The 72089-nt window shown below is 47.8% G+C and overlaps 3 pseudogenes; all 3 read left to right on the forward strand.

The window, feature by feature from the left end:
* Nucleotides 1–17223: 17223 nt before the first annotated feature.
* LOC147748398 (18S ribosomal RNA) lies at nt 17224–19027 on the forward strand (annotated as a pseudogene).
* Nucleotides 19028–20005: 978 nt separating this feature from the next.
* On the forward strand, nt 20006–20158 carry LOC147748399 (5.8S ribosomal RNA; annotated as a pseudogene).
* A 14110-nt stretch (nt 20159–34268) lies between these two features.
* Nucleotides 34269–35093, forward strand: LOC147748400 (28S ribosomal RNA; annotated as a pseudogene; the record flags this gene model as incomplete).
* Nucleotides 35094–72089: the final 36996 nt, after the last annotated feature.

Below are 72089 nucleotides of genomic sequence, written 5' to 3' on the forward strand. Positions count from 1 at the left end.
ACATTTACAATAAAAAGGAACATATATGCAATATGTTATTTGGTGTGAAAACACCTACAGGCAACATTATATTATGTGAATTGTTATAGAGATTGAAACCTGTTATCTTATATACAACAAAATACATTCAAACAAACAAGATCACAAAATAATTGATAAAAATACATATATGTTTCCAAAAGGTGAAAAACACATTAGCAACGGCTAAATGAAAATCAAATATGACATTTGGGTTTATGACACATTCAGAAGTGTAACTTACCAGCCTCTACTCCACCAGGGATTCCTGTCAAGCCTTTAGGTTGTAGGATCTGCAAGGCCTTCTCCTCCCAGGGAAAAAGTTGTAAGGGGAGCTGGGAGAACCATGTGATGCTTGGAGGCCAGGGAACACACTCTACCCCACAAGTCGTTTCATCTCTTCCTAATATCCTCTTGTATGCGCAGGATATATGCTTCAGCATTCACTCTGTCAACTATTCTGGCCCACATTTACCTTTTCTGAGATATGGTTGTATTTTGTACTTGGGCTCCAAACAATTGAGGCTATACGCTAATGATTTCATCCACCATGACTGACAATTCTACCTCTGTAAAGCGGGGATTTCTCCTCCCTGCCATCATCAATAAAACAAAAATGTAAATCATTTTATGACCCACAAGAATATGAATAAAGAATAAATAAGGGACAAGAAACAGAGAAAGCTAGTAAAACCTGACTTAACTGGCAAACGTTCAGATTGAAAATGTGGTGCAGTGGAGTGGTAAAGGATCACGGCCTGAAATGGAGTGTGTCTTATAGTGTGGTATGCAGGTGAAGACCATTAGCCAAAGCACATCAAGTGTGTGATGCTAGCATCATCTAAAAGCCACATAAATAATCCAATTTGAACGTGTGCATGAATGTATCAGTCTGTCGGCAATCTGCCGGTATAACACCGCCAGCGCAACTGTAAAATCTAAATTGGCTTGGCGCAATCCCATCGCCCTGACGGCGACTGAATAATATTATCCAACAGAGAAGTCCACCACGTAGACAGCTGAGAACTGCTGATACGATGAAAAACACTCTGTTGAACATGGATGGCAGTTAAGCTAGCACACATCTAAATACGGCAGGCGCAATTCCGCCAGCTTGGCGGATTACTTGTAAACTCTACCACAAAGGGACAACGGGAGTCCTGCCTAAATCTAAATTAGGCCCATTGTCTTATTTAACAATTTAACCAACTCTTGCCTTAATTTTTGTCTATTAAGCTACATTTGGCCATCATTATTGCATTTCATAAGTCTGTCCTAAGCAACTGTTTCACCATTGTAATACAATATTTTGGATGGCATTAATAGTTTTTTGCCTCCATTCTGGAACCGTACTTGTCCTTTGGAATACAATTTTCACTATTACCCAAGTTAATGGGACCACCATTAGAAAATTGTCTTTGAAGGATCCTTTTCATTGGCCAATACTTAAGCCAGGAGAGGGAATGAGTTACAGGCTCAGTGTTTTCAGGAACCTTCCAAGTTTTTCTATTGAATATTGAGTACTGGAGTACCTAGGGACTACCCCCCTTCGCACACTTTTTATACAATAGGCATTTCGAGTGTCGCATTAACCAAACTATTTCTCTAACAACTTGCTTCCAGACTGTTCATTCCACGGCACAACACTATTTGCATAAATTAGATATTAAGAAAGCCTGCTGATTCTAACTAGACAACAATAAACGTGAAGATAGGTCGAAGCTGCTTTTTGTCAGTACATTTTCAGCCTATTCACCTAGACTTTGCAATTGCTAAAATGGACGGAGTCATGTGTAATTGCTTAATCCAAGAGATTTCTCCCAGTTAGGCTTGCATCCCTTCCACTGAAGGTAAAGCAGCTACTTTCCTTTCCTATGATACCCCTGTATTTGTGATTTGCAAGGCAGGGGTCTGGACACCAACTCATACTTTTGCCACACAATATTATGTAGACTGACCCCTAGAATATCCCTCCCCTGCAATTCCATTGTGTTCGATCTTTTGTGCATATAAATCAAGATGTGCATTATTAATAGTGTGCAGATCTACACTTCAATTTACTTGTGTATGGTGACATGAAGCTAATAAATTGAAACAAATTTGCTATGACATTTAAATTGTGTTTTTCCGGCTTAGACTAACTAGGCCTCAGTTAAGCGTTGATGCCATCTTGTCCAAAATGGATGCTGTATCATTATGTCCATTCTGTGTTTATATTTCTAGCTCACATAATGTACAACAAGATATTAATCTATTTATTTTGAATGGCATGCTAGAGTATGCTTTTGTAACAGTTTCCAAGGTACCTACACTTGCAGGCGGAATTACATTCATTCACATTGGTTTACTGTTGTTTATGTGCCTAGTTCGTTCTAACACCTTTGGATGAAATTAGGTCTGAAGGGCCAAATCACTATTTATGTAGTGGGTTAGTCTTAAGTTGTTAGGGTTATATGATGATTCATAATACTGTAATATGATTGATTTAAAATGTAATTATTTGCTCACACCATGCTGAATTTGCAGCCTCAATGCTTTTTATGGAGAAAATGGATATAAAAGCCCTTGAGTTTGGGGGTGAGCCAGATGTTTTTGGTTGTATCCATTAGGGATGTTGCCCAGTTTCTTACAGATTAGCTGCACATTTGAAACTTTACCTATTTCTGAATTTGTCTATTATCCTATTTGTTCCTATTTCTGAGATCCTTCATGGCAATGGTTTTATGCATTTAAATATTCTATTGCTGAATTCTCATTTTTACTATTTCTATTGTTGTAAATTTGAATTTTGTAATAAACCTTCAGACTTTTTCTCAATTCCGCTCCAGCACTCAATTTTTTTAATGGATGTTTAGAACGTTGTCTCTGGGACACATTGCCTCTCATGATTTGAGGTTAACACTGTCCCAGATACACCCAACATAGGGGCACTCTATTGAGAGGCAGATTTTCTAGGGGTAGCAGAAGGTAGTTTCAGAGGTCAATGGATGTTTCAGAGAACATTGGACTTTTGTCTGCATTTCCAAGAGTCCACATTTGGATCAAATGCTGAGTCCCTGTGTTCCAATGCTGTTCCTGTGCAATAATACTGTGAATATTAGTAAAGTGAAATGATTCTTGAGACTGAGACTGTTTAGTGTACCAGACTAGTATGAGAGTTGGACCTAGTCCTCTCAGCTAGGCCACCTCCGACCATTTTACCTTCACCCCTCCTGTTTCCTGAATCCATTTTTGTTGGCTTTTAGGACTTTGTGCATTTTACCACTGCTAACCAGTGCTACAGTGCATGTGCTCTTCCCTAAAACATGATACAACTGGCTTACCTCTGATTGGTACATTTAATTTACTTCTAATTCCCTTTGTATATGGTACCATGGGTAACCAAGAGCTATAACTTAAATGCTACTAGTAGGCAGCAGCACTCGTTGTGCCATCCACTAAATACATCCTTTTAACACATGTCTAGCCTGCCATTTCAGCCTGTAGTGCAGTTTTAAACTGCCAATTCGACCTGAAAAAATAAATATTTTGCCAGGCCTAAACCTTCCTGTTTTGTTTTTTATAAACTCTTTTTATTGCACGTTATAGGCACAGCATAATACAGTACAAACATGTATTTAATCATTGGATCTTAACAGAAAATAATCTTTAGCCACTAGACATCTGACGTATCACTCCCCCCACCCCACCCACTACAGGAGTTGTGTCATGGGTTAACTCTTTTGTCTCTTTTCCTTGAGCTGAAGGGGAAGTGCAGATTTTGCATCTATATGTGTTCCATTTCCCCCAAACCTTGTCCCATTTTTTGGGGCATCCTCTATTTGTGTAAAACGCCCGCTCACCTAACATGCACCAATCAACATCTCGCTCCCAGTTCATTATTGTTGGTGACTCACAAATACCCCATCTATGGGTGATGTTACGCTTTGCAAGTATATAGCATGTGGCCACCCACAGTTGGTCCATGCGACTCAAGTCTGTGAAATCCCAAATATTAAGCAAGCATGTCTTGGGGGACAAAGTCTGGGCCATCCCACACACTTCACCAACCACCTTGTTAACAGCTTCCCAATATATCTGGATGATTGGGCATTCCCAGATTGTATGGTAAAATATGCCCTTCTACCCGCACCTCCATCCACATTCCGCATTTCTACTTTGATCCATCTTGAACAGTGCTTTGATGTATGTACGGTGCAAATCTTTTAGCTGGATCAGCCGCAGTCTTGATGGTTTGGCCACCTCACGTGGGAGGATAGCACATCACGCCAATCCTCTTCCTCTAATTCCCCATGGTTGATCTGCCAGCGTGTATGTAGACTTTTCAGCGGGTCCGGTGAATTATTATTTATTTTTCTATACATGAGAAAGATTACTTTACTCTCCATGGCGTAAGCGAGTAGTCTATCTTCAAGTGGTGAGGACTCGGGGATCTCGTCCATTTCTTTGGTTGCCTCCTGCAAGGCATGTCGTATTTGCAGGTATCTGAAGGTTTCGCTCGTGGACAATTTATATTCCTTTAGCAGTTCCACAAACGTCAGTATTTTTCCCTTCTTTACCAAGTCGCCAACTTGCGATGTGCCTAAGGTGTCCCATTTGTCAAATCCTCTACTTTGATTAATTTGCCCAGTATGTCTGCATGCCATAGAGGTGTCATTTGTGTCAATCTATTGCACCAGCCTAGTTTATTAGTGGTAGAGTGCCATATTACAATCATTTCAAGTATTCGAGGACAATTGTACCTCCAAGAGCATGCCTTTGAATTGTGGGGTGCCACAGGGCACATCCCTGAGCCCCACCCTTTTTAACATTTATATGCACCCTCTGGCCAAAATAGTTGAATCATTTAGAATCCAAATTGTTACCTACGCGGACGACACCCAATTGATAGTATCCCTCAACCAACAAGGACACAACTCTGACAATCTAGCCAACTGTCTGAAAACAATCTTAGCCTGGATGGAGGGGTCCTTCCTCCAACTTAATGGAGCAAAAACAGAACTAATGTTTCTGGGTAAACCATTTCCAGAGGGATCCACTCCCTTGTGGCCCAACTGTCTAGGAAATGCTCTTGCCCCCAAAGAGCAAATAAAAAGTTTGGGAGTCTAGCTGGACAACAAACTAAATATGAAAGTCCAAGCTCAGAAAGTGGCAGGTTGCTGCTTTGGACTGATAAAGATGATGAGGAGAGTCTTTCCAATCCTACCTAGGGAGACAAAAAAACTGGTGGTCCAAGCGTTGATTCTCTCTCGATTGGACTATGCTAATGCTCTCTATATTGGATCACCAAAATCCACAATATTGAAACTTCAGGCAGTGCAGAACTGTGCAGCCAGACTGTTCCTGGGTATCCCCCGCAGAGAATCACTGATTGCCTGTAGCAGAGAGGATACAATTCAAGGCCCTCTGTGTCACCCACAAGATCATGACCTCTAAATGTCCGGAAATAGTTCAGTCGATCATGGTCCTCTATCATCCTAATCACTACAATCTGGAAACAAACGCCTGGCGACCAAGCCGAAAATCCGCAAGTCGAGAAGTGGAGGACAGAGATTTTCATATGTCGCTTCCAGAAGGTGGAACACTCTTCCGGATCAGATTCGTCTGGAAGAAAACCACCTGGTCTTTCGTAAGCGGCTAAAAACGCTGCTATTCCCATCCAGCTAAAGTATTTATCTACAGTCCGGTTCCTCAGCGCTGGGAGGCCTTATGGTAGCCATGCGCTTTACAAATACCTTTCCATTCCATTCCATTCCATATTGCGATTGTAAGGGCAGAAGAGCCAGTGAGCTGCTGCCTACGCAGTTTTGTGTATAATGCCTCTCTTCACCCCCCCCACCCATCAGCCACTTGTCCATCGACATACTGGGTCCTGCTGCGCTCCATGTACCCATTTATTTATGATTGAGAGATGTGCCGCCAGGTAATAGTTGCTGACATCCAGCAGAGTAATTCCCCCATCATACTACACCCGGACCAGTTTGGGCCCTGTGATGGGTGGTGGTTTTCCATCCCAGAGTAGGCTTCTGAGTTCCCCATCAATTGTCTTAAAATGTGTTTTGCGCACGCTGTGTGGGGTATTCTGTAGCGTGTACAAGAGCCGAGGCAGAGCCATAATTTTATATAGAGCTGCACGTCCTAGCATTGATAGGGGCAGCGCCTAGCAATGCAGTCGAGTCAAAAGACCCAGAAGGTTTTGGTAATAGAGGAGCGATGGGTCAGCAGTTGCATACATGCCTAAATAGCGAAACCCTTCCGTAACGACAATGGCTTCACATTCAGCCTGTAGGGCCGTCGTTGGCCCGTGGAGTAAGTACATCACCAACTTGTCCAGTTTATAGTGTACCCAGAATATCTGCTATGATTAGAGCAGATCTGGAGTATTCTGCTAATTGAGGCACAAGGGGAGGCAACGTATAATAGGATGTCGTCTGCATAAAGCGAAATTCTGTCCTCCCACTAGTTTGCCCACTTCAGTCCCCGTCTCAATCAGTCTCCACATATCCAGCACACGAGAGGCTCAAGGACCAGAGCGAATATGAGGGGGATAGCAGGCAGCCCTGTCTCTTGTCACGGGTCAGGGTAAATGTATTGGATAAATATCCATTCACCACCACTTGTGCAAGTGGCTCAGTATATAGGAGTTTGACCCACTAGAGATATGTCTTCCCCAGGCCCATACGCTTGAGGACCGCAAACATATACGGCCATTTGACGGTGTCGAAAGCCATACGGGCATCTAAAGATAGTATGGCTGTGTTTTCACTAATGGTGTAGTATGGCTGTGTTTTCACTAATGGTGTTTTTCCTAGCAAATACTCTGTTTAGCTGCCGTAGGTTTAGTGCGGTGTTGCGGCCAGGCATGAACCCAGATTGATCCGGGTGGACAAGCTATGTGATCATGGGGAGCAGTCTAGTGGCTAATACTTTATCCAGAATTTTGGCTTCAACATTTAGTAGGGATATTGGCCGGTATGAGGTAAATTCCACCTCTTGTTTCCCGACCTTATGGATTACGACTATAGAAGCCATCCTTTGGTCTCTGGGCAATGTTTTACCCACAAGGTACATGTCTAGGTTATGGGGTGCCACTTTGGATGCCGTTATTTTGGGGAGCTCGATTGGGAGGCCGTTTGACCTTCCAGCTTTCCCTGACTGTATGTTTAGTATGGCTACTGTGATTTCCTCAGCGGTAATGTCCGCATCTAGCAACTGCTCATCCTCCGGGGTCAATGTCAACATTTGTATGTCAGCAATTATCTCCCGTGCCTCATCCATGGTGGCCGTTGTGCCGGGGGAATAGAGTTGCGCATAATAACATGCAATCCTGTGTGCTATTTGTTTGGGGTTCCGCAGGCACTTCCCATTCTGCCCATGTATTACTCTAATCCAACGCTCTGCTTTTACCCTTCTGTCCAGCAATGGTAATAGCTTACTAGCTCTGTTGCCCTGTTCGTATGTTCTATATGTCTTGGCACAGTGTTTTCCTCTGGCTGTTTCAGTTGCTAGGTCCCTGTACTCTTTCCTTTGGACTTCTAAAATGTGGTTTTCGGTCTCATCCTGAGTGCCCTCTAAGGCCTGTTCCCTTGTCAGAATGTCTTGTTCTAATTCCACTAGTTGTCTATCTTTCTTTTTCCTATGGCCTACGGGGAGAGAGAAGGCCCGGCCCTTAATCACAGCTTTATAGGCCTCCCACAGCACCTGCGATGACTGGACAGACCCCACATTTTCCGTAAAGTGGTGGTTGTGTCTTTGATCGGAGCGTCTTTATATGCGGGATTTTAGGGCTCCATGGGCTGATCGTGATTGTTCTGCGGGTGGGAGCCGTACTCACTGCGTATCATGTTGTAATGGGGCCATGATCTAAAATGCCTCTTGCTAAGCGTTTGACATCGGTAAAATAATGTGCAGTATCAACCAGTGTGAGTAAGTAGTCAATTCGGGAGTTGCTTTTATGGGCAGCTGAATAATAAGTGTACTGTCATGCATGTGGGTGAGTCGTCCGCCATACATCCATCAAGCCCATAGCTGCTACAAATTCAGCCATCATGTTTTTTGATTGTCGGGTATCTCTGGGAGGGCATCTGTCAATCTGGTCGCACAGCCTAAACCTTCCTTTTTAATACATATAAGCCAACCCTAAAATAGGCTCAAAACAGCCTATAGGATAGAGTGCATTGTATTTAAAATATAAGACATGTGGTTTTAGGTTTTATGTTTTCTGGTAGTTAAAAACGTATAAATGTGTTTTCCACAACTGAAAGTGCCCATCTCTCCTATAGGATAACACTGGGTTACCTTTTTATATTTATTATTGCTACTGTACATTCTACTGTAAAGTGACCTTGTAGCAAATTTTACGTCAAACCACATTTCAGCTGGTTTGCAGGTCACCTACGCTACTCACTGAGAGCCACTATTACATCAAAAATAATTGGATGACAAGGCTTTAGCCAAAATGTCTAAGCTCCACAAACATCACAGATTCCTGTGCATTTCACTTTAGAAAATGACATATTTGATTGCCCCAACACAGCCTATTTGGGCAAGCACACTGTTGGCAGCAAGATAGTCGCTGGGCCACGCTGTTATTGTTGTGGTTGTCACCCTACAGCTGTAGATGGTAATGTAAGGCCGGAGGACACGCTGGGTTGTCGCTCCCAAGGCATTCGAGCTGCCCCCGCTTTATACCACTGGGAAGCGATACAGCGCACTAAGACACTCAAGTCGTTAAAGGGCTGTGGGGGGGCGACTAGCACAAGCACTCACATCTCATTGCCTGTTCAGTACTCAAATGTCTCCATTTCTTGGTGGACATTACTGTGAGTGAGGTGTGGTGGGAGGTGGCAGCAGGGACACTTTCACTCTGGGCTGGTAATTTTAGGACACAGGGAGCAGGGGGTGCAGGGAAACAGCTGACAGTAACATTGCAGGAGAAGCTGGCTCTCCAGTAACTGTTCCTAAAGGCAAGGTAAAGGGGAGCAGAGGAGGACTGCTTCAATAATGGACCCCCCTTGAAGGTTTGTTGGCCCTCTGGAGGGTTGGCAGCTCTCCTGCTCCGCAGGGGTCTAAGTTACCCCTTGCAGGGGCAAGACCAAACGTCTGGTGCTGTGCAGTCTGTTTAGAAATCCTGCCGTGCCTGCATCGACACAGCAGCACATCAAAAGGAGTTTCTTATACTGCAGGGCTTGCTCAGTATGACGTGGCAATGGGATTGTATTGTTTACAGAGCAGAGGGACTGTGGAGAGGGAAATGACTCATCCTTCACTGGAATGAAAATAATGTGATAAAATGTCACCTCCGTTAGCGGCTGATTTTAAAAGGGGCAGAAGCAAACGTCTGGTGCTTTGCAGTCTGTTTAGAAACCCTGTTATGCCTGCATTGCCTGCATCAACGTAGCAGGCCATCAAAAGAAGTTTCTGATAAAGCAGGTCTTGCTCAGTATGACATGGCAACGGGATTGTATTGTTTACAGAGAAGAGGGACTTTGGAGAGGGAAATGACTCATCCTTCACTGGAAGGAAAATAATGTGATGAAATGTCACCTCGATTAGCGGCTGATTTTAAAACCTGATCAACAAGGAAGAAGATTGGAGAGGGGGGAGGGGGGGTTTTGCTGAAACATTTCCACCGGCCTGCGCGTTGAAAAATAGATTCCAGGACACAGGATACGGTTTCAGATATGCAGGAAACGTAAATTTTTAGAATGCTTGGGAAGAGCGGACTTGATGTAAACTTGGAGAGACCGAGAGGCTTTGAGTGTTAATTTCGTGCACCAAGTAAAACAAGATTCGTGGCCGAGAGACGCGCTCTGTGGTGGGGGAGAGGCAGAGCAAGGCGCTTGGGAGAGCAAGCGAGAGGAAAGCCAGATGGTGCCTGATCACGCGCTATAAGGGTGCCGCGTGGAAATCCAGATGGCGCGCGCGTAACTGCACGCCCTAGGCCACACAAAAAGCTGTGGTCGGCCTTTTGAAGCCCACTAACTAAAAGTCTCGCCAGTGCAGCGCATGTGCTGGCTCAGGTGAGACCTAAAAATAGGATCAGGTCGTCGCTGGGAGAGGGCTATTTTTCCAGGATGGAACGGGGCGGAGCTGTTCCCTGCTCATCTTACATTCCAAAGGACTGTCTCCAGCTCACTCACAAAGAAACTTGACACCCTCCTATTACGAATGAATGAATCATTTATTTTTCAGTTAATTAAAACCTTGACAAAAACACAGCCAAACTGTGCCTTAATAGATAAAATAGCTAAAATATAATGTTTGCAAAAACGTGGCCAACAATTTACAAACATAATGAAAAAAGGTAAAAACATCAAGCTACTCTGAATAAAGAGGTTGATTAAAATACTAGAGAGAAAGTGCAAAGTGCTGTGGAACATGTTGCCTTAATTTGGCAGGAACAAATGTATTTAACTCGGACCAGGTTAGATGTTGCGATTGTCATCATAATGTCTACCTGCACTTGAAGATCATCCATCCCTGAGCACAGGAGAATAACAGAAAGACAAAATGCCTTAGTTTGGCAAAACAAAGTGAGATTACCTCAAACCAGATTGAGTAGCGCATGTACCATTATAATACGTTAATTCACGTTGAGATTATTCACCCCTGAGCAGTAAATACGGTGATTAATAAAAGGTGCACAGTGCAGGGTAGCAGCAAAATTGCAGCAGAATAACAGCAGGCCGGGATGTTAAAATGCGGTGGCGAAAGTGCAAAATAGTAAACATGTCAAAAAGAGCAATGCCACAAAATTGGATAGATTTGTTGGAAAAATGCCTAGTGCCAAAGTGACTATTGAGGTGCGACCAGAGGAGGCAGGGTAATATGGGAGCAACCTCGCAGGGCCACAGGATTGGGTGGTAAATCAATTTTTAAATACAGCTTCCAAATCAGCGATATTATCGGGTGTGCCTAGTTTCGCAGCAATAGCTTGAAAAAACTTGACGATTTTAACAGTTACCATGGTCTCTGAGTTCAGATCTGCAATGAAAGCCTGGCTGCAGGTTCGGACCCCCAGACAGCTAAAGTCTCTTCGAAGTAGTTCTTTCCTTAACTGTAACAAGGAAGGGCAGATACACAAAATGTAGATGATAGTTCCCTAACTCTGATTGCAGAGTGGCACATTTCTTCTTTTTAGTGGGATTTCGCCATACCGGGGTGTCACTCCGCAAATTCCACTCCCCAGTCTGAGCACTACAAACCAAGTCTTTAGCCATCTCGGGAAAGCACAGGTGATATATGTCTGCTGTTTTCATGGTCCGTGGAATTTGATTACTATCCAGACATGGGATCGCCTGCTCAGAACAGCCATATCATCTTGCCTTGACAGTTTTTTTGCAGTATTTAGTGACCATTTTTTAATGCTGACTGCAGAAGATTTTTTCCCCCATTCTTCTTGTGAAAGCTGTCTTAGCTTATCTTGAAGGTGCTGAATATAGGTGGAAGCGGGTCCCGAGCCGTTTAGGTCTCACTAGACTAGGCCATTCAGGCTATCTTGAGGGACAAGTCTGAGTCTGTGTCAGAAATTTAGATAGGAACTGCTCCTGGTCGAGGTCTGCTTGCTGAAATTGAATTCAAGCCTTATTTGAGCAGACGACGATGTCTTTGGCAGGTGGAATACTGCTTTAAAGATTCTAGTAATGATCTTGTCCAGCGGGGTAGCCTCTTTGCCGAGGGTGATTTGGCTCCTGTAAGTTAGCAATGGTATTGTCTTTGCCTTTATCACGTAAAGTAAAGGCTCTAGGTTTGGACCCCACAGTTTCTGAGACAGAGTAATGAAGCCAAACAAAAGGCTGTTTCATTTGGTTTTCAGGATGTTCTTATGGGTATTGAAAGTGCCTTTCTTTGCTATTGACATGGATACCCAAGTATGTGCACTCTGTGCTTTGCGAAAGCCACTCCCCTTAAAGTGCCATTTCCCCCATTCTGTGATCTTCTTCCAAAGATGACAATCTTGGATTGGGTGTTATTTATTCCAAGATGGATCTTGCTGATGTAGAAGTGCAGAGTTGATAGTTGTCACTGTAGGCCGATTTTGGTGTGGCTTAACAGAAGAAGGTCATCCACATAGAGCAAATGTGTTATGCGTTGGCCTCCTAATTTTGGGTAATGGCAGCTGACGTTGTCTAGGGCCTCTGATAGGTCAGCGATGTACAGATTGAATAGTAGAGGCACTACCACCGATCCCTGCTTCAACCTGATGTTTGTGGGGATCTTTCGTGAGATGCGTGCGCCATTCCCCAGTTTCACTCGCACCCATGTATTTGAGTACAGTTGCTCAATAGCTCTCAATAGGTTTGATGGGCGGCCCCATCCCCTCAACTTGCACCACAAGGAATCTCTAGGAATGTGATCAAAGGTGGCTTTGAAATCAATAAAACATGAATCAAGCACAGAGCCACTCCTGATTACTTTGGCGCGCATCAGGGAAAGCGCCATTAAATTTGTAGAGGTGCCGCAGTTGTCTTTAAAGCCACACTGGTTCCTGGGTATGATTTGTCCTTCATTTACTCAGCTTTAAATCGTCCAGCAGAAGACTTCCACACAATTTTGCGTCATTGGGTATGAGCGCTATCTGGTGTTAATTAGGGCTGGGCGTAGTTTGCGTAGCGCCACTACGCACACTATGCAGAATTTTGGGAAAAATGTGTGGATAACAAGGGCAAGTCCTGAGGGTCTGTGTGCCCGCGACAGGGGTCCCTCGTGCCTAGGCAGGCTCCCCAATCTCCCCAGCCTGGCTGGATTGGAAAGCAGGGACTGGCCCCGGGGCCTGGGTATGAGAGCCCCCGTCCTGCGACCTGCCAAGAGTACATCTGCCTGGGAAAAGGGTCCCTGGTGCAGAGTCCTGTAGTCCTGCAAGGCTCCATGGGTCCCGGGCAGTCCTCCCCCTGGTGTCTGGGCCCCAGGAGCGCTTGCAAGCCTCCCCATGCCTGAGGCGCAGCGTGGGGTTTTGAAGCCCCCTGAGCCCTGCAGCCCTGGAGCCCTGCAGCCCCGGAGCCCTGCAGCCCCCGAACCCTGCAAGGGCAGGCGGGAGCCCTCCCGTGAAGGCTCAGGCAGGCAGATTGGTGTTATTTTGGTCCCGGCCATCTGGTTGCACCTTTTCCATTGGCCATCTGGTTGCACGCAATGCTTTCCAATGGGGCGACCAGATGACCGGGCTTCCCTGGAAGTCCCGATGAGGGGCCATTCGCCTTACCGATCCCAGCGAGGGCTCCAGGAGGTCAGGCGCCTCTGCGCCCTGGGTCCCCTCCGTCACTCGGTATGCACAGGTTCCCAGAAAGAGGGGTAGCCTTTCTCTGGATTACTAGGGGCAGGGTATGCCGGGACACCCCTCCCGGGCTGGCAAGTCTCTGCCGGGGACCAGATTGGCTATGCCCGGACAACACTCCCGGGGCTCCCTCCTCCAGGCCAACGGCATGGCAAAGTGCCCGGGATGGGCTCCATGGTTCCCCAGGCAGTCATCCCTCGCGTGTCCAGGCCCAAGAGCTCTGGTGGTCCTCCCCGTGCCTGAGGCCCAGCCGGGGTTCCCCTAGCCCCCGGGAAGCAGAACCCCGAGCCCTGCGTTGGCAGGTGGGAAGGCTCAGGGCTGGCAGATGGGAGTCCTTTCCGTCCCGGCCATTTGGTCGCACCTGCCCCCCTCGGCCATCTGGTCGCACCCAATGCTTTCCAATGGCCGGGCTTCCCTAGAAGTCCCGATGAGGGGCCATTTGCCTCCCCGATCCCAGCAAGGGCTCCAGGAGGTCGGGCACGTTCACGCCTATGGTCCTCTGAGCCTTGTGGTTTGCACAGGTTCCCAGAAAGAGGGATAGCCTTCCTCTGGATTACTAGGGAAAAGGTACTCTGGGACCCCTCTCGGCCTATCGGTCCTCAGCCGGCAGCTGGACGGACCAGGATGCTGCCCCAGCTCAGGGTCTGTCCCTTGGCCTGCCACGTGGCAGGCTGCCCTGGATGGGGTCCGGCGGGCATGGGGAGACTCCCCCTGATGGGCTGGGTCCAGGGGCCCCGGGGAGGGCAGCCTCCCCACCCCGGGCTCCTTCCTGGGTCCTGCCGCGTGGCAGGGTGCCCGGGATGGGGTCCGGAGGGCCCAGGGTGGCTTCCCCTGCACCTCTGGGCCTGGGAGCCCTGGCTGGGTCCACCTAACCCACTGGGCCCTGGGTTAGGTGCTTCGGCCCTGGGCCCAGTCCCCCGGCCTGCCGCACTACCAAAGGCCTGGTACGGGGTTTTGGTGTGCCCGGGGAGCCTGCCCTTGCCTGGCTGGGTTTAGGAGCTCTGGCCGGGGCCCCTGAGGGCCCTGGGGATGGCGGCCTCCACACCCCAGGCTATGTCCTCTGTCCTGCTGCGTGGCAGGGTGCCCAGGATGGTGTCCGGTTGGCCTGGGGAGGCTTCCCCCGCACCTCTGAGCCTGTGAGCCCTGGCTAGGTCCAGGGGCCTGCCAGGCCCTGGGTCGGATGCTCCGGCCCTGGGCCCATCCCCCAGCCTGCCGCACTGCTAAAGGCCCGGGACAGGGTTCTGTTTCCATCCGGGGCCCCTGAGGGCCTTGGGGAGGGCGGCCTCCCCATCCCGGGCTCTGTCCTTGGTCCTGCTGCGTGGCAGGGTGCCCGGGACGGGGTCCGGTGGGCCTGGGGAGGCTTCCCCTGTGCCTCTGGACCTGGGAGTCCTGTCTGGGTCCAGGGGCCCCGCCAGGCCTGGGTCGGGTGCTCCAGCCCTGGGTCCTGTTCCCCAGCCTGCTGCACTGCCAAAGGCCAAGAACGGGGTTCCCTTGTGCCCGGGGAGCCTCCCCTTGCTTGGCTGGGTTCAGGAGCTCCGGTAGGGGCCCCTGAGGGCCCCGGGGAGGGCGGCCTCCCCTCCCCGGGCTCCGTCCTCGTTCCTGCTGCATGGCAAGGTGCCCAAGATGGGGTCCGGAGGGCCCAGGGAGGCGTCCCCTGCGCCTCTAGGTTTGGGAGCCCCGGCTGGGTCCAAGGTCCTCGCCGGGCCCTGGGTCGGATGCTCTGGCCCTGGGCCCCATCCTCCGGCCTGCTGCTCCACCAAGGACCCAGGACAGGGGTCCGTCGGTCCTGTGCAGGCCTCCCCTGCTTGTCAAGGTGTCCGCGGGCCCCAGGTCGGAGGGCCCGTCGGGTCCCCCTCACAGCCTCCATGGCTGGGGCCCAGCTAGGGTCCTGGGCCTCCGGTCCCCCATTCCCCGGCACCCGCTCACTCTTTCGTTGGGGCACAGAGTGACCAGATGGCTTCCCTTTCGTGCCCGGCCATCTGGTCGCTCAGATCCCTTCGGCCATCTGGTCACTCAGATCCCCTCCGCCATTTGGTCGCTCAGATTCCCTCAGCCATCTGGTCACTCAGATTCCCTCGGCCATCTGGTCGCTCAGATCCCCTCGGCCACCTGGTCGCTCAGATCCCCTCGGCCATCTGGTCACCCGCAATGCTTTCCTATGGGGTGACAGATGCCTGGACTTCCCTGGAAGTCCTGATGAGGTGCTGTTTGCCTCCCAGATCCCAGAGAGGGCTCCAGGAGGTTGGGTACAAGAAAAGGGGATAATTTTCCTCTGTATTACTAGGGAGAGGGTCAGTCAGACCTCCGTGAGGTCAGGCGATTCTGAATTAGGAGAAGGCAGAACCCGGGCCCGCCCGCAGGGGCCCCCAGGAGCCCGGGTACACACCTACCTCTCAGCCCCTTGCCGATGGACCTTTTTCCCAGAGTTTGCTCAGGCAGACCTCCATGAGGTCCGGTGATGCTGAGACGGGGGAAGGCGGCACCCGGGCCCGCCCGCCGGGGCCCCCAGGGGACTGGGTACGCACCTGCCTCTCAGCCTTTCTCGATGGTCCTTTTTCTCCGAGTTTGCTCAGGCAGACCTCCGTGAGGTCCGAGGAAGCTGAGACGGGGGAAGGCGGCACCTGGGCCTGCCCGCCGGGGCCCCCAGGGGCCCGGGTATGCACCTGCCTCTCCGCCCCTTCCCGATAGTCCTTTTTCTCTGAGTTTGCTCAGGCAGACCTCCGTGATGTTTGGCGAAGCTGAGACGGGGAAGGTGGCACCCGGCCCGCTTGCCAGGGCCACCAGGTCCCAGGTATGCACCTGCCTCTCAGCCCCTTCCCGATGGTCCTTTTTCTCCGAGTTTACTCAGGCAGACCTCCGTGAGGTTCGGCAAAGCTGAGACGGGGGAAGGCGGCACCCGGGCCCGCCCGCCGTGGCCCCCAGGGGCCAGGATACGCACCTGCCTCTCAGCCCCTTACTGATGGTCCTTTTTCTCCAAGTTTGCTCAGGCAGACCTCTGTGAGGTCTGGTGATGCCAAGGTGGAGGAAGGCAGCACCCAGGGCTCGCCTGCCAGGGATGTCAGGGGCCCGGGTACGCACCTGCCTCTCAGCCCCTTCCCATTGGTCCTTTTTTCTTTGAGTTTGCTCAGGCAGACCTCCGTGAGGTCCGGCAATGCTGAGACAGGGGAAGGCAGCACCCGGGCCCGCCCGCCAGGGCCACCAGGGGCCCAGGTATGCACCTGCCTCTCGGGCCCCTTCCAGATGGTCCTTTTTCTCTGAGTCTGCTTGCCCCGGCAGCAGGCAGGCAGGGGATGCTAAGCCAGCATACCCCCTGCGCAGGGTGGCCTGCCAGGGGATGCCCCAGCTGTACTCTGATCGCTTGGGCACTCTCGGTTCGTTTAGGGATGGACTGCTTGGCCAGCCTCTGTTGTTGTTTCAAGCAAAGAGCTTCCACCCCGCATGGACCGTCCGACTAGAGGGCCTGCCGCCTGGCGGGAGGCCCTTTACCCAGCAGAGCGAAGGCAGAGTGGCCCGGCAGCTCAAGCTCCCCAGTGGTCTGACCAGAGCAGGAGGGGTCAGGTGGCACCAGGCCCTCGGATGCTGGTGCCCAGCAAGTCTGTAGGCTTCGCGTGTCACACCGTCACCCCTCTCTGCCCAGCACATTTCCACAGCAGCTCAGAACAACTGTTCTGAGGGGTGCTGCCGCCACCAGGCTCAGGCACTCACCCCTGCCTCTCACTTAGGCTGCGCCTCGGCTCGCCTCTCCCTTCCGGGGGAGATGGCTTGGCCTTTCGGTGCCCATGCGACTGCACCGCTTCACACCCCTCCAGCAAGCCCTCCTGCCCAGGCGGGTGGGCTCCTTCCACTGGCAGGCTCTGAGAGATGGAGGGGTGCGCGAAGGTTGCCAGTCGGGGAAATGGGCACCCGGCGCCCACCCCGTCATCAGGTGCGGCTACCTGGTTGATCCTGCCAGTAGCATATGCTTGTCTCAAAGATTAAGCCATGCACGTGTAAGTACACACGGCCGGTACAGTGAAATTGCGAATGGCTCATTAAATTAGTTATGGTTCCTTTGATTGCTCCATCTGTTACTTGAATAACTGTGCTAATTCTAGAGCTAATACATGCTGACGAGCGCTGGCCTCCCGGGATGCGTGCATTTATCAGACCAAGACCAATCCGGGCTCGCCCGGCCGCTTTGGTGACTCTAGATAACCTTGAGCCGATCGCACATCCCATGCGGCGACAATACATTCCGATGTCTGCCCTATCAACTTTTGATTGTACTTTCTGTGCCTACCATGGTGACCACGGGTAATAGGGAATCAGGGTTTGATTCCGGAGAGGAAGCCTGAGAAACGGCTACCACATCCAAGGAAGGCAGCAGGCGTGCAATTTACCCACTCCCGACTCGGGGAGGTAGTGACGAAAAATAACAATACAGGACTCTTTCAAGGCCCTATGATTGGAATGAGTACACTGTAAATCCTTTAACGAGGATCCATGGGAGGGCAAGTCTGGTGCCAGCAGCAGTGGTAATTCCAGCTCCAATAGCATATATTAAAGTTGCTGCAGTTAAAAAGCATGTAGTTGGATCTTTGGATTGAGCTAGCAGTCCGCAGCGAGGTGAGCTACTGCCTGTCCCAGCCCCTGCCTCTCGGCGCCCCCTTGATGCTCTTGACTGAGTGTCCTGGGGGTCCGAAGCGTTTAAATTAGAGTGTTCAAAGGATGCCGGTCGCCTGAATACTTCAGCTAGAATTAATGGAATAGGACTCCTGTTCTATTTTGTTGGTTTTCGGAACTGGGGCCATGATTAGGCGGGATGGCTGGGAGCATTCGTATTGTGCCGCTAGAGGTGAAATTCTTGGATCGGCGCAAGACGAACCAAAGTGAAAGCATTTGCCAAGAATGTTTTCATTAATCAAGAACAAAAGACGGAGGTTCGAAGACGATCACATACTGTCGTAGTTCCGACCATAAACGATGCCGACTAGCGATCCGGCCGCGTTATTCCCATGACCCACCGAGCAGCTTCCGGGAAACCAAAGTCTTTGGGTTTTGGGGGAGTATGGTTGCAAAGCTGAAACTTAAAGGAATTGACGGAAGGGCACCACCAGGAGTGAAGCCTGCGGCTTAATTTGCCAAACACAGGAAACCTCACCCGGCCCGGACACAGAAAGGATTGACAGATTGATAGCTCTTTCTCGATTCTGTGGGTGGTGGTGCATGGCCGTTCTTAGTTGGTGGAGCGATTTGTCTGGTTAATTCCGATAACGAACGAGACTCCTCCATGCTAACTAGTTACGCGACCCCCAGCGGTCGGCGTCCAACTTCTTAGAGGGACAAGTGGCGTTCAGCCACACGAGATCGAGCAATAACAGGTCTGTGATGCCCTTAGATGTCCGGGGCTGCACACGCGCTACACTGAACGGATCAGCGTGTGTCTACCCTTCGTCAACAGGTGCGGGTAACCCGCTGAACCCCGTTTGTGATACGGATTGGGCATTGTAATTATTTCTCATGAACAAGGAATTCCCAGTAAGTGTGGGTTATAAGCTCATGTTGATTAAGTCCCTGCCCTTTGTACACACCGCCCGTCGCTTCTACCGATTGGATGGTTTAGTGAGGTCCTCGATCGGCCCGCCGGGGTTGGCAACGGCCCTGGCGGAGTGCCGAGAAGACGATCAAACTCGACTATCTAGAGGAAGTAAAAGTCGTAACCAGGTTTCCGTAAGTGAACCTGTGGAAGGATCATTAACGGCGGAGCGGCCTAGCGACCAACAGCGCCAGCCTGAAGCACTTGCCCGCCTCCTGAAAGCACACACTGTCTGCACAGGCCCCGGCCTGGCCCGGCGCTGCCCTGGTGCGTCCCGGTGGAGGAGCGGTCCGTGGTCGCATGGGGCGCTCAAGTGAGGACCGGGACTTCAGAGGGTCTCTTATCCCTGGGGAGGGCCCGACCGAAGTGTGAGGGACCGGGGATGGGGGACTGCCTCGTCCCTTGTCCCTCTCCGAGATGGAACCCAAGTTCACCCGGCATGACATCCCCTTTCGTGGGGGGAAACCAAATGGCAGTGCTTCCCCGGGCTGGTACCACCCCTTCCTCGAAAGGCCCTAGTGCCGGTTGGGCCCTCCCGCGCACAAGTCTGGGTTCCAGGTGACCGAGGAGTGGCCCTTCTCGCGTGGCAGGGTGGCCTGGAAGAGAAGGGTCCAAGGGCCTGTGAGGGGACCTCGGCTCCTCTCGGTGGGAGGCATGTGGGATTGGGAGCCGCCTGACTCTTCCCTTCCAGCGCCTTCGACCCGGGCGAGGGTGGTGGTGGGCTGATTGCCAGCCCACTGGCATGGCTCGGGCCACCCAGTGACGGATGGCTGTGGTGCAGGTGGGGCGACCCTCCCTCGATGCCAGGTACCCGGTTTGACCTGTCCCGTGTGGCTGGGCCAAGGGGTTTGAAGACTCGTTCGGTCCCTCCCGGTTACCCTGGGAGAGACTGGTGGCTGTGGGGCTGCCTGCTCCCATCACACCGGGAGCCCCCTTCCTTGCCCGTGGGTGGAGGGGACTCCTGGGCCGAGCGCCTGGTAATATTTTTTCTCCCAACGGTGCAGTCTGACTCCCAGAGGGGAAGCCTTGAATGGGGCGCCCAGGCCGTCTCGCTGCGCCGGTGATGGACAGACGGCGTCGCCTTCCTCCCGCCTCTCCACCACCCGCAGGTGGGCGAACATTTTTGAAAAGTTGCCTGTGACTCTTGGTGGTGGATCACTCGGCTCGCGCATCGATGAAGAACGCAGCTAGCTGTGAGAATGATTATGAATTGCAGGACACATTGATCATCGACACTTCGAACACACCTTGCGGCCCCGGGTTCCTCCACGGGATGCGGCGGGGGACCGTCGCAAGGTTAGATCCGCTACCCCTTCATCCTCCCACAAGGTCAGACCCCTCCGATCGCCTGTGGCAGGGTCCCTCGCCAGGCCCTGTCACAGAGGTATGCCGCGGGCGTGCCTGGCCCCCGAGAAAGGGGCCTGGCGACCGTTCCGCCCCAGGCCCATTCCGGGGGCTCCTGGCTGCGTGCCGCGCTTGGCTGTCTGTGGTGTCCCACCGGCTGCCCGCGCGCACGTTCCTCGGGCACCCACTTCTGGGGCCGGCTTCCTGGGGAGGGCGAAACACCTCAAGATCCGATCCCAGGAACGAAGGCGCGCGCTGCTGGGACGCCAGGCCCCTGCTCCTGCAGGGACATGGCTTTCCCCGGCAACCTCCTTTGATGCTCCAGCGTCATTCTTCCAACTACGACCTCAGATCAGACATGGTGACCCGCTCAATTTAAGCATATTACTAAGCAGAAGAAAACAAACTAATTAGGCCTCCCCCAGTAATGGCGAGCAAAGATGGAAGAGCCCAGCGCCGAATCCCTGCCTGGCGGCGGGCGCGGGAAATGTGGCGTACAGAAGACCGACTCACTGGCGTCGCTCAGGGGGCCCAAGTCCTTCTGATTGAGGCTCGACCCGTGGACGGTGTTAGGCCGGTAGCGGCCCGCGGTGCGCCTGGATCGGGTCTTCTTGGAGTCGGGTTGCTTGGGAATGCAGTCCAAAGCGGGTGGTAAACTCCATCTAAGGCTAAATACGGGCCCGAGACCAATAGCCAACAAGTACCGTAAGGGAAAGTTGAAAGGAACTTTTAAGAGAGAGTTCAAGAGGGCGTGAAACCGTCGAGAGGTAAAAGGGTCGGGTCTGTGCATTCCCCCCGGAGGATTCAACACTGTGGGAATGTCGGTGGCCTGCGAGTTCCGGATCCCCTCCGCGGGACCGGCGCTCAGGCCCTACCCAGCCCTTGCAGGGCGCATTTCCTCAGCGGTGATGTGCCGCAACCGGCTCTGGGTCTTCTGGGAAGGCTTTGGGGAGGCAGGTGGCCCTCCGCTCTGGTGGAGGGTTTTACAGCCCCCTTGACAGCAGCTTCCCCGTGTCCACGGGCCGAGGGAGATTCGACAACCTCCGCGCCCTCCTCCGGGCACCCGTCCCCGGCCACCCCATGGGGTGCACCGGTGCGGTAGCAGGGGGGACAGTAGTGCAGTTCCTATTTTCCCTACAGGCCCTGCGCATTGGAATAACATAAACAGCAGTGTAGACGTAGGACTGCGGTCTTCTAGGTCTCTACTGACTATGTTAGACTTAATTTAGGTTTGCGCCAGCTAGCTCAGAGGTCACTGGAAACTTTCTTGACTGAATAGGAAGTGATCAGCTTCCCTGGCTCAGACAAAAAGGGATTCAGCTTCCGACAACCGCATAAACATGACAACTTTGCTCCTCAGAATAAGAGTCAATCTTTAGAGTCGTGTGAAACAATAGACAGCTATTTCACTAAGTCAGCTGTGCAGATTTACTGTGCTGAGAATAGAGAGACGGGCGTTTTCAATAAAAGATATTATTTATTGAGCAGTCTTCCTTCTCATGCAAGAGAAATGAATTGCCACAATTGCAAGACTTGTTATTATGAAAAGTGCGTACAGTAAAAGGAGTATTACGAACTAATACTGTAAAAGCATTGATATGGTTTCTTAGCCATAAGATAGTTAAAATGAATAAAATATATACATTCATATATATACATTAGATAACGACCTCAACTGGTGCTTCTAACTACGCCTACCCCAGTGTACCTGACCTAAGCCTAATACAAGGGAGGGAGTAAGTAAGTAGCAGTTTAAGTTAAGTTGGTTTTGCCAAGAGTTTGTTTCAAGAATTCTCTCTAAGGGTTTAGTCAGCACCGTACCTCTGGAATAGAATGCAGGAGGTCTGGTACCTCCCCTCAGGACCTGATATCCCAGTCACCCGCAAGGGTAGGCTGGAAACGCCGGAGCTGGATTTTCTCGGCAGGAGAAAAAGACAGCGTCTTTCTCAGCGCGTCAAGGAGGAGGGGCAGTGTCCATGGGCTTCTCGCATCAGCTGGGCTCTCTGCAAGGGGACAGCTGTTCTGCTCCAGTATTCACCACCACCGTGTGCTTGCTTAAGGCAACGTTGGTATATTTATACCTGAAAGGTGCCGAGTTTGACGTAAGTTTTTGGACATAAGACGTCAATAAAGATGTCACTAAGAACTGGTCGTTCTTACAGTGCTCGCAGGAGTTCTATTACTAATCAAAACAAAGCAAGCAGGGCTTTCCCAGGTTGCTGGGGGTTTGAAATGTCGAATGAACTCGGTGTGCTATCTAGGAATCTAAGGAAGTGGCTTCTGCTGTGTCATGGACTATCATGAACTGCAGAGACGAGTTACTGAAATATGGCTCTGATTGTTATGCCATTATAGGGATATGTATTGATTATAGCCGTATAGGGGCATGAGGTCACAATATTGATTGGGGTCCTAGATAAAACACATCACCCACTCCACGAATTTATGTCCATCAAATTACTAAAAACTAAAGCAATAAGAAGCACGTGTATTCCTACCCACCCCAAAATACATTTTGCATTTGAAATGGTGTATATGAAATACATGTAAATGAATAGGTACTGTACGTTATCAAGCATAGTAATCATTCTAAAAATATTGCATATGTATTCAGTTGAACGATTTTGCGAAGAATTACACATGAAATGTCTCTAAATACAGAAAGAAGGGCGAGACCATTCAATCACATATAAATACAATTGCTGTAAAATGTGCTAGAGGCTGAGGTAATATGTTGTCTCTAGTTCTACTAAAAATAGAAGCTCTGTTCTTTATGAATAGTTCTACTTTAAGCAAAGTACGTGTGCCAGTAAAAGGTAAATATTTTGGGAATTTTTGGAAAAAAATAATTTCATGGTGAGCGAGGAAAAAATAGTTCAAAACGCTTTTCAGTAGCTTTTGTTTATCAAAGCTGAAGGCCGAATTCAGAGTTCATGGGAACGCTGTGTGCCGGATTGTTTTCCAAAAAGTTATTGTTTCTGTTCAGGGGAGAACATCATTTCAGACAGGCTCGCAAAGAATTGGTCTATATATTCAGGTGACAGTTCGACCAAGTTCGATAATGCTGTAACTTGGCAGTTGTGAGAATGATTGCTATCATCGATTTCAGGATCAGCAATGCTCACAGAAGGTCGTACCTGGGTGATGCTGCTTCCATTTCTTGCCTCACTGCCACCACCTAGTCGTAGCGCAGGAGTCTCAACGAATGCCGTCATCAGGATTGGTAACCGCTGGTGACAACACGATGCCTGAGCCGTTACTGGACTTAGCAAAGTAACGACATTCATTGGTATTGCTGATGGTAGTGCAAGACAGGTGTCTAACACGCATTCCTCTCCGCATAGCATACATCGAAGCACAAGTAAGATGCGGGTCTGCCATATAGGTCTGAATGAAAGAAACCAGGTCATATTCAGATCTCTAAGCCGGGCTAATCCAAGGACTTTAGTTATGCGGTCCTGGTAGCGTATTGCTAGGATCGTTTCTTCCATTGTTGCCGGAGTCATGTCTGCGTTTTGGTTTGCCATATCGGAGCAGGAGGGTCAAAAATGAAATACCTGCTACGAGTCCCAAAAGTAGTGGTAGGCCGCCAAAGATCGAATGGACGAAATTTGGAAAGATACCCAGGACTGCTTCAAATGGTGTTAACAGTCCCTGAAAAATTGTCTTAAATACATTTGAGATACCACTGGCATTCGACATATTTAGGATTTGGCTGAGCATTTCTGTGAAATGCACCGGGCAATTTGTTGATAAAAGTGTATGTATCTCTGCAGTTGTCCTTGCAACTTGGAGATCATACGTCTCTTTTGATGACGAGATGGGCACTGTTGTCTGCAAAAGCACATACTTCATTCTGCTTAAAGTATCAATTCGTATAGAAGAGATATTCAAAGGAGGCCAAATCGGTGCCACTGAATCTCCAGGGCCGTTCGGATACAATGCTTGCATACAGCAAGTGACCATGGAACTCACGCTTAAGAGATATGCTTTCCCTGGCACCAAGCCACAACAGCTGTGATCAGTTATTAGAACGTAACTCCCGTTAGAAAGTTGCCTAAAGAATGCCTCTATTTGTGCTGCAGGTGTGCCATGCTGGTGGCATGAAAGGTTGTTTGAAGTACCCTCACAGGCCCCATGTAAGTTAATACCTTGGCACAAAAGTATACCGCTTAGTGAATGTTTACACTCATTACCACTAAGAAATACATTTTTGTTGTTGTCACTATAACATGTGTGTATAAGGTAATTTCCATGTTGACTTAATGTATCCTTTACCCAACTTTTCATACTGGCCTGCCGGTATATACTCAAGGCAATTTTTAAATTGGAAAGTTGTTATCGGAATTGTGATAATCCCGTGTAATATCCATTCAATGACAGGTCTTTCTGACATTGTCAATGGTAATCTCTCAAGTTTTTCGAGGCTCAGGATTGTATAGTCTGCTCCTTTCTGTGCCAAACTGATTTGTTTATCAGTAAGGTTAAAGATAGAAAATAATGACGTTGTGTCGATTAAACGCCATGGCACATAGCCCGAACTAATATTTTGCAACGTCCAGCCTAGCTGTACAATAGAACGCAATTGGGACTGGCCATGTTGTAACATTAGCAGGTCCTGGTCTATTATATCAATAGCAGATGATACAATACTGTCCAGTGAATATATTCTGGAAGACAGAGTCATTAACCCATTGTCTACAACAGAAATTGATTTTTCCAAATTAATACGATCAATTTATCGTATTTTCTCTGCCGTTTCAATTTGAGTTTCTTTCCATGCCTCGTTGTATGCAGCATATATGCTGGCTGCTTTGAAACGTTTTTGACGCTGTTTGCGTGGTCCCATAATGAAATCGCGCAAGTCAGCACCATCTTTAAGTAAAGACAAGTGTTGCTTAATTTGTCCCAGTGTGGATGTTTGTAGCCATTCAAGACATAGTTTCCCTACACTGTACGTTGTTACTATCCCTGGATGCTGTCTCTGGGAGTATCTAGGGTCTGGTCTGGACATTTTTTACCCCTGTATTTTGTTCAGGAATCTATCTTGACAGTTATTCGTGTCTGTAGGCCAGATTAACCACTTCTTCCAATCAGGATGTGTTCTGTTTTCATTTAAAATGTGGGATACGTCTACTTCAATATCTGTGGTTGCATTATCAGGTATTGGCTTTGGAATAGACGGTTTGTTAAGGTATTTAATCTTAGCTAGGCCAAGACAGGTTGTTTGTTGAATTGCGTCATTCAAGAACATTATTTGTTCTGGGATCATGCAGGCTCGAAATAATGGTTCTAGGCCTTGAACCTGCCAATCTTTTGTACCCCAGATGGTTTTTGTTTCAATGTTATTTTTCCAGAAATCAAAACCAAATGTAATCATTTTTTCATAAAATGCTTCTGAATATATCAGTTTAGTATTTGTCAGCATGGTTTTTGTTCCTGTTTTATCCAACAGTTTATAATAAAATGTTTCTGCATTACTTGTGTTAAACCCTGAGAAGTATTGGAATTTCTCATAGAATGTTTTTGAACTGCTTATAGGTGGAGTAGCACAATGTTCCCATTGGTTATATTTAAAAACATTTCTAGGTTGAGCAGATTTATGTAAATAGTGGTCTGCGTAATGTGAAAAACAGTACATCTGTTCATAATTAGATGAACGTTGTAAATAATTATCAGCCTGATTCATCATACTCCCGTTTTGCGAGGCCCTAATAGCGATTCATAGCGAATCGCTATTAAGGACTCGCAAAACGGGATTCATGTAGAAATTGCATGAAGAAATGCGATTCCTACATATTCCTTATTTGCGATTAGCAAATAGCTAATCGCAAATAAGGAATAACTCGCCATTCATACCTATGGGCCAAAAGGCCCATAGGAATGAATGGAGAGTATTCCTTATTTGCGATTAGCAATTTGCTAATCGCAAATAAGATAGCGATTTGAAGGGTGCCAGGGGTGTCCAAAGGACACCCTGTAGCACCCCTCAAATGAAATTTTACATAGGTGTTGCACACACACATGTCCAAAGGACATGTGTGTGTGTAACATGCAACTCAGAAAAATGCATTTAAAAGCATTTTTCTGAGTTTTCGCAATTTACCACGAGGTCTCACCTCGCGGTAAATTGCGGCAAGAAATTGCGAATTCGCAAAATTAAATTGGATGTTAAATTGCATTTAAGGAATCTCAAATAGAGATTCCTTAAATGTCATTCCTCGCAAAATTGCGAGATCGCAATTAGCGATTTTTACATTTGGGATGCTGAATCCCAAATGCAAAAATCGCTCTCGCAAAGGACCAGATTCTCAGAATCTGGCCCTTTGCGAGCGCTATTTTCTTTGATGAATCGGGCGGTATGTTCTGTAAATTTTGCTGACAACACTAAATCCAACATCATATTATTTATACTTTCAAAATCCCAGTCATCAGAGAATGTACTTGGTTTTACAAAGTCACTTAATGAAACCTTAAACTGGTGAGGATATTTCAAGATCTCGACCAGTCCATATATTTCATAGTCTGTTTTGTCCCAAACTACCCGCCGGGTTTTGGAATGGCTGTGACATTCACTGATGATAGTCCTCTTTTCTTGATGTGAGATGATTTGTGAGGCTTCAGAACTAAGTTGATGTTCTGACTTGCTGTGTCCATTGAACTGTAATACATTTTACTAAAATTAAAATTAAAATTAGGCATGGTAGGAGTATAAGTACCCCAGATACAATCCAATGCTAAATCAATGGTGCATTTAAATATGCTTCTTTGACTTGTTGAAAGAGTTCTGTTGCTTTTTCTTTAAAAGTCTTTGTTTCTGGCATTACTTCAGAGTCGTTTTGATCTTCAGAAAAGTTGTCGAAATTGATGAAGTAGCCAGATGCAGTTCTGTTGATTGTTGGAATTGTTTTCTCAATTTGCCTTTCATTAGCATATTCTGATGCTACATCATTGTAGACTGGTGTTTCATGACGAACTGTTTCAATTTGTGTTTCAAGAGGCACAAGTTCCATGGCATTTCTGCATAGTCCTTTTTTATTCACTGCAGGTTTATCAAATGTGATTAGTCTTTCAGTTTGAACCTCTTGGATACTTTTACCAGGTCGATTGACACAACTCTTTTCTCCTTTTTACCAGCAAGGGGCGGTAGTACTACTGATCTTGTTCCGTTGATTGCTAAGACAGGTACTGCTTTTCTGTAAGAAGGCCCAAATTCCTTCTTCACCGCTATTTTCTTTCTGACCAGATCCCCAATCTTTGGAATCCAGACAGGTCTTGTTGGGACAGGTGGTGTTTCTTCAGTGGTGGTTGGCTGTTGTTTTAACTTTATGTTGCTCAGGGCTTTTCTTGTTTCGTTTAAGTCCTGTAAAACAGCCAAACGATCTTTGATGTCAAAGTCTTTTTTCTTATCTTTTACCACTGAAGCAAGACTATCTAAGTCCTGAACATGCATTCTAGTTCCGAACAATAGTTTGTACGGGCTGAAACCTTTTTTTTTTTTTTGAAGACCTTTATTTCATGCATAAGAATATACAAGGTAAGGCCGGCAATCCCCAGGGCCAACCACAGCATTGAAACAGTCAGCATCGGATATAAAGAGGAAACACACGGCCTTTGAGCCGACAACCCAGAGGGCCCGGCGGCGGATGGGAGTATCGTAGTGCATGATGACAAAAATATTAAAACACGATATGACTTAGGTCTAGGAATTTTCTGTTTTTTAAAACAATTAACAAACCCCACAAGTAAAATAAACTCGCGGCAATCATGTTCAGTTCCACAAAGGTGACCATTAAGTACGGGCTGAAACCTTTTAGAGAATTTCTTGGCAAGTTGTTAAGACTACGTTGGACACTTATTAAATGCTTGACCCACCCATCACCCGAACCTAATACCTTGCCGTTATAGATTGCTTTATGTCTCGGTTTTTTCTTTCCACTACCCCGTTTCCCTCAGGATGGAAGGGACAAGAGAATCGCAATCCAATGCCCATGCTGGTCATGGCCTCCTTATAAGCTCGAGAGCTAAAAGCAGGACCCTGGTCAGGATGAAGAATGGCAATTGCGTATGTGCCGATAAAGACTCGCAAATCTTTTATAACAGTTCAGGCGTCAGCCGAGCGCTGGGGCCACATTTTTAAGTGAATGTAGTCTTAAACAATTAATAGGACGCTGGATTGCATGTGTAGATAGCTCTATGCTACCTTCATAGATGGCCATGGCATTACTCCGGTTGACTCGTTACTGCGGTCTCTGTCGCAGTCTGGGCAATTCTTTACAAATTTATAATGGTACAGGCTCATCCCCGGCCACCAGTATGCTGATTGTAATTCAGTCGGAGATTCCTTCATCTGTTTGTGCCTTGGACCTTCACCCATGTGTGCGTCTGCTATTAATAAGATTCTCTGATTCGTGTTTGGAATTACCCTATCCCCCACTCCAGGGATTCGAGCAAAAGGAATGGAGTTTGCATCAATTTCGTACTTATAATTGAGTGGATAGTTCACAGGTAGTGCTGCACAGTTGCCTTTTGAAGACATTTTTACCGCCAGCATGGTTTCCCCGTCTATGTATTTTTCTGAACGCTTTTTTGTGGCTACGGAAGCTGGTTTAGTTGCTTCCGCTGAGGCTGTATTAGCCAATGAATTCCCTGCAACGTGAACGCCATCACGTTGATGACTCAGAGTGTGTATCACGTGAGTCTTCTGTAGTTCTTTCTGAAAAAGAACTACCTGTTTCCAGAGCATTTTATGCTTGATTGTGGCACCTGTGTCATCCTTGTAATCATTTTGAACCCAGCTCTGCAAATCATTATTGTAAGAATTGACGCAAAAATGCGAATCGCACACTATTAGTGTCGGGAATTCACGTTCGGCATTTTCAAGCGCCATCTTTAAAGATCTGATTTCAGCTCGCTGAGCCGAACATTTTCTCAGTGATTCAGTTTTTGTTATTTTCGGTCTGAATTTACCGCAGAGCCAGCGACCTTTAACAATCGCGCAGGCTGCATCGTAGGATTTATCTTCTACATTGTAATGCTGTACAAATCTGTCTGTATAGATTATACAAGAGTATTGTTCAATTGGCAGAATTTCGATTGGCAGAGGATATTCTTTTTCATATTTTAAATCATTCCGTTTTTTCATGTGTGGAGCAAAATAGTATTTCACGTCTTCTGCAGCAAGAGAGTTTTCCCACTGTATCCATTTCGGATCTAGTGACACTGTATGCAGGTTTACTGGGCTGAACAGTGCCTCGAAGGCGGATTCTGCTGTGAGAACAGTGATCCTTTTGCCTTGTGCTAGTGCTCGTTCTTTCGCTATAGCAATTTGCACTGCCTTTACAGTATTTTCTGTGAGACTGAATGTTTTTTCTGCTTGTGTGTACAAATGTGATTTGTAAGCTATTGGTACCGTTTCTCCCTCATTAGAGGTCAGGTACGTGAATCCGCATCTTCCTGGGATGACCCGGATTACAAGGTTGCGTGTATTGTCACGTGTTTCTAATTTTGTTTTCGCTAACATGTCTGTTTGCAGTGATCTCAAAATTTCTGTGTGTTTTTGAGTCCAGTTGATTGGTTTAAAATCAGGTTTTATTAATTCGTAGAGAGGTTTAATCCTCTCTGCATAGTTTAGAATGTAAGTTCTTCCGAAATTCAGGAAACCTAGAATCGATTGTAAATTCTTCAGCGTTTTCGGTGCTTGGAGTACAGCGCACTTCTCTAAGAAGTTGTCCGCTAGGCTTTTTCCTTCACTTGATAATTCGCATCCTAAGAATAAGACTGTTAGATGGGCAATTCTTGATTTTTTAAAGTTGAATTTGTAACCCTCTGCTGCGAACCCAAGTATTACATTGTTCACTCTTTTCAAGTGAGTATCCAAGTCGTCGTCTGTGAGATAGATGTCATTGACATAAGATAATGCCTCATCATCATACATTTGTAGTAACTCTGTTACTCTGGCTGAGAATAGTCCTGGGCTGTTCTTGAATCCCTGTGGGAGCCTACAGAAATCTTTCTGTGACCCCATTATTGAGAAAGCGGTCAAGTACCTGCTTTCTGGTGCGATATTTTGGCAAAAGAACCCATTAGATATGTCTAATGTCGTTTTGTATTTTTTGCGAACTATGTTATTCATTAGTGCCGCACTGTGCGAATTTTGTACCGCAAATGTTTTGCAACATGAGTTAAGGTGTCTGTAGTCCAAGACTAGACGATACGAATCGTCTGGTTTGGAGACAGGAAACAAAGGATTGTTCATTTTAGAGGTGCATGTTTCAATTACCCCTTGGTATTCAAGTTGATCTAAAATCTCCCTGACATGTTTTTTAGCTTCTTGCTTAATTGGGTACTGCCTTTGTGCAGTAGGTTGACTTTTTAACTGGATTTTGTGAGGAGGAGAGTCCTCATCCCATCCTACATGATTCTTATATAATGCTGGTGCCTGGGCTACTGCCCATTTCCTTGCATATATATATTTAGTGTGAATTGGAATGTGATTTGAGAAGGCAGGCATAATCATTTCTTCTCCATGAGGGCACTCCCTGACAAACTCTGGGGGCCAATCTTTCTCGGCTAACAGGATGTCATAGCCTTTTGAGAGGTTATCCCAAAATAGACCCCTTATTTTTCTAGTCTTATCTCCCTCTATACGCAGTGTTATTTCATATATCTTATGAGGTTCACTAACTCTGGTGTCTGCAGTTTCTACCTGAATGTATTCATTCGTGTCCACTGTCTCCAGATGACTCATCCGGATCTTGCGAGCTATGCTGATTTCTGCTGCACTGTCTAGCATTGTCTCTGCCCACGCTCCGTTTTTCAGCTGTGTCCTCAGTATTCTCGGCATGTTCGATTACTCTAATACTGGCTACCTTCTTCCTCGGGAATTTTAATTTTTTACTTTGAGCAGGTTCCTTGTCTTTGGACTTGGTGTGCTCTTCCCTTGGGTCTGACCGTCCTCTTCTTTCCGATTTCTGCGAAAAAGATCGAGAGGGACGTGTATCAATACTTTGATATCTATCAGGCTTTTTCAAGTTATCCCTATTTCTACGGTTATATCTTTTCTCAGAGTGTTCCCTCTGCGGAGACTGGTGGGGAGACTGGTGTTCTCGAGTCGGAGTTCTTTCTCTCCGCCGAGGAGACCTTCCTCTGGACTGGAAAACTTTTTCTTTGGGAGTGGATTGTTTATTTCCATCCCAGCTCTTTTTAGGAGTGTTTAAATTATTTTTAATAAATAATTTTTCAGGATTTTCGAGTAGTTGGGGTTTTACACGTTTCCCACCCAGACTATCTCTACCTAATTCTTCATAGCATTTTTCTATAATTCTGGGAAGCTCAATTGGTTGATCTGTTATATCTGTTTCTTTCAATTTCTGGCGGATCGCCCCAGATGCTGCTTCTCCTTTTATGTTGGCTAGTAATATAGCCGAGACCTGCTTGAAGTCTTTCAGTAATTTCATACCAAGAGTTAAAGCAGGTTCTGGACCGTATTCATTCTGAATTTGTTTTAGTACATCTGGTATTACCGCCATGGACGGAACACCATGTGTTTTTGTGTAAATGGAAGCAAAGACTGTACCCCAAGTGTCACAGTCCTCCACATGTGGTGCGACTCCCATTGAAAGGCAGATAGTTAAAATTCTGTGTTTCTCAATAGGGGTAGTATTCAGGAATACTGCCTCTATTTGAGTAATTTTCTGTGCTAACCAGAAAGGAATTTGTTCCCGTTTTGCGGGAGTCTTTCCAAAACATGATTGTATGTTCTGTGGTGTAATATTATTTGTGTTCCCCTGATGAGGGGTCAGCTGTGGAACATTAACAGCTGTTTGGACTGTTGCAGTCCGCATTACATATTGGACTAACTGTATTTTAATTAGTAATTTTAGCTGTGTTAAAAGTTCTTCTTTTGACATTTTATCAATGTCTGGATGTGGTGTGTAGCTGGCTAGAACCGGCCACGTTGCTCCTGGTCTACCTAGTGGACCGAGCCTGGTAATGTGATCATTATGTTTTAGGGCGCCTTTAAACCAGAGCAGGTGCTCTTGGTATTTTAATGGGATTTCAATCTCCTCAAAAGGAGCGTATTCATCCGGTGGTTCCTCTATTTTGTAATAGTGGAACTCGTGTGTTGTAGCGTTTGCTGCTGGAAAGTTTATCCAAGAATAGAATACCTCTGTCTGCCGATATTCGTGTGCCTCTATCACGAAAATGACTGTACCACCTCGTGATGTCAGTCCGTTTTCTATAAGTTTTGAAGTTATAGATTTTCTTATGTTTGCCGGGATGATAATCGCACCCGGTTCATTAATCCCTGTAACATCGAAACCCAGTTGATTCGCGTCTACTGCGACTTCATTGGTTCCGTTGTTATTGCCATTTTCTGACATTGTATTAATGAAGGTTTGCAGAGAAGGTTTCCAAGGAAACAAAGATTAGGTGCACAATATTTTGGAACACTGTATCCTTCAACTTTGACTAAACCAGAAACTCTACATAGGAATCTCTTCCTACCAAGTTCCGGCGGATTTTAACCTTTCACCCACTCCAGACGTCTAATGGAGTATTTACGGGAGAAAGGGTCTGTGTGAAAAAGCACGACTGAGTTACTCTAACGTCTTGCGTTAGTTTTATCGCCTTACCAAACGTTGGGCGCCATGTAGTGTAGTTCCTATTTTCCCTATAGGCCCTGCGCATTGGAATAACATAAACAGCAGTGTAGACGTAGGACTGCGGTCTTCTAGGTCTCTACTGACTATGTTAGACTTAATTTAGGTTTGCGCCAGCTAGCTCAGAGGTCACTGGAAACTTTCTTGACTGAATAGGAAGTGATCAGCTTCCCTGGCTCAGACAAAAAGGGATTCAGCTTCCGACAACCGCATAAACATGACAACTTTGCTCCTCAGAATAAGTCAATCTCTAGAGTTGTGTGAAACAATAGACAGCTATTTCACTCAGTCAGTTGGGCAGATTTACTTTCACCAGAGTGCAGAGAATAGAGAGACGGGCGTTTTCAATAAAAGATATTATTTATTGAGCAGTCTTCCTTCTCATGCAAGAGAAATGAATTGCCACAATTGCAAGACTTGTTATTATGAAAAGTGCGTACAGTAAAAGGAGTATTACAAAATAATACTGTAAAAGCATTGATATGGTTTCTTAGCCATAAGATAGTTAAAATGAATAAAATATATACATTCATATGTACATTAGCTAATGACCTCAACTGGTGCTTCTAACTACACCTACCCCAGTGTACCTGACTTAAGCCTAATACAAGGGAGGGAGTAAGTAAGTAGCAGTTTATGTTAAGTTGGTTTTGCCAAGAGTTTGTTTCAAGAATTCTCTCTAAGGGTTTAGTCAGCACCGTACCTCTGGAATAGAATGCAGGAAGTCTGGTATCTCCTCTCAGGACCCGATATCCCAGTCACCCGCAAGGGTAGGCTGGAAATGCCGGAGCTGGATTTTCTCGGCAGGAGAAAAAGACAGTGTCTTTCTCAGCGCGTCAAGGAGGAGGGGCAGTGTCCGTGGGCTTCTCGCATCGGCTGGGCTCTCTGCAAGGGGACAGCTGTTCTGCTGCAGTATTCACCACCACTGTTTGCTTGCTTAAGGCAACGCTGGTATATTTATACCTGAAAGGTGCCGAGTTCGACGTAAGTTTTTGGACATAAGATGTCAATAAAGAAGTCACTAAGAACTGGTCGTTCTTACAGTGCTCGCAGGAGTTCTATTACTAATCAAAACAAAGCAAGAGGGGCTTTCCCAGGTTGCTGGGGGTTTGTGATGTCGAAAGAACTCGGTGTGCTATCTAGGAATCTAAGGAAGTGGCTTCTGCTGTGTCATGGACTGTCATGAACTGCAGAGACGAGTTACTGAAATATGGCTCTGATTGTTATGCCATTATAGGGATATGTATTGATTATAGCCGTATAGGGGCATGAGGTCACAATATTGATCGGGGTCCTAGATAAAACACATCAGGACAGGGCCCCCTGCTCCCGGTGCAACTGTCGACTGGGGCGGACTGTTCTCAGTGCACTCCGACAGCGTCGTGCCACTGGGCGATGAGGCCCACATGCGCAAGTCAGAGGGCCGAGCAAAATCCTGTGGCGCAATTAAGGTGAGGGCCGGCTTGCACCGGGTGAGGTAGGATCCCGTCGTGCTTCCAGCGGTGGGTGCACCACCGGCCCGTCTCGCCCACTCTGTCGGTGAGGTGGAGCATGAGTGTGGATGATAGGACCCGAAAGATGGTGAACTATGCCTGGGCAGGGCGAAGCCAGAGGAGACTCTGGTGGAGGTCCGTAGCGGTCCTGACGTGCAAATCGGTCATCCGACCTGGGTATAGGGGCGAAAGACTAATCGAAACATCTAGTAGCTGGTTCCCTCCGAAGTTTCCCTCAGGATAGCTGGCGCTCGGAGCCCCCAGTTTTATCTGATAAAGCGAATGATTAGAAGCCTTGGGGACGAAACGATCTCAACCTATTCTCAAACTTTAAATGGGTAAGAAGCCCTCTCGCTGACGTGGAGCCGGGCATGGAATGCGAGTGCCTAGTGGGCCACTTTTGGTAAGCAGAACTGGCGCTGCGGGATGAACCGAATGCCGGGTTAAGGCACCCGATGCTCATCAGACCCCAGAAAATGTGTTGGTTGAAATAGACTGCAGGACGGTGGCAATGGAAGTCAGAATCCGCTAATGAGTGTGTAACAACTCACCTCACGAATCAACTGGCCCTGAAAATGGATGCGCTGGAGCGTCAGGCCCATACCCGGCCGTCGCCGGCACTGAGAGCCATGGGGACTAAACTGCGACGAGTAAGAGGGCCGCTGCGGTGAGCACGGAAGCCCGGGGCGAGGGCCCGGGTGGAGCCGCTGCAGGTGCAGATCTTGGTGGTATTAGCAAATATTCAAACGAAAACTTTGAAGGCAGAAGTGGAGAAGGGCTCCATGTGAACAGCAGTTGAACATGGGTCAGTCGGTCCTAAGAGATGGGCAAGCGCCATTCGGAAGGGACGGGCGATGGTGTAGGAGAGTAGGGTCTGCTTCCTATGTTTACCCCCACTTTTTGCTGTGATTCTCTGGTTTTTCGAATTTAGTGTGGCTGTGGACCTGCTAATCAAGCCCACAGCCCAGCTGTTCTCTCTCTAAATTGATACCATGTACTTTAGGTACATACCGGATTTGTTACTGGGTCCCCCTTGTGAGCCCCTGTATAGTGTACCATAGGTACCCAGGGCATAGGTGCACCCTAGGCCCACCAGGGGCAGCAGCATGTATTGTGCCACCCTTGCTTGCCTTCCAAACTGACACCACAAGTCTGTTCACACAGCCTGGGTAAGGTGGTGTAATCACCCCTTACTTAGATATAGTATACCTATATCTATATATCCATATAGACACATATACACCTATAAGTCACCCCTATGGCAGGCCTTAACAATCCTGAAGGCAGAGTGTGTGGTTTTATGTGAGAGGGTACCCTAGCATGAGCTGAGCCCCTCTGTAGATTTCGGTACCATCTCCTTATAGCTGTTCTATGATATAGCCATACCATATACTCTTAAGTGCATTATAAACCTCGCGGTTAATGCTAACTTTGGTTTGGCTTTATCAAAACATGTTGTGTAAGGTGCCAAACACTTTGGAATACTACCCCCCGCCAGTCCTGGCAGCGGGGCAGCATCCCACCCTTCTAGAGGGAGAAGACATGTAGTTACTGGTTTATCCGGTTAAAGTTAAACAGAGCCTCAGCATCACAAAATGGATGCTGCTGCCACAGACACAAGTCTGACCTCCTGTTGCTGGACGAAACTCTGGCAGGGGAGGCCTAGACAATAGGTTTCCTGTCCAAGGAGGTGCTGGCACCTCCCCAGACAGGCTTTTGTGTATTGAGGCAGGGAGGGCTGCATTCAGTTAATGCTTTCCAGACACTGCCTGGGGCACACTAGGTGCTCCATGCATTTCCCAGTTCAAATCAGTTGCTGGGGCACTCTGCCCCAGCTCTGGCGTGAAACTGGACAAAGGGAAAGGGGTGTAACCACCCCCTTCCCAGGTCCACCCATAGGAGGGACCTTAAGGGTAGTCCAGCCCTAAACTCAGTATAAGTATAGGAACCCAGTCACTAGGACTTTAGATTACCCTGGACGAAACTTTGAAACATATATCCTGGACCTTCGACATTCCATTTCGACTGGTAGATGGAAGACATCTCCCTTGTGGTCAAGGAGTGACCACCCTTTTCAAACAGGCACCAACAGCAACTTTGCCAGTCTGCATTTTTGAGGCTCCCGCCAGATTCCGAAGAATCTGTGACACAGGACACGGTCTTCCAGACAACTCTGACCACGACCCTCACTCACAGCAAAGCTGAGACCCGTGGCGGACATGAGAGACGTGGGACCGGAACTCCTGGACATCCTGCATTTCGCAAGCTGCACTCACTTCACGAGGTAACTCGAAGTCGTGCATTGGGGTGCTTGAAGCACAATTTTCACAGAAGCTCAGAGGCCCCCACTCCACGAGTGAGCCGTGGACCCCACATTTGCATTTCAGCTTGATGTGTCTTTGCAGTTCGTAGTCCATTGGCTAATGAGCCCTCCGAAGACTTTCTTTTGAATCTAACTTACTTTCCTGGTTGCTCAAGGCTTGTTCCAACTTCCATACAAAGGAGAAGTTCCTCAGACCTTGTTGGTCTGCACCGAAACCAATCTCGACATCCTGCGTGGGTTGCGGTTGCCAAGGCTTGTTGGGTCTAGTCCGGATACCGACACCACAGTCAAGTAGATCTTTGTGGGACAGCTCGAATCCAGCTCCTGGTTGTCGTCGATGCCTCCTGGTCCTCTTGGCTGAAGAGACAAACTTCACATCGTCACCTGAAATCACCCGACATCTGGTGGCATCTTTCTATCAAAAACCACAAAAGCAGTGACGATGGGAACTATCACTGATAAAGATCACAAATATCTGTGACACAATCTCACCCTAAATGTCCTAGCATAAAAATCTGAACCGGCCACCTTTCCGTCCCATTGTCGCTACAAAGAATTCTATTCATGAACCTACCGGGAAGTTTATTGATCTATACCTCCAAAACATCGTTAAGACCATGTCCACTTATCTACGCGACACCACAGATTTTTTTAATCGACTTCAACAAGTGACCTTGGAGCCTGACACTTTGTACACCCTGGTCACCATTGACGTATGTGCTTTATACACATTGATCCTACATAACAGGGGTATTGAAGCTATTGAATCTTTCTTGTTGAACCACCCGATTGACGATGATCTGAAAGTTCTGATACTTGAACTCATGCAATTCACATTGTATCATAGCTACCTTTCTTGGAACAATGATTACTATCTACAGCTTGTTGGCACTTCAATGGGTATTTGCGCAGCTCCTAGCTACGCCAACCTCTTCATGAATCGCATGGAATTGGATCACATTTTGAGCAATACCAAATAGTCTAACAACATTTTGACCCTGTGGCTATACATTGATGAAATTTTTCTAATTTGGATCGGGCAACCGGAAGAAATTTCTGAATTTTTGAAATACATCAACAATCTTGATGATCGCATTCAATTTACTCATACTATCAGTTCTAACAGTTTACCGTTTCTGGATGTCCAGGTCACTCTACATGACAATAAACTCACCACTGACTTATTCGTTAAAGCTACTGATAGACACAATGCTCTTTTCTTTACCAGCTGTCACCCAACCTCTTTGAAAACTCATTTACCTTATTCTCAGCTGCTAAGAGCCAAAAGGATCTGTTCTGAACCAGAAGCTTAAGAATTGTCGGAACAAAAGGTACTACAATGATAGAGAGATCGTAAATATCCAGAATCCACGCTGCAGACAGCCAAATCCCGCGCTGCAGCCAAGAATCGCCAAGATCTTTTGATCCCACACATCAAATCCACGGGCGACCAGAGACCTGTTTTCGTGTCCAAATATTCTATAAGAAGCACTATTGTCAAGAACATTATTTTGAAAAATTGGGACATGATTCGTTCTGAACCAGAGTTTCAGGGTATACTTAACCATAGACCATTGTTCGCCTACCAAAGAGCTAAAAACATTAAGAACATCCTGGTGACTGAACCCACAGACCCTCCCATCCACTACTCCGGTACAAAACCATGCTTGAACTGCAGTCCTTGTCATAACATTATCAAATGCAACACCATCAACCACCCATCATCAGGAAAAGTCATCAAACTGTCAACCAACGCAACCTGCGATTCCAAGAACGTTGTTTACCTACTAAAATGTCCTTGTGGATTACCCTACGTAGGGAAAACTGAAAGAAAAATCAAAGTCCGTTTGACGGAACATAAGAGCACCATCAGAAACAAGACCACAAAAGCACCTCTTGCGGCTCGCTTTACCTTACACCACCACAACGTGAGTCAATTGCGGTTCCTTGTTTTAGAGATTGTACCGCTGAGACCAGGCAGTGACAATAAAAAAAGACTCCTTCAAAGAGAAACGGTTTGGATAAAGAGACTTGACGCTTGCCAGCCTAAAGGTCTCAATGACAGGATTGAATATAGTTGTTTTCTTTAATTAACATGTTGTCTTACTTGCTGTTAGCTTTTTCCTGATTCTTCTGATTCCCTGTTCCACTATCTCTTTCGCCTACAACTATCTTTCTTCCAGATTCTTTCTTCAGCTCATGTGCTTAGATGTGCTTTTGGGGTACCCAACTCCTCCCACACTCTTTTCTCCCATTTTCGATCCCGAATACAACACAGTATTGTTTTTCGTGTACTTGTCCCTCCAGGACCTTTTTCCTACCACCCAACCGTACACCTGTTTTGACTTTCCACTTTGCCTTTACCTTCTTTATTCCTTGGATATGTTTTTTCCGTTTGGTATATTCTTCGTTTTCTTACTTTTCTCATTCCCTTCAATCCTTTTGTTACTTGTTTTCTTTTTACCCTTTCTGATCTGCTTAACATCGTTTTTTACCCCAATGTTATTATAGTTTTGGTTAATGTATAACTACTGTTCACCTCAGCGTACTTCACTTTATATTACTAAGACCTTTTGTGTAAACGTTTTTTTCACCTCCTTGTTGGTATATGTTCTCACTTTTCCATGACTTTCCTTGTTTATACTAATGTAGACTGATCTCTTAAGGCGAATGACCATTCCAAGATGGCCACCGTTATGTGTTTGTATTCCATGTCTATTATTTTTCGAAATCGTTCGTGTTTTAGTTTAATAATTTGTGTCTACACTTGACTTTACGCATACTCCTCATTGTTTTCCTGGGGCTTCGTTTTTATATACTTTTGGTTTCACCACTGTACATTTCCAGCATCGGCATGGTTACCCCTCCTCGTTTTGGTCCGTCTTTAATTTCTCCTATCTTTATTGTCTTCCGTGTTCATTCACGGAACGCTGACCTACGAGCCAGACTGATTATGCGTTCTTCCACGCACAACATTTGGTAAGCCTCGAAGATGGGATCCCTTTTGTTGTTTTATTATTCAGGCGCCCTACTCGTAACGCGACCTGTCTCAGTCACTCGCTTGTTTACTTTGCGTGCATATCACTGTCCTTTACGTTCAAGGGTGATGTGCTCACGACCCTTGGGCTGCATATACCATATAGACTTTATGGGCTTTACAGCTTCACTGCCTATTCTAATTCTGTTTTTTTCGGCATAAGGTTGCTTAGACTCCTTTTACATCCATCTCATCAAGTGGTTTCACTTTAACTCACTGATATTTTGGTTTGACTCACATTTAGTCTTCTGTTTTCTATTAGTCACTTTCTTGGCTCAAATTTTGTGTTTGCTTCACTTATACACCAATTTGAGTATTAATTCACTGGATTGGACATCTATTTAGTTGACCCTTTGATTATTCATTGTTTAGTGATATGTACATATTGTGGTAGCTAGGTCCCCTTCCTGATACAAAGTCTTTCATTTTCAGATTGTTAATCGTCCCCTGATGAAGGGCTACGTCGCGAAATGCATAGGGATATTACCGATACAATTGGATGTTGTTGATCTATAAATTGTGTGCACCGTTCTACTACATTGTCACTATGATCTAATATGTGACCTACGAAATAAATTCATCTTTAAATCGACTACCAATGAAAAAGATATAGTTGTGTTCCTGTACCTCAACTACAATTATTGGAATGTACTTAAAGGAGCCCTAGTCTCATACAGGTGTGCCTTAGGAAGTAGTGCAGGTGTTTCCTGCACTCCCCTTATTCTTTAGTTGAAACTTTGAGCCCCTACTGGCCGGGAGGGACTCATTCCTTGGCACCCAAAGATACGATTATCCTCGTATCGATACTGACCTATTTGAATGTTTACCAAGGAGTGTCACCATCCTCATATAACTTGCTGGCATCTTTCTATCGCCACACTGGTCACTGGCAAGTGACCCAGACTCTGTACCTTCTGCTTTAAGGTTCTACAGATCTTTGATCTACCCTCGGATCCACCCGGACACTTTTCCTCTGGTCGCCTGCAGCACTTCTTTGCAGCTCTCCATTGAAAACGACGACGAAACCCGACACAAAAAGACACCTATGCACCCGGCTTCCCTGGGTGAGGTAACACAAGTACTCCGGTGCTCACGTGGGTCTTGACTCTCGAAGTGTCCTAGTTTAAAAGGGTTCCATCGTAGTCCATCCGGAAGTGTCCTTAAATTGTAAATTTGTAACTTCGTTATTCATAGAAAGTCAATGGTAACCTGCGGCTGTATTTAGGCACTACAGGCGTCTCCTGGGGACCTCCTACTTCCTAACCTTTGGTTGTTTAGAGTAGCCCCAGCGATTCCACAGGCCCCAGGCCTGCTTTCTAATTCTCTTGTGGTTCTTATACCACTATTTTAGTATATGGTTTGTGAGGCCCCTAGGGCATAACTTATACTGTGCAACTTATCATATATTAATTGAGTAACTTGTATTGTACTTTTACCTCTGACCTCATAAAGAGTGCAGAGGAGTTGTGTTTAGAATAAATACATATATATTTGATATATACCTTGTGTGGTGTCCTTTCATTTGGTATACTTAAGGGATTATAATTGGTAAAACAACTTGCTTAATACGCTCTATGAAGTCTTAGCCTGATGACTGCTGGTCCATGCTACCACTAGAATAGCTTTCTATAAGGTTGACTTTACAACCACCATCAATAAGGGTCGATTAGACTGGTGCAAGGTCCCCACTAGAAATAGTGGACATCATATGCCAGGCTAACTTCTCACATTGGTGTGCAGCAGATGGGATAAGAGCTTGCATTGATTTACCAAATAATCTTGAGAATATCATTTGAAAGATCACATCAAGGTACCTGTAGGTACATATGAATCAAGTCTTATATACATACGTTCTACTGAACTTAGCAGTTGTAGGTGGTAAAGGCTTAGCACACCCTGACTACAACTCCTAGAGAGGTTCTAGTAGGAAAACAAGTAGTGTAGGGAGGTGCACATACCACACCACACTAGTCATGTCTTTAAGAGCAGGAGGTAGTACCTCTCTGCAAGATGTCAGCCAAGTGCAGACAACTAAGTATTACACTTTCACTTTTCAAGATTTGAGAAGCTTGTGTGTTGTCAGAAAGTTTAGACAAGGACAGATTCCAACCACCCAGCACCTAGTAAATATTTTAGTGGCAGATGACTTGGAAAAAGCATCAGACCCAGATGCACAGGGTAGCTGGGAGGGGGGGCCATCCCTCCTCAGAAGAAGATCCTAGTGGGAACCACAGCCAGGATAATGATGCTGATGATGAGGATGTAGACCAGGATGAGGTTGATAAACCTAACGCGGGAAACTCACGACTACCTGAGGGTGGAGAGGGCCTAGGAAGGCCTCCCTTTATCCCTCCACGTAGGCCTAATGATGTGCCCAGAAGAAACAGATCTCTATCAGATGAATCTGGACATTCTGACTCATCAGTAGGGTCCTCTGCCTCTGCTCAAAGGAGAATGACTTCCCCTCAGAGAAGAGAGCACAAAGCTAGAATGAAAGAAGTCAAGCTTAGGATCAGGAGACAAGAAATTGCCCTAGCCAAAGAGACCCTAGCTCTTGAAAGAGAGAAGAAATTGTGTGGGCTCGAGCCCACTGGTGGCAGCAATATCCCTAGTGGTAGGGAAAGGTCCCATGACCATAGAATACTGAACAAGATTGTCCCTCCCTATCAGATTGGGGATGACATCCACAAGTGGATTACTTCTTTGGAGAGGGCCTGCAAAGTACAGCAGGTGCACCAAAGTCAGTGGACAGCAATCTTGTAGCTCTCCTTTGCAGACAAAGGAAGAGAAAAGCTCCTTACTGTTAGAGAAGAGGATGCTGACAACTACAATGTCCTGAAGAGTGCTCTGATAGATGGGTTTGGCCTAACCACTGAGCAGTACAGGTTGCTGTTCAGAGATAGCCAGAAGACACAGACTCAGGACTGGACAGATTTTGTAGATTGTGCTGCTAAGGCTGTGGAAGGTTGGTTACTGGGCAATAAAGTAAGTGACTATACAGGATTGTATAACCTTATAATGAGAGAACACATTCTTAATAACTATCAGAACCAGCTATTGCATAAACACCTCTCCCCAAGAATTGGGTAAGAAGGCAGACAAATGGGTCAGAACCAGGGTGAAGCAGAAGGTACAGAACCAAGGTGGTGATCAGAAGAAGCAAGACCAAAAAGGTGGGGAGAAAGCAAAAGACCAGAAGTCTTCTCATCTCATGGTCCCCAAAAAGCTTCTAATGGTGGGGGTTCCCAACAATCTAAAAGGAAAGAAGGCCAAAAGAAACCCTGGTGCAAAGTATGTAAGAGTAATGCTCATTGGACCAGTGATTGTAACAAGAAGGAGACAGCTCCAGCCACCATTGCCCCTAAGGCAACTGTTCCCCCTAGTTCAGCTCCAAGTGGTGGTTCTCAACAAAAGGGTGTAGTAGGCTTAACCCTGGGAACTGAGATGGATTCTGGCCTAGTCACAATACCAACTCAAGCTGTTTTGATCTGTGATGGGGACATAGCCATGCCCTCTTCTGTGAGTCCCAATAACTTGGGCAAGTACAGACAAACTCCTTTAATTAATGATAAAGTAGCTCAGGCCTACAGGGACACGTGTGCTAGTGTCACAATGGTGATACCCAGATTTGTGGACCCTGAACAGATCATTCTAGGTGAAAATTACCTAGTGACCAATGCTAGCAATGTCACTACCACACAGTGTGGCAGTTGTTAATTTCTCATGGGGAGGGGTAACTGGCCTCAAATAGGTTGTTGTTAGCTCAGACCTCCCTGTAGAATGTTTGCTTGGCAATGAACTAGAGACTTCAGCCTGGTCTGAAGTGGTGTATAGGACACATGCAGAAATGCTAGGCATCTCAGCACATGTGCTTGCTGTGACTAGGTCACAGGTCAAAAATTGCAACACTGAACAGGCACTGGATTCTGGAATAATGGACCAGTTGCCCACCAGGAGGAGAAGCAGTAGGGTCAAGGCAGTGACTCCCCCCTTGCCTCAAGAAGAGGATTAGCCTTCTGAGGAAGCTGATTGTGAGACCCAGAAAGGAACTGTCTTAGCAGAGCTTGATCCTGATCGGGTTGAGTTTCTTAGGACAGGGGAACCTTCCAGGGCTGATCCGAGGCAGGCGCAGTTGGACTGCCCTTCTCTTGAACCCCTCAGAAAGCAAGCTGCTGCTGAGGCTGCAGGGAATGCTAGTGGGACCCATAAGGTTTACTGGGATGTACGGCTCCTGTATTCCGAGGCTAGAGACCTCAAGCCTGGTACTTCCAGGAGGTTGGTCATACCTTTGGCATTCAGGGGCTTCCTTTTAACACCAGCCCATGATATTCCCCTTGCATGACATCTTGGCCAGAACAAGACTTGGGACAGGATTGTCCCTCACTTTCACTGGCCTCACATGTCAGAAGACACCAAGGAGTTTTGTCGCTCCTGTGTCACCTGCCAAGCCAGTGGCAAGTCAGGTGGCACTACAAAGGCCCCCCTTATACCACTACCTGTGGTGGGGGTTTCCTTTGAACGTGTAGGGATTGACATTGTTGGACCAATGGATTCCCAAACAGCCTCTGGGCACAGATTTATTGGTAGTGGATCATGCCACCAGATACCCAGATGCTATTCCCCTTAGGACAACAACATTACCTGTTGTGGCAAGAGCCCTCCTGGGAGTTTTCTCAAGAGTTGGTTTCCCTAAGGAGGTTGTCTCAGACAGAGGTGCAAACTTCATGTCTGGATACCTGATTGCAATGTGGAAGGAGTGTGGAGTGAACTACAAGTTAACCACACCCTATCACCCACAATGCAATGGTCTAGTTGAAAGATTCAACAAGACCTTAAAGGGCATGATTAAGGGTCTCCCTGAAAAGCTCAGGTGGAGATGGGACATCCTGCTGCCCTGCCTTTCTTTGCTTATAGAGAAGTCCCACAGAAAGGGGTTGGCTACAGCCCTTTTGAACTTTTGTTTGGACATCTTGTAAGAGGACCCCTTTGTCTGGTGAAGGAAGGATGGGAGTTACCTCTCAAATTTCCCAAGCAAGACATTGTGGACTATGTACTTGGTCTCTGCTCCTGGATGGCAGAGTACATGAAAAAGGCATCCAAAAACCTTGAGGCAAGTCAGGAATTGCAAAAGGCCTGGCATGACCAAAAGGCTGTGCTGACTGTTTACCAGCCAGGACAGAAAGTGTGGGTGTTGGAGCCGGTGGCCCCAGCAGCGCTCGAGGACAAGTAGAGTGGACCCCACACTATTGTTGAACAGAAGGGAGAAGTCACCTATTTTGTTGACCTTGGAACTCCCAGGAGCCCCCACATAGTGCTTTATGTCAACAGACTGAAACCACATGTTGCCAGGGCAGACATGGGCTTGCTCATGGCTACTGATGAAGGACAGGAGGAAGAGAGTGATCCTCTCCCAGACCTGCTCTCTCAGAACCCTGATGATGGTTCAGTTGATGGTGTAGCCTTGGCAGGCAGCCCCACTGACCAACAGCAGCAGGACTGCAGACATGTTCTGCAGGCCCACAGATATATGTTTTCTCTGACTCCAAGTCAGACTACCTGGTGCACTCATGAAGTGGACACTGGGGACAGTCTGCCTGTTAAAAGTAACATTTACAGGCAAACTGACCATGTCAGGGACTGTATCAGGACAGTGGGCCAAAATATATTGGAATTGGGAGTCATTGAACCCTCAGAGAACCCTTGGGCCAGTCCAATTGGCCTTGTGCCTAAACCTCACACCCAAGATGGTAAGAGAGAGATGAGGTTTTGTGTGGACTACAGAAGTCTCAATGCTGTCACTAGGACAGATGCCCAGGGCAGATGAGCTCATAGATAGATTGGCATCTGCCAAGTTTTTGAGCACATTTGACCTGACAGCTGGCTACTGGCAGATCAGACTAGCTGATGATGCAAAGCCAAAGACAGCATTTTCCACCCCTGGTGGACATTATCAGTTTGTGGTAATGCCCTTTGGTCTGAAAAATGCACCTGCCACATTTCAAAGATCGGTGAACCAAGTCCTCTCAGGCCTGGATGACTACTGTGCAGCTTATCTAGATGATATTGCTGTCTTTAGCTCCACCTGGGAAGATCACCTGATCCACCTGAAAAATGTTTTGGAGGCCCTGAAAAAGGTGGGCCTAACTATCAAGGCTACCAAGTGCCAGATAGGGCAGAGTCAGGTTGTATACCTGGGCCACCTTGTAGGTGGAGGCCAGGTTCAACCATTGCAGAGCAAGATCCAGACCATAATCGACTGGACTGCTCCAACTACCCAGACTCAGGTCAGAGCTTTCTTGGGCCTGACTGGGTTTGCAGGAAATTTGTCAAGGGGTACCGTTCCATAGTGACACCCCTTAATGACTTAACTCCCAAGAAAATGCCTAAGAAAGTTCAGTGGACAGTCAGCTGTCAAAAGGCATTTGATGACCTGAAGCAGGCCATGCGCACTGCACCAATTTTGCAAAGTTCAGACTTCTCCAAAGAATTCATTGTTCAAACAGCTGCTTCTGAGTTGGGGGTAGGGGCTGTGCTTTCACAATTGATTAAAGATGGTCAAGACCAGCCATTAGCTTTTATTAGCAGAAGGCTGACCCCTAGAGAGAAACATTGGTCAGCTATGGAGAGGGAGGCCTTTGCTGTGGTTTGGGCCCTGAAGAAGCTGAGGCCATACTTGTTTGGTACTCACTTCAAAGTTCAGACAGACCATAAGCCCCTCTTGTGGCTAAAACAGATGAAGGGTGAAAATCCCAAATTGCTCAGGTGGTCCATTTCCCTACAGGGTATGGACTTTACAGTGGAACATAGACCTGGGAGTAACCATGCCAATGCATATGGACTCTCCAGATATTTCCACTTCGAACATGAAGACTCAACTGGTCAATGTTAGTTTAATGTCCCTGCGTTGGGGGGGGGGGGGATTTTTGTGTAGGAGAGTAGAGTCTGATTCCTATGGTTACCCCCACTTTTTGCTGTGATTATCTGGTTTTTCGACTTTAGTGTGGCTGTGGACCTGCTAATCAGGCCCACTGCCCAGCTGTTCTCTCTCTAAATTGATACCATGTACTTTAGGTACATACCAGATTGGTTACTGGGTCACTCTTGTGAGCCCCTGTATAGTGTACCATAGGTACCCAGGGCATAGGTGCACCCTAGGCCTACCAGGGGCTGCAGCATATATTATGCCACACCAGGTTTGCCTTCCAAACTGACACCTATATCTATATATCCATATAGACACATATAAGTCACCCCTATGGCAGGCCTTAACAATCCTGGAGGCAGAGTGCGTGGTTTTATGTGAGAGGGTGCCCTAGCATGAGTTGAGCCCCTCTGCAGCTTTCAAAATCATTTCCTTATAGCTGTTCAATGATATAACCATACCATATACTCTTAAGTGCATTATAATCCTCACGGTTAATGCTAACTTTGGTTTGGCTTCATCAAAACATGTTGTGTAAGGTGTCAAACACTTTGGAATACTACCCCCCCCCCCCCGGCGGGGGTAGCATTCCACCCTTCTAGAGGGAGAAGACATGTAGTTACTGGTTTACCCGGTTAAAGTTAAACAGAACCTCAGCATCACAAAATGGCTGCTGCTGCCACAGACACAAGCCTGACCTCCTGTTGCTGGACGAAACTCCAGCAGGGGAGGCCTGGACATAGGTTTCCTGTCCAAGGAGGTGCTGACACCTCCCCAGACAGGCTTTTGTGTATTGGGGCAGGGAGGGCTGCATTCAGTGAATGCTTTCCAGACACTTCCTGGGGCACACTAGGTGCTCCATGCATTTCCCAGTTCAAATCCGGTTGCTGGGGCACTCTGCCCCAGCTCTGGTGCAAAACTGGACAATAGTCTTTTCGTTTTTTTACTTACCCGGTGAGGTGGGAGCGAGCCCAGTGGGGCTCTCGCTTCTGGCTCCAAGCACCCGGCGCCTGCCAGACGCAACCTGCTCCGGGGACAGTGGCAGGTGGGGAGTTTTACTGGGGCGGTACACCTGTCAAACGATAACACAGATGTCTTAATTTGAGCTCAGGGAGGACATAAACCTCCCACAGAGCAGGAGGGCAAAAGCTCTCTTGATCTCGATTTTCAGTATGAATACAGACCATGAAAGCGGAGCCTCACGATCCTTCTGACTTTTTGGGTTTCAAGCAGGAGGTGTAAGAAAAATTACCACAGGGATAACTAGCTTGTGGTGCCAAGCGTTCATAGCGACGTCGCTTTTTTAACCTTCTTTTTTTTTTTTTTTTTTTAAAGACCTTTATTGCATTATTCCACGATACACAGCTTCCAGCCTACAACCCCTCGGGCTGGCCGCACAGTATGTAACACATGCACTGCTTCATATAGTACACAGCCCATTGCCGTCATCCCGGTAGTACGGCGGCGTTATAAAGTGCAAGTGTCTCACAGTTTAAGGAGGATAGAGAAGGTCTGATTTTTCTCTTTTTTATAGCCATAAAACAAAAGCATGTTTCAAGAATATCGTCAAGTGAAGCCTAACAACAGAACAAACCCCCCCCCCCAACCAGCACGGTCACCACGTTGAGCACAGTAAGTCCACCTCTGTACCGGTGATGCAACTATAGTGCCCCACTCTAAAGCACCTGGAACCACAAGGTCGTTAGGGTCCTTACATATCTTCGGAGCCGGCTTGCGTGGTGGACGGAGGCTCGCAGATGCCTCCCCTGAAATCGTTCCAATTGGACCATACTTCCACCCATTTCCGGGAACACCCTCTCGCTACATGCACAGTCTTTTCCTGTAGCATACACCAGTCCATATCACTGTGCCAGTCTGTAAGTTTTGGTGGATTAGGGCTTCCCCAGAGTCTGGCAATGTTTCTTTTTGCTACCATTTGTCCGAGCGTCACCCAGAGCCTCCCTTTCGTTGGCAGGTCCGTTGGCTTCCATATATTGAGGAGACACCTCTTGGCGTCTGGGCGAATCTCCACCTCCCATACCTCCTGCACACACTGCACCACCCTTCTCCAATACCGTTGAATCTTCGGGCAGCCCCATAATACACGGAAGAAGGTACCCGTGCCACCACAGCCCCTCCTGCAGAGTACAGTGTCAGCCCTCCCATTAAGTGTAGCCTTGTACAAGAGATATATATATATTCTATGTAGTATCTTCAGTTGGATTAGTCGCAGTCGGGCTGATATCGCGATCTCACGCGGTGAAGCCAAAGCATACATCCATTCTTCTTCATCTATCTCCAGCCCATCAGCAACCCATTTCTCTCTAAGGGGTAGGAGCATGTCGGGGGGGGTTATTGATTAGTTTTTTATATGTAAGTGATATGGCGTGTTCTGTCATGTGCCCATCAAGTAATCTATCTTCAAGCGGGGAGGTTTGTGGTAATTTAGTCTCAGGTGGGATATTAGCCTGCAGGGAGTGTCGTACCTGTAAGTATCTAAAGTATTCGGTTTGCGCCAGCTCGTATGTGTTCCGTAAGTGGGCGAACGTGTGGATCCCTGTAGGGCCCCAGATATCCTTGATTTGGGAGATTCCGATCAAGTCCCAGTTGCGGAAGCCCTTGGTACGTCCCAGATTGCCTAGTTTTTTGGAGGCCCAAAGTGGGGTGGCCATTGTAAGGACTCCTGACCATCCGAGCTTCCTCTGAGCAATGTGCCATACCTGTACCGAGTGTAGTGTAGGTCCAGTGAGTTGACGTGTACCCCGTTTGGAGTAGAGTGCTATGTCATAGTTCCCCCCGGGAAGCAGCCATCTGTCCATACCGTAGGTGGGATCATTCCCATCGCCATACGTCCCTTGGTTGATCGCTGAGAGGTGGGCTGCCCAGTAATATTTGCGAATGTCTGGGAGGGCTATATCGCCATCATACCATCCCAGCGTGAGTTTTGTCAATGCGATTCGGGGCGACCCGGCCCAGAGGAGGTCGCGCTGCGCCGCCTCAATTGCTGGAAAGTAGGTGTTAGGGACTAAGTCTGGATAATTTTGTAGCGCATAGAGAAAGCGTGGCAGCGCTTGCATCTTAAATAGGGCTGCCCGGCCCAATAGAGAGAGTGGTATGTGCTGCCAGGATTTGGCCTCCCTTTGGAGCCAACTTAACGGCGGTTTGAGGTTTCGATCATATAGTAGGGCCTTGTTCGTGGTTATGTATACTCCCAGGTACTTGAACCCGTCCTCTGCCACCATGATAGGGCACGTGTCAGGGAGCCTCGGAGGGTCACCATGTAGGACGTAGAGATATGATTTGCTCCAGTTGACCCGGAAGCCCGAGTTACGACCGAAGCTTGCAAGTATGTCGAGTGCCGCCAGTATCGACCTGCGCGGCCTGCAAAGGTACAGGAGGATGTCGTCGGCGTAGAGGGATATTTTGTCCTCCCACCCTTCTGCCCAGACTATACCCTTCAAGTAAACGTCCTGCCTTATCCAGGCTGCGAGCGGTTCAAGGGAAAGGGCGAAGAGAAGGGGAGAGAGGGGGCAACCCTGTCTAGTCCCTCTCTCAAGTGTGAAAACCTCAGACACCTTGTTGTTCACCTGTACCTGCGCCAGGGGCTCTGCATATAGAAGACGCACCCACGCTATAAAGTGAGGTCCAAAGCCCAGTTTGCGCAGGACTGCGAACATATATGGCCACTCTAGGGTGTCGAATACCATGGTGGCGTCCAGAGAGACCACCACTGCGTCCTCCTGTAATCTGTGGCGCTGCCCCAGTACGCCATTTAGCCGTCTAATGTTAAGGGCCGTGTTGCGATGGGGCATGAACCCCGATTGGTTAGGGTGGACCAACGAAGGAAGCACCGATTTGAGCTTATTGGCAAGCGTTTTGGCCAGTATTCATTGAGGAACGCGATTGGTCTATATGACACACATGAGTCTTTGGGTTTCCCCTCTTTCGGTATCGCCACTATGGTCGCTATGCGCTGATCACGAGGCTGCACCCCTATCTCCCTACTCTTTTATAACATGAGTTTCAAATACTTACTGGTGGCGTCAGGTTTCAGCTTGTAAATCTCTATTGGGAGGCCATTGGGTCCTAGAGCCTTACCAGGGCGGAGGTCTCCTATTGCACGCTGTAGTTCGGCCTCAGTAAGCGGGCTATCCATGGCCTCCCGATCTTCATCTGATAGGGAAGGCATTCGAATATCGGTTAGGAGGCCTATAGAGTCCTCCTCCGGGCGGTCCGACTCCCGTCTGTAGACCTGTTGGTAATGTCTCGCAAACTCTTCCACTATCCCCCGGGGCTCTGTAACTACGATCCCTGACTCAGTGCGTATTTCTGTCACCACCTTTCTGGCCTGCTGTTTTTTCTCGAGCCAGGCTATAAGTTTCCCGGCTTTATCGCCCTGATTATAAAGCCTACCCATCTTATGCCTTGCCACAGTCTGAGCCTCTTGGGTAACCAGTGGTCTGTGCTCCGCCGCCTTCAACTGCAGTTTGTGTCTGACTTCCCTGGCCCCAGTTTCTAGCGCCTCCTTCTCTAGATCTTCCAGATCTACCTCAAGTGTTGTGACCTGCCTACGTTGTTCCTTTCGTCTAATCGAGATGGTTGAGAGCGCCTCCCCCTAATCACGGGTTTAAATGCCTCCCACAAGGTGACGGGAGAGTCTACTGAGCCAACATTGTTGTCGAAGTATTGTGTGATTGAGTTGGATATCTTCTTTCTGGTGTCCTCGTGTTTTAAATGCCAGGCGTTTATTGGTGCTATGCAGCCCTCACAGCTGTTTCCAACTGTTATGTGCGTAAGGACCGGTGAGTGGTCTGAAATGCCTCTAGGCAGAAGTGCTGCTTCCCGTATTGTCATGTCATGTTGTAGCAAAGTAAGGATGTAATCTAAGCGCGAAAAGGAATGATGCGACCCAGAGAAAAAGGTAAAGTGGCTGTCTGTAGGATGGAGCAGGCGCCAGACATCCGTGAGCCCGAAGGCCTCAAGAAAGTCCGCCAACCACCTCTGCCCCTGGGGCAGATCTCTGGGGGGCTGCCTATCCAGAGTCCCCGACACTACTGCGTTAAAGTCCCCACCCAGCACCAATTGACCATCTGGGAGGGAAAGGATTAACGTGCCCAGGTCCGCGAAGGCCCGAGTTTGGAGGCCAGGCGGAATGTAGACAGAGAGTAGGTTAAGTGTGCTGCCCTCCCACCGTCCAGATATAGCCGTGAAGCGGCCCTGTGGGTGAGTTTTAGTAAGGTCTATATGGAGGGGCAGTGAGCGACGCAGGAGGATCCCCACCCCCCTGGAGCCGGAGGTGAAGCCAGAGTGAGCTGCTAGAGTGTAGCCCCACCTGTTGAGGGCCTGACATACATTCCCCATCAAATGAGTTTCTTGCATTAGTACTATGTCTGGCTGGTGCCGCTTGATGAATTGTAGGACTATAGTGCGTTTAAGTCTGTCACCTAATCCGTTAACATTCCAGCTGAGGACTTTCAGACCCTTCTCCCACCTCCTAGCCATATCCGTTGCTTTATAAGGTGCTTCGTCCCACCACCCCAGCACTTCGGCTGACTCCATGACAACATAGTTTGTGTGACTGTAAAGGATCCCAACTCCCCACCCCTCACTGGTTCCCACCCCGCAGGTGTACTCAGTGCAAGCGATCAAGGATCTGACAAACAATGGACTCCACCCTCCCCCCCGTCTGTCCCCAACATCCCTGCCCCCCCTGCAAAAACAAATCCCCCCTCCCTGCCCCTGCTCCGTGGGTTCCAAACTACCCACCACCCCAATTAGCAGAGCGCCTCTCGCCCAACCCTACCCCGGTGAGAACCCACCGAGGAAACTCTTCGTGGGAAGTACGTGGGCCAGCCCCATCCTGGCCGCCTGCCCGTGGTGCCCAGTTCGTTCAGCCCCTCAGGCCGGCAATGCATCAGCTAAACAGTGAGCCTGGCTCAGAAACCCTGGGCAGGCAGTCACGCTACTTCTTGGAGCAATCAAGTCTTACATTCAACACATTTTATACATTACTGTCCGACGGCTTCTCATTCGAGTGTTCGTGTCCTTATCTCGCTGTGTTGTCCCTGGGTGAGTCCCAGCGGGGACTATTCGACCTCGAACGCCAGGACCGCTGGCTCTGCTCATCACCTTCCGCTCTCCCTGCCGCTGACCCCGGGGAGGGGTGCCCTGTGTCTCGCCATTGTCTGCCGTCCTGCAGAGGGGGGGGCCGCAATCTTAGCTGTGTCTAGCCACTCCTGCACCGCCGCAGGCGAAGTGAAGAAGAGGGATTTACCGCCAGTTATGATCTTCAGTTTGGCGGGAAAGAACATCATGTACCGAATTCCGCGGTCTCGTAGCGCCGCCTTGACCCCCTGGAAGGAGCGCCTCGCCTGTTGAACCTGAAGCGTGAAGTCCGGGAAGAAGCGAACCGTGGCCCCCTCGTACTGTAAATCACCATGTTGTCTGGCAGCCTGGAGGATTGCATCACGGTCTCGGTAGTTCAGTATTTTAGCAATAATTGTTTGTGGTAGGGCCCCTGGTTTAGGTTTCGGGATCGGGGCCCCGTGAGCCCGCTCGACAGTGAAGAGCTTCGATAGTCTCTTGGGTTTCAGGTGGCGGAGGATCAAATCCTCAAGAAAGAGCTCCATACTGTCCCCCTCAAGTCCTTCCGCCACACCTACCACGCGTATGTTGCTCCTCCGAGCCCTACCTTCCTGGTCATCGAGCCGTAGGGCCATCTGCCGGTGTTGGTGCACAAGCTCGTTGACCCTGCCCTCGAGCCGCTTCTCCGATTCCTGCAGGGCTTTGATGTCCACTTCGTTGGTTTTGGACCGGTCCGTGGTTTTCCCCAAGTCGGCCCGGAGCAGGTTCACCTCGATAGTGATCTTGTCCATCTTTGTCTCAAGGCTGGTGCCGAGGGTCTGGATTGCAGCCATTATGGACATCAGGGAGGGTTCCGCTTGACCTGTGCCCTCCTTCGTCGCCCCTCCGGGCTGCGTCGGCGTTTTTGCTACCGTGTAGTTGTCCAGCTTGTTCGTCTGGGTCACAAGACCCCCTGTAGGCCGCATGCTTGATCTGGTACCTCTGGGGCCGGATATTTCTCTGCCTGCCCTTGCTTTGGAGTGCCCGTGGTTCAGCGCCAGCTCCAGTCTTCTCCTTCCAGTCGGAACGCAACTTCCCTCACTACCTGCCCTCCCCAAGGACACAGCGCAGAGCCCTGTTTGAGGCATGCGCCGCGGTTTATCGGCCTTGGTATTCAACGTCTAGGGGCCAGCGACCTCAAAACACTGCCCACAGCAGGTTCGCCGGCGTTCAGGCCGCCTCCGTAGCTGTGGACGTGAGCCCCCCACCGGGCGGGCACCTCAGTTCACCCTATAGTGGCAGCGATGGCTAGTCTCCTCTCTCCACTCAGGTGGCAGCAGAACGGGAAAATGGCTGCGCCCTCCTTCCTGCCAAGGTCGTCGCCGGCTGTGCCTGTTATGCCAGTCTGTAGGCCCTCCGGAGCTGCAGGGTCTCGCAGGCAGCGTCGCCAAGCAGTTACAGGGTAGCGGTACCTCGGCGCCGCATGTGAGGCGGCGTCCTCTGCCGATGGCGCCACTCAGGCCGTGCCGTGCAGTAGGCCAGAAGCCAGGGCCTCGATTGGTACAGGCAGCGGCTCCGGGGCTCCAGGCGCGAGGTGTCGGGCTGCCGCTGAGAGCCGCGATCGCCGTACGGAGCTGTCCGTGGGTCACAGGAGTCCGCGAAACCGCTCCAATAGAGCACTTAGCCTGAGGGAGCTGGGGGCTCTTATGGGTGAGCCTCTCAGCTAGGATTGTGCACGGATTTCGTGGGGACACCAACGGTCCCGGCGGAGCTCGGGAATCAGGCGGCCATTTCCTACGGCGCCTGGCCACGCCCCCCCTTTTTGAACCTTCGATGTCGGCTGTCATTGTGAAGCAGAATTCACCAAGTGTTGGATTGTTCACTCACTAATCAGGAACATGAGCTGGGTTTAGACCGTTGTGAGACAGGTTAGTTTTACCCTACTGATGATGTGTTGTTGCCATAATAATCCTGCTCAGTACGAGAGGAACCACAGGTTCAGTTGGTGTATGTGCTTGGCTGAGGAGCCAATCGAGCAAAGCTACCATTGGTGGGATTATAACTGAACGCCTCTAAGTCAGAAACCCCCTAAACTGCAACGATAGCTCAGTGCCGTGGAGCCTCGGTTGGCCTGGGGTAGCCGGCCTCTCTCGGGGGGCCGGTGCGTAGAGCCGCTCGCTTGGGGACCGGAGCGCCGACGGAAGGGGGCCACCTCCATCGCCCTTAGTGCACCGCATGTTCGTGGGTCACACGGTGCTAAATTATTCGTAGACCACCTAATTCTGGGTCAGGGTTTCGTAAGTAGCAGAGCAGCTACCTCACTGAGATCTATTGAAAGTCATCCTCTGAGCAAAGATTTTGTCTCTCCGTGCGTGGGCGCCCGCAGAAGCCCTCCTCCACTACACCCAGGGGTGGGTCCCTCTGCCACTGGGCCGGCGGGATGGACGGTGAGGGGGAAACGCGGGCCTGTGGGAGGCTGCCTCTACCACGTGCCCTCTGGCACGGGGGCCTCCCCCTCCTGTCCCTGCCCCATCGGGTGTGGGGATGGGGGCCACCATCCCTTGCACGTCTGCAGGGTGACCAGATGGCCTGGGCCGGCCGGGCTTCCTCTTCCTGCTGCTTCCAGGCAAGTCAAGCGGAAAGGCGAGTGGCAGCCCCGGGAAAGGTGCATCACGAGCGACTGCCTCGGAGCGCCTGGCCACCCTCGCTGGACTGCAAGGGCGACTGGGTATGGCACCCTCCCAGGCCATCCGGGCGCTGGGTCGTCCCGGGTCATCTGGTCGCCTGGCTGTGTGACCAGATAGCCCTGTGGGCTGGGCGACCAGAGGGCCCTCCGGGCTGGTTGACCAGATGGCCCTGCTGGCCAGGTGACCAGATACCCTACAGGTCAGTGGCTGGGCTAACTCCAACTTTTGTCCTTCCCTACAGTTCTGTTGAGAAAAATGGGCTCCCTGGGCAGGCCGTCGGGGAGTGGATGTGGCCTGGGCTTAACCCTCCTTGGTTCCGGCCGAGGGTCTGGGTGCTGAGGACAGGGGTCCACTGGGTCCCGGGGAAGCTCTCTCCCGGCCTGGCTAGGGTTCGGAAGATGGGACCGGGAGCGAGGCTTGAGCTCCCTCCGGCCGCCCCCGGGGTGCTAGAGCCCCCTTTCCTGCAAGCCATCAGAGGGTCCGGGCGCTGGGGAAAAGGGTCCACCGGGTCCCGGGGAGGCTCTCCCCAGCCTGGCTAGGGTTCAAAAGCTGGAACCGGGCCCGGGTCTTGAGCTCTGTCCGGCGGGCCCGAGGTGTATGAGCCCTCCATCCTGCAAGCCATCAGATTGTCCAGGAGCTGGGGATGGGGGTTCACTGGGTCCCCCAGCGGCTCTCCCCGGCCTGGCTAGGGTTTGGAAGCTGGGTCCGGGCCTGGGGCTTGAGCTATATCCGGCGGGCCCCGGGGTGTGTGAGCCCCCAATCTTGCAAGCCATCAGAGGGTCCGGGCGCTGGGGACGGGTTCCACCGGGTCCCGGGGAGGCTCTCCCCAGCCTGGCTAGGGTTTGGAAGCTGGGACCGGGCTCGGGGCTTATGCTGCATCCAGTAGGCCCCGGGGTGCATGAGCCCCCCATCCCGCAAGCCATCAGAGGATTTGGGCACTGGGGATGGGGTCCATCGGGTCCCGGGGAGGCTCTCCCCAGCCTGGCTAGGGTTCAGAAGCAGGGACCGGGCCCGGGGCTTGAGCTCCGTCCGAAGGGCCCCGGCGTGCGTGAGCCCCCATCCTGCAAGCCATCAGAGGGTCCAGGCGCTGGGGATGGGTGTTCTCCGGATCCCGGGGAGGCTCTCCCCAGCCTGGCTAGGGTTCGGAAGCTGGGACCGGGCCCGGGGCTTGAGTTCCGTCCGGCAGGCCCCGGGGTGTGTGAACCCCCCATCTTGCAAGCCATCAGAGGGTCCGGGCGCTGGGGACGGGGGTCCACCGGGTCCCGGGGAGTCTCTCCCCGGCCTGATATTATTGGCGATGGTGCGTCGGATTTGATAGACTCCTGAGAGTTGTTTATTGAGGAGTGCAGTGTAAAATAGGAAATCCAGGCTGATTTGGATATGTTTGCATTGGAGCTACTCTCGCCTCTGATTGATATTTGATTGACCAGGATAGTTTGGTGTTCCTTTTTTTGCTTACGTATAACTGACAGGCCCAAAAGTCGTCGTTCTTTTTTAGACTTTGACAGCCAGATTTACCTTTTGAATTTTCTTTGATATTTTTAAGTTTAGTTTCATCATCCATGAAGATACATTTTTTTAAATAAAATTGTACTTGTTGGAATTCACATATCTTTTCAGTGTTCTCTGATTTCTAGTTAGTTTGAGTTTGGCATTAGGCTCTGATGTTTTTATGCAGACGCGGTATGGGGGTTGGAAATTTCTCATTATTTGCTCCTTCAGAAGGTCCTATTGCACAATAGGGGAGCAGTTTGTAGACGCAATTGATCTTTGTTGAGTTTTAATCCAAGTTGTCCCCTTCATGCCTAACCTATTGTCACATTTCAGTCTTGTAAGATTTTTGGTTTACACACTGGTGCTAGTTACAGGTGCAACTACCAATTTGGTGGCACAGATGGACAGTTGGATTTGTTGTGGTCTATAGGTACTAGCTAGGCGGTCCCCGAGGGTAAAGCTGGTGATATTCCTAAAAAAGGTGGCTGAGCACAGAGTGAAGTTGCTATATGAGCTAGATTTCTCAGTTCCTCGTGTCCAGCCTGGGGCAGAATCCCCCTCAAATTGACCATTTAACAGCCTGAGGCCAAGGTTTCACAATCCAATAGGAAGTTATCAGCTGTTTTATTCCAGCAGGTTTTTGCTGACACTTTATGTACCGGAATATCACAAAGTGAGTCCTATTCGTTGGTTTCCCTGCCCTTGTTATCATTAAACAGGTTTGTATTGAAGTCTCCTGTTAGGAGGGCATTTACTAGTAGGTATTTTATTTTTAGATCTGATAAGATATTCACTAGCCTTTTGAACTTTGATTTATTCTCTGTTGGCCTAAGATTTATATAAACATTTATTATCAAAAGATTATCCTTCTCTTCACAGAACTGCATGCTGAGTTTCAATGCTTGAACCCATGATTCCTTAGGGAGATCTCCTCAATCATGACCTGCAGAGATGTTGAGATTATAAATTATTAAACCGCCCAATGGGTGTCCGTAGCTGCTGACTTTTATTTGCTGTTTTTTGGTGTTTGTTATAAAAAACAGGATCAACCCAACAAAAGTCACTGGGACCTGGGTATAAAGTTATATGTATAGAGAGGGGTCCCAGACTAGGAGAGCAGTTCAAAAGAGAAAGGGAAAATTCAAGAGAATCTGGAAAAATCAAAACAACTTTTTGGTGTTTGGCATAGCCCGTCAACATGGCAGTTGTTTGGGCCCAAGTTTCCTGAAGAATTACAATTTCAAAATTGCTCCAGTATTCCATGATATCTTAATCTTCAAGTTTTTGCACGAGTCCAGGGATATTCCATTAACAGATTTGTAGCTGGGAATCATAAATACGGTCCTTGTTGATGCATATGGCCATGTCTGAACTGGGCTGGCGGAGTGAGCTAAAGAATGATGATGGATTAAACCCGGATCAGTTGACTGTGGGTGAGTGTTTGCAATGTTCAACACTCTGTCCATCATCCCCTTTGGTTTTTCTTTTATTCACCCTAAGTTGGCTGGGTATGCCCAGACGTGGGTCCCTTGCTCACTTTGCCACTGAATTCAAGCTAGCCTGGCTGATGACGGCTGATTAGCCGGAAACCGGTCCCAGGATACTTGTTTCCGGTCCAGGGAAGACATGGTTTGGCAGTTCGGGCTGGACTGTTACCATGAGGCACAGGGTCAGACTGATTTGCATAGGGCCATGTCTGAACTGGGGTGGTGGAGTGAGCTAAACAATGATGATGGATTAAACCCAGATCAGTTGACTGGGGGTGAGTGTTGGCAATGTTCAACACTCCGTCCATCATCCCTTTTGGTTTTGCCAGAAACGTTTTTTAGACAGCACAGTGGCTGACAGGCTCTACCTCCTAGCTGCTCAGCCCATCTTCTAACTGACACACTCACACAGCAGGTACCGAGGCAATCCACTCATGTCAATCACACCAACATTCTACATGGAACACTCACACTGGCTGAGCAGCTAGTTACAAAGTGAAAGAGAACATATATACTAAACCTGAGGATACTACACAATTCCTGTACTTAAATTAGCTAACCAGATCAGGTGCGATTTCTTCAAGACCTTGTGCCCCTTGAGCATTTTTTAGAACTGGGTGTGTGGGAGGTTTAAGCTGGCGGTTAAGCACATCTGAATATCCTTCCACTATGACTTCTTTTAGTCTAATCACCCAGTCCTTTATAGTTCAATTGACAAGATATCAGAGGAGTTGATGCACTCCAAGTCTGGGATAGACTCTAGTAACAAGATGATGTTCCCCCCTGTTTTAGATATCATGGGAGCCCCTTGGTTTGATGTTCCGGGATCCAAATCAGCTTATTGTACTCAAGGGTTTGAGATGAACACGCTGCAATGTTGCCTGAACATAGGTCAGCGATAGAAGGGGGTACCTTGTGATGGCATTTGAGTAACTTGGACCTCTATCAGGTGCCAAGGCCAGTCCTGCCCGAGAGTTGTTGGTGAGTGGGGTCTGCTTGATGTTTGCGGGCCTCTATCAGGTTTTACAATAATAGTTTGCCTAGGTTCCCATGGCCCAGTTACTAATGGTAGGACCTGGAGCTTGCCTTCTAGGAGACTTGTGTTGCCTTGCACTTACTCATCAGCTAGCGTAAACCCCGCAGCAATATGGGATGGACTGGTGAGCAGGGCATCCTCAGTGAGGATCTGAGTGGCTAGTTGATGGAGCACATCATCCTCTAATACAGATTCATTAATGGTCTCAATTACATCTGAAGATGTTGATTCAAAGAGGGTTTTGACTTCTCTTGTTGATGTTTTATAAACATTGGATACACCTTCTCCTTATTTGTTAATGCTGAAGCATTGTGCAGTTTGTTACGTTGCTTCTTCAATTGTTTTTAGACTTGCTTGATCAGCTATACTCTTCTTTGATCATTTTTGGGGTGGACCATGTCAAAGGTCGCATGCAATGGCGACAACACTGGAATTTCTGTGTATAATGGAACCTCTATCTTGCCAAATGAGTTATTGGCATCTGGTGATTTGTTGGCCCCATGCTCTGGATGTTTTTTGCACTGTGTTGTCACTACCCTTGTTCTCACCTTGTGCTTCTCGTTTTGGTTGAGATATGGCTATGGATTGTGCACCATCTTCATTTAAGGCCAAGTTAAATGTACTGCATTGCTCTCTGAATTCCTGTAACAGCCCTTCAGCTATCTGATGTAATGTGGATAGTTTGTTCAGGATGAGGGAGCAGGGCCAAGATGCCTGATTCCATTGAGGAGCTTTGTGCAAATTGACAGTTGATGAGCACGCTTTACCAAGTTATTTAGCGCTTCAAGCTTCCTGTCAATTCTAGTAATGAGAACAGCAAGGGAGCTCAGAATATGCACTTATGTGTCAAGTTTGTCTGATCGGTAGGTCATTGTATCTGCCATTGATTGCATGGTTATGAGCTGGGAGGTCCACATGCCAGTGTTATATATTATTGGCAATTCAGGAAGTAGGCGTTTGTTGGGTAGGTCACTGTAGTTAAGGAGCAGTGGATGGTGTGGGGAGGATCTTACCTCACCATACTGACCGGTTTCCCTGCTCAGAGTTGCAGAAATCTCCCCTGTTGGGAGTGGGGGAGGTTCTGCTGTGATCAGTGCCAACAGTTCCCGCTCAACTTCCTTAGAGAAGCTTGAGAGGAGAGGACTTGCACCAAATGGGCATCTTTTTGCAGCAGCATGGGCATTCGGGCTTTTGAACAACCTATCCCATTGCTTTGATCTTGGTCTCAAAAGTCCTGCTAGTTCTTTCAGCATTGGGTTATGCTGTAGGCTGAGGGACGCTAATCCTGATAGGTTCTGTGATGGATTAAGGCTGAGACTGAGACTGACCCCTACCTTCACTATATCAGTGTCGGAGGAGCCAGAGTTTTCTCGGTGTACCTCTCTGTTTGTCTGCATATTCGAAGTATCCGGGTCTTGACCATATTTCAGAAAGGTTAGCCTGCATTACTAGCATTGCTGCAGCAACGTTGACCATTGCTCAATCTAGTTCGGTAAGTAGACAAAGCTTGTCTGGCTGGTACAGGTGCTGATGCTGGCCAGCGCTAGAGCAGGTTATACTAAGTTTCCACACGCCCGGCCACGCCACCTCACGTGGGGGTCTCTGATTTCCTCCTGCTGGGGTGGCGGGAGGCAACGGGAGATGAAGAAGTCTGGGGGAATAATCCGAAGACCAGGGACCAAGTTCAGCCAATAAAGCTTTTTAGGTTCTGTGGGTCCTGTGCATCCTGCTGCAAATTGTTTAACAGCTTTTACTGTGTTAACGGAAGCCTCAAGTGGTGCGTGGCTGAAGAGCTTAAGGGTTGGAGGGCCAAAGGGACGGGGCAATACAGTGAACGGTGAAGAGGTGTAGCATGCCCCTTAGTCCAACAAGCCCCTTGATGTAGTAAGGGCCCCTTTGATATAATACGTCCCTTGCAGCCGAAAATGTGACTGGCCAGCCGCTTATAGGTCAAGGCCTTCCTTTAACCCAAGTGTAAGCAGGGAGCTGGAATCCAAGTGCAGTTAGCACTTATCGCACAATTGTCACCACGCTGCCTCCTCCCTCTGCGTTGCTCCATGCATGCTCCTCCTCCTTCTGGCAGTCAGAAGGAGAACAACTAGATTTAATGAATTACTATGCCACCCGCCTATTGTCACCCTAGACCACTTGGAGCCTGGGCAGCAGAAGAAAGGAACTTTTCAGAACCAGATGGAGGGGTGGACTAGAAGTACCCCCCATTTCAAACAGTGGCACCAGGTAAGAATATTGGATTGCCTGAGCCACTCGTCAGTACCCTCCTGGACTTGTGGACATCACAGAAGAAGGACAGCCTTACTCCCCAGAGGACTGCCCTGCCGCTTAAGGTCTTCGTTGTTTTCAAGAGGACTGCCCTGCTGTTTGAGGCCTACTTTGTTCTTCACAAGACTGGCATGCTGCCTGTGGCTTGTTCCGATCTCTGAGAAGGAAGACGGAACCCATTCCTTTCATCACAGACTAACCTGAGTGACTTCAAGGTTGGCTGACGACCTGTTCCGAGCTATAGGGACACAACAAGCTCCAGAGGCCTCCCTGCACCTGCCCAGCTGAACCACTGCAACGGGACCTGCCTGGGCACTGCTAGCCTCTGCTGGAGTGTGTTATTTATCCCCAAGAGGTGCATCCCAAGAACCTGGAACTTTGGGTGACATCAATTGAGCTTCTCCTGTGAAATCCTGAAGTTTTGAACTCTGTGCACCGGACTTTGAGAAGGTAACCTTTTCAGCGGGACTAACCTGGTCCCTGTATCTGCCCTGCTCTCATCATGGTCAGCCTGAATTTGTGATTTTGTCCCGATCTAGCGTGACCAAAGACACAGAGTTAGCGCTTTCTGCTGCTTAGTGTTCTTTTTACTTAAACCTTTAAAATTGCTTATCTCTGGTTCTACTGATTGGATTGTTGTTGTTTTTGTCACGTTTTATTGATAAAATTGTACTATTTTTTTCTAAATTGATGTGGTATAGCTCATGTGTTATGTTTTCACTTTATTTCTGTTTGTTGCCTGCATAACACTGTGCCTCTAAATTAAGCCTGACTGCTTTTGTGCCAAGCTACCAGATGGTTAAGCATAGTTTAATTTAGTGACTTTTGTGGTCACCCTGACGAGGACTGTAGTTGTTACTTAAGAAGGGTTTCCACCCACGTCAGTCAAATCCCCAAATTCTTCCCGTGATGCAATGTGGGATTTGTGGTTGAGAATGTTGTTTGTGTTGAGTCAATAATTGCTACACTGCATATGAGATCTTTTGTTTTGCACAGTCGATTCCTGGCTCAGTTAGTTGTTTGATTTGTATGACTTAGATGCATGCATGTCTCATATTTGTGAAGTGCGTGGAATATGTTTTAGTTTTGTTAATTTTGGTTAGGGCAATCAGATTAATCATAATCCAAGATCTTGAGATATTGTAGAATTTATCTGCAAAAAGATAGTGTGATTTGCAAGGCTATGCATTCTCGCTGGATAGGGATTTTCTGAATTAACAATTTTTCTTCCACGTTTTGTGTTTCTAAGCTGGGTTGGTGCTATATGCTTTTCGGTGCACAACACACAAATTAGAGGTGGATTACCACTGGATAGGAATCTGCTTTAGTGTGAATTTGTGATTGACAAGTGCTGCTAAGGTACTAATCTTGTTCCTGTTAACTGTGAGTTTCGTTTTCACATAATTCCTGATTTTCTCCTGTTTAGGTTGAGCAGATGGTATTTTATTTGTTTCTGTGTGTGTGTTTTGTGGTGAAAGGTATCTTATTGTTTTTCCTAATCACTGAATATTTGTGCAGTAATGACTGACTGTGTAGAGACGTCATCACGAGTCAGGCTGTCATCAGTTGGTTACTGCGGTTGTCTTGCTTTGATTGGTTGACCATTACTATAGCTGCACCTAGATCGGTTTTGCTCGTTTGTTTACTGTGAGAGGGTTTTTGGATTATTTTGAGTAAAAAGCTGTATTAAAATAGCCAAAAGTTCCTAGTGTATCTTTTATAGAAGGTGAGAGGATTCAGCCTGAAGGTTCTCCTTCATTCAAAATGCATGCACTTCTTTCCAAACACAGTGACCAGGGGAGCGTGCAGTGAGTTACCATCAAAAGGAAACAAGCATTTGCAATGCAATAGGTCACGCATTAGGAAAGTTTGAGCTATTGGTATTGTAAATGACAAATTTTGTATTTATGTGTTGGTTTTGAAAACAGCTACATTAATAGCTTTGTCATTTACAATTCCAATAGTTTTAACTTTCGCAAATGTGACACCTATAGCATTTGTAATGCAACATGTTTTGTATTTACGTGACTTAGATGTATTGATATTACAAATAACAATGGCTTTTAATTTTTTTTAAATAATTAATACTTAAATAAAAGTTATTGCAATTTATAATGGCAATAGCTTAAACTTTTGTAAATAACTTTCGTGAAGATTATGTTCAGTGTATTTTATTGTGACGAAAATCCAAGAACAGAAGTGAAATATTAAAAAAATGTTGTGACATTTGTAATAAAGCTTGAAACATTGAGAGAACATATTTGAACCAGTTGTTGTTGAATGGTTGCAGAGATTGATGCTGTGGTGGCGCTGAGTGATGTTGTGGTGGCGACGAGTGATGCTGTGGCATTCAGTGATGCTGTGGTAGCGCATAGTGATGTTGTGGTGCCCCTCAGTGATGCTGTGGTGGTGCTGAGTGATGCTGTGGTGATGCGATAGATAGAGTGAGTGAGATAGATAGAGGGAAGGCGATAGATAGAGGGAGGGCGATAGATAGAGGGAGGGAGGGCGATAGAGGGAGGGCGATAGATAGAGGGAGGATGATAGATAGAGGGATGGTGATAGAAAGAGGCAGGGAGGGTGATAGATAGAGGGAGGGAGGGTGATAGAGTGAGGGTGATAGATAGATAGATGGAGGATTATAGATAGAGGGAGGGAGGGTGATAGATAGAGGCAGGGAGGGTGATAGATAGAGGGAGGGAGGGCGATAGAGTGAGGGTGATAGATAGATAGAGGCAGGGCGATAGATAGAGGGAGGGCGATAGATAGATAGAGGGAGGGCAATAGATAGATAGAGGGAGGGCAATAGATAGATAGAGGGAGGGCAATAGATAGAGTGAGGGATGGCGATAGATAGATAGATAGATAGATAGATAGATAGATAGATAGATAGATAGATAGATAGATAGATAGATAGATCGATAGATAGAAGATAGAGTGAGGGAGGGCGATAGATTGATAGATAGAGTGAGGGCGATAGAGTGAGTGAGGGCGATAGAGTGAGTGAGGGTGATAGAGTGAGTGAGGGCGATAGAGTGAGTGAGGGCGATAGAGTGAGTGAGGGCGATAGAGAGAGTGAGGGTGGTAGAGAGAGGGCGGTAGAGTGGTAGAGTGAGGGTGGTAGAGTGAGGGCGGTAGAGTGAGGGTGGTAGAGTGAGGGCGGTAGAGGGAGGGCAGTAGAGGGAGGGTGGTAGAGTGGTAGAGTGAGTGTGGTAGAGTGGTAGAGTGGTAAAATTAGGGCGGTAGAGTGGTAGAGTGAGGGTGGTAGAGTGGTAGAGTGAGGGCGGTAGAGTAGTAGAGTGAGGGCGGTAGAGTGGTAGAGTGAGGGCGTGAGGGTGGTAGAGTGAGGGCAGTAAAGTGGTAGAGTAGTAGAGTGAGGGTGGTAGAGTGGTAGAGTGAGAGAGGTAGAGTGAGGACGTGAGGGCGGTAGAGTGGTAGAGTGAGGGGGGTAGAGTGAGGGCCTGAGGCCAGTAGAGTGGTAGGGTGAGGGCGGTAGAGTAAGGGCGGTAGAGTGAAGGCAGTAGAGTGAGGGTGGTAGAATGAGAGTGGTAGAGTGAGGGCCTGAGGCCAGTAGAGTGGTATAGTGAGGGCAGTAGAGTGGTAGAGTGAGGGCGGTAGAGTGAGGGCGGTAGCGTGAGGGCAGTAGAGTGGTAGAGTGAGGGCGGTAGAGTGGTAGAGTGAGGGCGGTAGAGTGAGGGCGTGAGGGCAGTAGAGTGGTAGAGTGAGGGCGGTAGAGTGAGGCCAGTAGAGTTAGGGCGTGAGGGCGGTAGAGTGAGAGTGGTAGAGTTAGGGCGGTAGAGTGATGACGTGAGGGCGGTAGAGTGGTAGAGTTAGGGTGGTAGAGTGAGGGTGGTAGAGTGAGGGCGGTAGAGTGAGGACGTGAGGGCGGTAGAGTGGTAGAGTGAGGGCAGTAGAGTGAGGGCGTGAGGGCGGTAGACTGAGGGCGGTAGAGTGGTAGAGTTAGGGCGGTAGAGTAGTAGAGTGAGGGCGGTAGAGTGAGGGTGGTAGAGTGAGGGTGGAATAGTGGTAGAGTGAGGGCACAACTAAGAAACAAAACTAAACCTACATGCTACATCTCAAACATACAGACATGCATGGTAGCCCTGATAGACCAACACAGGGAGAGACAAACTCACACACAGCTGCACAAAAACACTCACCAATAAACACACGTTTATGAGTTTACGACAATCCAAACATAGAGATGAGGTAAACTGACACACACATCAAGTAAAACAATATAACCAACAAAAAAGAGACATGGGGAACACCCAAAAAGACAGTCATGTGGACGTATACACAGACTTGCGAGTCCTAGCTCAGACAGAAAAACGGGGATGCTCATACTGACATATTTGCAGCAACACGCTACCGACTGTTACTGGAATACAACTCTAACATGCCACCAATACCTCAGACAGATAGACAGTACAATAGACACATTAAAGTATACTTGCATTATGCGGCAGGGCTAAGTAAATGATGTGGCAAGAGAAGGCAAATTCACATCAACTCACCACAACTCAGACTAAGTATGAAGATAGATTGATAAGCACAAGACCTCAAACATCCATACAGTCACATATCACAGCCTAAATAATAAATAAAAACACAAACACCACACACACATCTACTCATGTCAACCGACTAAAACACAGATACCTGAAAACAAACACTCTCGAAAGATACACAATTATACATAAACGCACACACAAAAGGTTAGGCAAGGAAACATACTTATGGGCACATAGTTGAACACAAACGTATGTATACACATGGAGATGAACCCACATGGGTGCCACATGGGTGCCACAGCTATCCTATTAAAATTGTTTTAATTCCAACGTTCAAAACATGTGCCAGTACAGATTTAGACAGGCTAGTCACATTGCCAACAGCTGCACAGAGATGTAAACACACTGTTACACAACACACACACATGCACGCGGTCCAATAACGCTCTCTGTAACCTGTTGTGTAGCAGGCGACCCGCACCACTCACACACGCACGCACCCTGCCCGTGAACCACCAGATTGATAAGACAATTTGCTTTTCCAAACTGCTGAGGGTTGGGCCCGGGAGAGGCCAGCTGATGCAACATGGTGCATTACAGCACCTCTCTGAGGGCAGATTATATCAAAGGTGATTACTGACTCAGGATAGTTTAACCCTCGGATTACCAGCCAGAGACAGGTGGGGGGTAGGGAGGGGCAGCAAATTAAGTAAACCATATGGGAAAAAAGAAAAAGAAATAACATTGTAATTACATTACTAGGCATGTGCTGATATTTTCAACAATCATTGACTCAGAGGAATGGTCGTTCTACTGTTAAAATGAAGCATAGCCTCTCAATACAGAAACAGGTGAGCATGGTGGTGAGAATTGTTAAACCATGCAAAATGGTACATGCAAGATATAAACAACGGCAGGGTCATGCCTCTTAGAGAAGTCCTCTATTTGGGTTTGTTTAAAAAGGTACATTGATAGTGCGGTGTTAATATACATCAAATACGGCGCAGTGAGAGGCTGTCTTAGACGTGGTGAGCATGTGGAAACAATTGGTAGATCAATTACGGCGCAGTGAATTGCAAGAAGGATGATAGTTAATGTTGGAGAAACAAGTTAAAAACAGTTGTGCAAGAAAGACTATAGTAAATGTTTGATAAGCAAAATAAAAACAGTCCTGCTGGTTTCCAATAGTACGTGCAGACGCAGTGACATGGTTTTAGCGAGTAGACAGATTAGAAAAATATCTCCCTGAGCTCCACAAATGTATAAAACACAGCAATAATTTGCCAAAACAATTAGAAGGAACAGTTCCAATCAAGTAGAGGAGTAATGTCTTTCTTGCAACAAAGTATATCCGTTGTAGGAAGTAATCCACAAATCCAATTTTCACGGTATTCCAATCTCTTTAATGGTATTTTCTTCAAGCAGGACTTTTAATTACCACACAGCCACAGCTGATTAGAACCTGGCGTAGTGCTGGTAAGGATAATGAACGGCGGCGCGGTGTTAAGAACATTTGAGTTCAGACATACAAAACAGTATGAAGGGTGCAGACTTTGTTACCACAAAGTATTATGCAATGCAAGCAGGGGAAGAAAGTTTACCGAAGCAATGTCAGGAAGAACTATGCGGGTGGACCGGGGATACAGTCAACCCGGGCGGGATGTGGACCTGAAAGAATTGCGAAATTATAAGCAACTAAGCAGGTGCTGGAAATTGTGCGACAGGCTACAAGTAGCAAGAATTATATTTACCCAGTAATTAGTGGGTTTGCACGTCTCACGCATGTTAATTTCTTTCCGTTGCGGATGGCGAATACGGCAATTTCTAGAGACAAGACCTGCGCGCGCACTGACAAAACCGAAACCTAACGTGGGGCGGGACTTCCGTTTTGTGAAGCCCACGTCCACGTGCCTGGCCAGAGGAAGAGCCCCGCGGAGGCTGCAGATGTCCGGAGTGCCGGTAAGTGGGCCTTAGTTGTAGGGGGGGTGGGAGGGGGGTCTTGGTGCGCTTGTGTGTGTGTGCGCGTGTGTGTATGTATGTGTGTGACGGCGGGGTGGGGGCGGCGGCGGTATGTGTGTCTGTGTGCGCGTGTGTGTATGCAGTGTGCGTGGGTATGCCTGCGTGTGTGTGTGTGCCTGCGTGTGTGTGTGCAGGACAGGGGATGTGCACGGCAGCCTTGGAAACAAGAAGAGCCCGGTGAGACGGGGGTGGGGCGCGTGTGTGGGTGTAACTGTGTGTGTGTGCGTGTGTAGCTGTGCGTGTGTATGTATATGTGTGGCTGTTAGCTGTGCGTGTGTATATGTGTGTCTGTGTGTCCCGATGCATTGTGCCTGCGTGGGTGTATGTGTGTGTGTGCGTGCATGCGTGAGTGTGGCTGTGTGTGTGATTGAGAGAGGCTGTGAATCGGAGGCAGGGGATGTGCACGGCGCCGTGCGCGCCCTCGAGGACAAATCTGAGACAGCAGAGGCGCGTGGCCGAACGCTGTCTCAGATTCCCAGGAAAGTGAAAACAATAGGTCTTTCGCTGACGCTCGACCTAATAAAGGACTTTTAGCTGGGAGGTGATTTGGATACATCTCCCTTGGACCTCTTCATGCCACACTATGCTGGATTTATCTTTTGTCAATTACAGTTGGATTGATTTATTTGTGAGACTCTCGTTGATTTTTCATCTGAGAGTGGATCAGTATTGATTGAATAATTGATGGATGCTCTCTATGTTTGATTATGTCCTGGTGATGATCGGATAATTAGCAAGGTCAAAACCAGGGGTGGGCGGAGCTTGCGTAGTGGTACTCAGTGGAATTTCATAAAGTTGATAGAAAACTGTGAAATTCCATGGAGTTCCGTCCCTGGCGGAGAGCCCCCCCTGTTCATACCCCCACCCCCTGTTATAGCCTCGGCCCGATGCCCCCACCCGCTAAAGCCCCGGCCTCCCTTCCGCTAAAGCCCCGGCACCTGTCCCCCTTCCGCTAAAGCCTTGACCTCTCCCTTCCGCTAAAGCCCCAGCCACCCCACCCCCTCCCACTAAAGCCTGGGCCCCCGCCCCTCCTCCCGCATAGTCTATGTAAAGATTAAGAACTAAAGAGACTTACCTTCCTTTCAGATCAGTGTCCTCTGTCCTGATTCAGCTGCTGAGCTTGGCTCCACTACTTCCCCTGCTCCTGGAGAATTACAGGAAGAACTGCAGTGCGCATGGCAAACTGTCTGAAGGCAAACAGGACAGAGGACACCGATCTGGGAGGAAGGTAAGTGTCCCACTGCACTGGTGAACTCCGCTCCTCTTTGCAGGCGGAGATTTGGAAGACTTCCACCTCCAAACCGTGTGCAGAGTTACTAAATCTCCGCAAACTTCGCTGGTGGAGCGGAGTTCACCGCCCTCCCTTAGTCGAAACGACGTTGCCACCTTCCATGGCAAAAAATCAAGAGGAAGCATATATTGGGTTTTGTTGTTGTCATCTGACAGAACTTGTTTTTGTACTTTTTTCTCTGCCATTGTTCTTTCATATGCACATTCAGCCTGATTCATCAAGCCGAAATGGGCTCGTAAAGGGCCAGATTCTGAGAATCTGGCCCTTTGCGAGCTCTATTTTTGCATTTGGGATTCATCATCCCAAATGCAAAAACTCGGTAATAGCGATTTCGCTATTTTGCGATGATTTACATTTAAGGAATCTCAATTTGAGATTCCTTAAATGCAATTCATCATCCATTTTAAAATTGCGAATTCGCAATTTCGGCCCGCTATTTACCGCCAGGTCAAACCTCGTGGTAAATAGCGAAAACTCAGAAAAATGCTTTTAAAAGCATTTTTCTAAGTTGCATGTTGCACACACACATGTCCTTTGGGCATGTGTGTGCGCAACACCCGTTCGTATTTACTTTTAAGGGGTGCTACAGGGTGTCCTTTGGACACCCCTGGCACCCTTTAAATCGCAATCTTATTTGCGATTAGCAAATTGCTAATCGCAAATAAGGAATACTCCCCATTCATTCCTATGGGCCTTTTGGCCCATAGGAATGAATGGGGAGTTATTCCTTATTTGCGATTAGCAATTTGCTAATTGCTAATAAGGAATATGTAGGAATCGCTTTTGTTTGTGCGATTCCTACATGAATGCCGTTTTGCGAGTCTGGAATAGCGATTCCTTATGATTCGCTATTTCAAACTCGCAAAACGGCACTATGATGAATCAGGCTGTTAAGTCTGTATTTTCTTAATTTTTATGTTTGTGTAATCATGTGAGCACTTGTGAACTATTATGTATTTTGTATTTGTTTATTAACAGATTTCTTGATAAAAGTGTGTGGGTATTTCATCATTACTTTCTGTTTTTCAAATGGTCAATCATCTGTTGAGTTAAAATGAGTTACGATTGTTTTTCTTTCTAGTTATTCCCTGAACCATTGTTGCTTCTATATGGTTGAAAGATTGGCATGAGTATATTTTAATTGAAAATGAAATGCAATATGCCTTATAGGGTATATTTAATACTAGAAAGCTTGGTCTCCTGAGACACACAATGTGTGAGAAAAATATGCAAAGGAGATCTACACTATTGAAAGCATTAAATGAATGGGATCAAATGGCCATATAGAAAGCGAGAAAGAAAATGAAGAGGCAGTTTCAAAGATCAATGAGCCAATGGTTGGAATCCAAGTGGAGCATTCTGAAAAGAATATAGAGAGAGGGCATGGTGTAAGCTGTGAGAGTTTCCCTGCAATAGTTAATGAGTCAGAAAAAATATGAAGATGAGAATTATGTAAGTGACAAATGAAAAATAAATAAGGAAATTGATTTATATAAGAAATCTAATTTCTTAAAGGACCTGTTGAGTTCTAAACCTCCCCCGTACACTGATAATACACATGCAGAGACACAGAGACTACCAGTGCTTGATATGGTACGAGTAGTGTACCAAGTACAAGTATGCAGGGAATAACAGTTCTGACAGTACCAAGTGCAAATATGACTGCAACTGAAAGCTATCTACCTGAGAATACATTGCCAGTTTAACCTGGTTCTAGTGGATTTCAGCTACATTGAATTCAGAAGTTTCTGTGTTAGAAGCAGTAGATAATACATACCTGAGAAGAGGGAAATTAACATTGCTAATGTGACAATTTAATCTGGAGACTTTTTGCAGGGAACAATAGGTTTGAGCAGGATACTGATTTACAATTCAGATGAATTAAGATGCTTGATTACGAATATTGTGAGATATGTGAAGGAGGCATGTGATAATCTTGAAGATCTCGCTGGTGAATTTGGAGTTGGTATAAGCAGAATAATGAACTTACACGAAAATTACAAAATGGAATTGAGTGAAACAGAAATTGTGGACATGGGTCTAATGACTTTGCAAGCTCACATAAATGAGACTTAGAGCCATATGTATGAGCACATTTTCACATAGACACAGAATGGGTCAAACCCTTTGATACATCTGGCCCTTAGTTAAGCAAATAAAAGAATGGAGGGATTTGAGAAAATACAGGGACAAGTGGAAGAAGATTATTTCTAAAATATTGACACAAGAAAGAAAGAAAACGTGGTCATTAGTGTTCTGAACTGGAATTAGTGACAGAATTTCCTTTGCGAGAAATACATGGAAGAAATTATGTGCATGATCCTTGATCCTGGGGTAATCTCTATGCCTTTACTCCAAATTTTGCAATACTGGTGGAGGAACCTGCAAGTGGTATAAGAAGGTTCAGAGATAAGTCACAATTTTAAAGGTGCTTTGGTCTGATTTGTGGCCTGAAATTGTTTTTGTAGTGATTTGCAGACAGAATGCAAAGTGGCTGTTGCTTTCCTGACACAAGAACCAGCGATGGTTTTGCTTAATAGTGCTCTAGCTTGATTATTAAAAAATACA

This window comes from Lissotriton vulgaris, chromosome 1_1 (assembly GCF_964263255.1).
Source record: "Lissotriton vulgaris chromosome 1_1, aLisVul1.2, whole genome shotgun sequence".
Taxonomy (NCBI): Eukaryota; Metazoa; Chordata; class Amphibia; order Caudata; family Salamandridae; genus Lissotriton; species Lissotriton vulgaris.